Here is a 72,089-nt window from a genome sequence, read left to right as displayed (position 1 = left end):
ATTCATTTCACCACACTCAAGATATTGAGAGACTTGATGTTTATTATACATAGGCTAACTTTAAGCTGCAAAAATATAAGAATACAACTGGAGACATCTTTTCTATCTTACCTGACACATAACGCTCAAATAGCAACATCTGTACTGTATGAGTGTGAGTGTGAGTGTGAGTGTGAGTGTGAGTGTGTGTGTGTGTGTGTGTTACCTGAGGCTATGGAGGTGCGTCGGAGGTGTTCTGGCTTCCTGTGTGTTCTGGAGTTGTAGAGGGAGTGTGTTGGACTGGAGGACCAGCTTCTCCTCTCTGACTGAGGAGAGGGGGACGACGCCACATCGGACTTCTCTGAGAGCGATGAGGGAGGACGTCCCTCCTCTACACACACACACACCATGTTTACATCACTTCAGGGGACATTACATTGACTTACATGCATTTCCTGGAGACTTATCCTAACCTTAACCTTAACCATAACCAACACATGCCTAACCCTAACCAAGTCTTCACCTTAAAATGAATGATTCCCCTCATGAGCCCCACAAGTATAGTAATGCTAGGACACACACACACACACACACACACACACACACACACACACACACACACACACACACACACAGTGTGAGCCTGTGTTGCTAGGGAGGGAGGGAGGAGTGTGTGTATGTGTGTGTGGAGGAGTGTGTGTAAGTGTGTGTGGAGGAGTGTGTGTATGTGTGTGTGGAGGAGTGTGTGGATGTGTGTGTGGAGGAGTGTGTGGATGTGTGTGTGGAGGAGTGTGTGCAGAGGTGGGACTCAAACACACGAGTCATGTGGCTCACTGTTTCCTGGAAGGCAGCTCAGATCACATGACCTCACGAGACTCTGGGTAATGGGCTGTGACTTTTGCACACTGCTCTATAAACTCTGCTCAGGAGAGGTTCTAACATGCTGTAATGTTTGGTGTCGTGTTATAGATTTATTCTGCTTTGGAGACTGTAAAAGGACTTGAAGTTTGTAAAACAGGAAATACTTGTTCTGTTTGATAACAAGATTCATATACAGCATGCCCTTTGACTTAGTAACATAAGAATAAGGAAATGGTCTAAGGTCCCTTTCCCAGCAGCTTTCACACATCAGGAATTACTTATTTAAAAACATTTTAAACGGTAATGTTTTAGATAAATAAGAGTATGAGAGGTCATATGACAAATGACCTCTCTGTACTGACTTACCAAATGAAGTCAAACATGACAAAAAAAGCACTCGTACATCCCCTAAATGTCCAGACTGTGCCAGTTTGCAGAGGTGGGACCAAGTCATTGTTTTGCAAGTCCGAGTCAAGTCTCAAGTCTTTGCGCTCAAGTCCGAGTCAAGTCTCAAGTCTTTGCGCTCAAGTCCAAGTCAAGTCTCAAGTCAGGATGGGAAAGTTCAAGTCAAGTCCAAGTCCTTTACTTTGACAAAACGAGTCTTAAACAAGTCATTATGTGCTTTTCAACAAATGTAATGACATCGATCAACAGAATAATACTTAATAATCAAACTGCTCTTTATTAGTCACATTAATAATTTAATAATCCATTTTCTCTCTGCTGGTAAAGTAACGTGTTTTTTTTTCTATTTTAAGAGGGATCAGTAAGGTTAGGCTACCGTGACGGTTTGATTCAGAAGGAGTTTAATTGATAAGATCCCTGATGTTAAGGTGACCAGAATGTTTATTTCCACCGTGTACAACATGTTATAAGGGACCCACAACCTATCTTTATGCAAGGGATAATGTGCAGCGAGGCGTCTCTATGGGGAAAAGAACACCTGAATCTAGATCCCTCTGCAGGTGGTACTTTAAGTATATTTTGATGCTAATACTTTTGTACTTTTACTTGAGTAACATTTTGAATGCAGGATCTTTTTATTGTAACGGAGTATTCCTACACTCTGGTACTTTTACTCAAGTACAAGATCTGAACTTCTCCCACCTCTGACAATAAATCCTGAGTGGTTACCAAAACAAAACCCTGCTCTGAAGGTTATTTTCATTTTACAAATCCTGCACTCAGCTTTGCTTTCTCCAATATCATTGACATGCAGCCAGATGCTGCTTCTTTTTTGGGTTTTCGCAAATTTCTTGACTTCTTCCGACGCGCTTGCATTTAAATCCGTCTCCCCGTCTCCCCGTGGCTCTGTAGCTGGCCTGTACCACTACACTTGCTGTCTTTGGAGCGTCTGCCCCCCACCCTTCTTTCACATAATGGTATGATCCTAGTGTGTCCTCACATATGATTGGCCGCATGGTGGCTCAGCAAAATAAAGTCCCGCCCCTGCCTGCATGGATTCTCAGCAAGAGTAGGAGCGGCTGGAGATTCTGCTCTCCCCGACGGGAGTCTGCTCTTCGAGCGGCATCTCGCGATCGGCGTGTTGGAGACCTCTGAATTAAAGTATCAAGTCACCTCAAGTCAGAGGGCTCAAGTCCAAGTCAAGTCCCGAGTCATTGGTGTTCAAGTCCAAGTCGAGTCGCAAGTGTTTTGTGATTTTGTCAAGTCGAGTCCAAAGTCATCAAATTGGTGACTCGAGTCTGACTCGAGTCCAAGTCATGTGACTCGAGTCCACACCTCTGCCAGTTTGTAAAAGAAAAGGCCAACAAAAAAAATTGTACAAAACTTTTAATTCCTATAAATATGCGTAAAAAACTAATTGGTATTTGAATGTGTTTTTTTTTAAATATTGGATCCCTGGATTGAAGTGGGGGAATATTACAACCAGCACCAGATGAATCCATTATGTCAAAAGTCATGGTACAAACTTAGCTCCACGCATCAGTTAACATAATAATAATGTTATTATGTAATAAGCTAATCTGTTGAATGAACATGAACATTCATCATTACATTACAAAAAGGAAATTGCTAAGGAGGCACAGTTTTAATCGTGCCCATTTCTCAAGATGTAAATGGGTATAGGCAAAAAGAAATGGGTCGTAGATGTAGCCCAAAGCTAAGTCTTTACATTCCATGAATTATAGCGACTGCAGTTCCTAAGAGTAATTACTGTGACAAGTTCCAGTTCTTTAGACTAACAATATATATTTTGTGACAGCACTAAGGCCCATATTGTGGGGTTGTTGATGTTGTTGTGTTAATTTTGTCACAATGTCAGAAATTGAAGACACCTAACCAATATAATGCATTGTCAACACATCAGAAAAACACCATTTAGCAAAACAAAATATGGCTCTATCCATAACTTTGATAAGACGCTTGAGAGCGTGTCTCCCTGACCTTTGCTGTTGAAGCGAAACAGGTTGACAAACGAGCTGTACGCCGAGCGGAGGGGAGGGTCGTCCTGCTCTGGAGTCAGTGGTTTGAAGTGTGTGAGGTGGGAGGGGCTTGTTGGCGAGATGATGGGCGGATCCACGCTCCAATCCGTAGTGGAGGAAGACGAGGACTTATCATCAGCAGCCATCTCACTGCTGCTCCGGCTGCAGAGGCAACACAGAAAACATATTAAAGGTTATACTGTTTTTCATCAATATATTACAGGTCTCAGATATATAGAAGATTTAAACTTTAACGGACATTTTGACCGGGAACTCTGCTGCATGCACTGTTTTATTTTTGCTATGATGCAAGTACATGTAAGAAAGCCAGAAATTACATATCGGCTCATTTGTGTTTTATTCTTATTTTTACCACAGGTATTCTTAAATGTGAACCGTCCCTTCTCTCAATAATCTTTACTATAACTAAACCAGATTGCAGCTTCATGATGTTTGTTTCTAGCAAATCATTAATCAATGTGTGGTGTTGACAATTTACCTTTTAAAATGACAGGTTGTGTAATTGGTTAAAAGGCAGTTATAGAGTGAGTAGGGCTGAACAATTAATCGATTTTAAATCGAAATCGCGATTTAAAAGCAAACTTTTTTAAAACTTTATTTTTTTCCCTTCTTGTGTGTCAGTCATCCACACCAATCAGAAGTGCTGTGCTCCACATGTACCAAGCATTGTTAACCAATCAGAAGTGGCCCATGATAGAAGGTGATAGACAGATTGATCCAATCACCTGCCAAGTATTTTTGAAAGTACCTGCCCTTTCCAAATGGCTTCCAGTGGAGCTTTCCTAGATGGTTTGGTGAAACAAAGCACCTGAGTCAGGTTAGTAATGCTCCATCACATGTTCTACATCTATGACAGGGTGAATGTTAAACTGAAGCTTGACTTTAAAGCAACCCAACGGACGTTTCATGTAAGTTTAGTTCTTTCACTCGTAGCTCGGGCTGCGGGGTGCTAGAGACGGGAGCACGTTAATACGACCTTCCTAGGCGGAGATATGGCTGCATTTTACAATAAACTTCCGTTGGGTCGCTTACAAACAAATATCGCAAATCGAATCGCAATATCTGTCAGAAAAATTGCAATTAGATTATTTCCCCAAATCGTGCAGCCCTAAGAGTGAGACCACCGTTCAGATAAATGTAGGAAACCCATATAGTATATAGGATGTTAAATGTAAGCCAGACTAAACCTAATGTACATTTACCTACATCACAACATTGTCAATATGAAAACATAAAAGTGGAATTTGACAGGAAATAAAACAAGGTGGCAAACATGAGAATGAGCTAAAAGGAAAATGCAACTGTGGTAAACTCAATCACTAAACAGCGCAGCAGCAGTAATGAAACAGAACAGCCGGTATGTAAGATTTATAAGCTCACTCATGTGATCGTGCCCATACTAGCTGTAATATAACATCACTTCCAACAGAGTGTTACTGTTTACCATTAATGCATCAGTTATAATAATATTAGAAGATGTGTGAAATATAGTATAGATACTTTATTCCAATGTATATATTTGAATGCCTGAACACACTGCTGCTGCAACAAAATAATGTACCTAACTTGGAATCAATAAAGTATTGATTGATTGATACATTTTATTTCGAACAAGTAAAATAAATAATTACAATTATTAATTTTTTTGCAGTGCATATTCATGTAAGAGAAATCAAAACAAAAAACGACATTTACAACAACAACAACAACAGCATTAGCAACATAAACAGTCCCACATCTAGTGTTCGAAAAGGAGTGAGAAGAAGTATAATTTATTTAATCTCACCCCCTTGTCCCTAAATGATTTATTTATAATCTATAATCTTCAATAATTATCATTATTATTAATTATTGTTATTATTATTATTAATCTGCTTTACCTGTTGATTGACACATACATATATATATGCATATACATACACACGTACATACTCACACATATACACATACACATAGTCAAACACCTTCCCCTACCCTGTACCTCGAGAAAATAATTTCTCTGTATTTCCTCTTGAACTGGTTAATGTCTGGACATCGCTTGAGCTCCACATTCACACTGTTCCATAGTCTCACTCCACAGACTGAGATACAAAAAGTTCTTCTGGTTGTACGGACCCTATGAATTTCGAATTGAAATTGTCTCCTATCTATCTATCTATCTATCTATCTATCTATCTATCTAACCTCTGCTTGACCCATGAATTTAGGATATGAACAGCTGATTGATTAGTTACAGTCAGCTGATAATCCCACCCTACAGCCACAGTCAGATTCCTTGTTTATTTAGCTATACTAACCTTTGTAAAAAAAAAAAAAACCCATTCAATTCTCATTTAGACTCACCCTTTGTAGAAAGCTACAGACTTTGAGTTTGCGATGCATGCCATTTTAGATCATTTTAACGGGGGGGGGGGAAGCAGAAGTGGAAGCATCACATTCTCCCCCTCATCATGTGACCATAACAGGCCTGTAGAATGACTCCTGTACTGTTCCTGGTCACATGACAGGCTGAAGGTCCAAGCCCTTATCACACCGTCTCATTCACAAAGATAATATTCACTTTCACTTGGATTAGCTGTGTTTGCAGACACCTTACAGCCCCTTAAGTCATTCAAAAACAGTCATAACTTTAGCTACTGGTTTATAAAATAGCTATAACCTGTGGGTCGAATTTAATTGAATTGCACTTTAGTTTGATGGTCATCGTGTTTTTTTTATTTTGCTAAAAAATCAGACTGTCCAGAATGTTATTCATAATCCAACAATCATAATGACTTCACGGTTTCCAAATTCGTTAGTGCAGTGGTTAACTAACACAAAACAATTCATACACAAGGCAGACACGTATTCTTTGCGAGTTTAAGGTGGTTCCAATCATGAAAAGACTCTTAATTTAAGATTAAGACCACTCAATCCAGTTTGATAATGAATGATAAAAGAAACAAACTCATTCAAATGAAATAACTGAAAAACATACTGCAATTGCCCAATAAGAGCTTTATTAAAACACCACTTTAAACATGGGAATGCCACCCAAGTCAGTATTAACACAACATTTCCAATTGCATTTAGCAGCAAGTGCCAACAACATCAAATAACTAATACTAGCTAACATTTGTCAACCCGCTTTTATACAGTAGACCAGCTGTAGCCAAGCTAGCTGAAATTAGCCTGCTATGCTAACCAGCCGATAGAGCTAAAACAACCTCATTATCGGTCAAGTAGACGCATGACATTACACTGAACTGACGTGAAAGTAAAACATGTCAATTACCTGTTGACTGTAGGAGTTTGACATCAATGTATGAATTAATCCGACAGCGAAGACATCTGTAAAGAAACACAAAAAAAAAAACGACTTCCGTCTACAAGCAGCCCTGACCAATCGAAGCCTGAACACTGAAAGCAACTGTTGTGATGAAGAGAAAAAGGCAGAACGGGTCAAACTCAGAATAATCGATTGGAAGGTAAGTGGTGGGAAGGAACCGTCTACAAAGTGCAACTCCGAAACATAATAGAACAACAATATTAATTAACTTCCCAAAATCCCTTCTAACACCTCCCCTACTGGTCTCACCACATTAATACATTTATCATTTTTAGATGTAAATGCTTTTGCATGAAATAGATGAAAAAAGATAAAAATATGCATTTACTCAATATGGAAAAGCCGATTTATGGAGGACAGAACATGACATAAGTAACAAATAAATAAATACAGATTAAATACAGGAATGAAGAAATACAAGAATAAATAAATGTGAAAAAAACAGAAATAAATGAATGTGGAAATAAATACAGGAATAAATAAAAAAATATAAGTTGAGAATATATCATTAATGTATTTCTACGAAAGAAGTACACTTTACTTCAGAGCCCTCAAGAGCCAGATATAAATGTTTATAAGTGTCAAAAATGGGACGAAGCCTGCGAGCTAGTTCAGGCAGTCAACTCGAGCACCAATGATACATTAACACATGACGCGTCTCTCTTACAACCAACCAAACACATTCTCCTAAACATGCCGCTGTAGTGCCGAGAGAAGGGAGTCGGAGGCGGTGCATCGAAGGTGCAAAGTTGGTTTTATTCAGCAGCAGAAAACCACATGTTGCCGGCTTGAAGCCCGGGAAGCAAAGAGGAAGAAGTAAGGAGGGCACACAATAAGTACAGTCAACAACATATATGTCCGTGCGGAAACAATACCCCCAACCTGTAGTTCTATGAGTGAATTATGTAAATCAGTGATCACTACACAAGCCCTACCAGAATTCAACCATGGACACAATCCTCGCGTCCGGGAGGAAGCACCACAGGGGCAGAGGAGGGTGGGGCCGCAGGCGAGGGCTGGGATGAAGACAACATCCGCCAGCCTTAGAAAGCTGGGTCGCTGTGCTTCGACGTGGGGATGGGCGTGAATATCCCGGTGGCCCCCAGCAGGAAGGAGCGCTGCCCGGCCGCAGGTGAGGGCACAACGGCGGCGGGCACGAAGTCCCCGGGAGGAAGGAGCCGTGGACAGGGGAGAGGCCAGACGGGGTCCAGATGTGCGCCACCCAGGCGCCGATGAAAGCGTGGGCGACGTCCGAAGCCGCCGTCGAGGCGAACCGTGAGCCGCGGTTAGAGGAGAGGCCAGGCAGGGTCCAGAAGTGCGCCACCCAGGCGTCGATGAAAGCGTGGGCGACGTCTGAAGCTGTTGCCGAGGCGAGGGAAGAGGCCAGACAGGGTCCCGAAGCGACCACCCACGTGCCGGTGAAAGCATGGGCGACGTCCGAAACTGTCGAGGCGAGACGGGGTCCAGAAGTACGCCACCCAGGCGCCAATGAAAACGTGGGCGACGTCCGAAACTGCCGTCGAGGTGGTGAAAAAGCGAGAGTGTCCACACGAGGTCGAACCTCCTCTCAGGCACCGGAAAAAGCTCAAAAGGGTCGTCCTGTCCACGATCAAAAACAGGTAGGTGAAATAGTGAGAGGATCCACACGAGGTCGACCGTCTGGCCGACCCTCCTCTCTGGCACCCAAAAAAAAAAAAAAAAAAAAAGGGTTAACAGTTGGATATTAACAGATGGAAGAAGTCAGCCGTTAGCTGCTAGCCGTTAGCTGTCAGTCGTCGTTAGCTGCTAGCCGTTAGCTGTCGTCGTTAGCCGTTAGCTGTTAGTCGTCGGTAGCTGCTAGCCGTTAGCTGTCGTCGTTAGCTGTTAGCGGACAGATGCAAATTCGCCTCGGCGGCGCGCATGACGCGGTTGATGCGCATGACGCAGTGTGATTGAGGCGATTGAAGGGGGCCGCTCCAGTTCAACTTTTTTCAACTCGAGCGTCAAATTCGCATGGCGCGTTCACGCGGTAGCCAATCAGCGGTGAGGCTCTCCGCCTGCCGTCACTGACGTTGAAACAGAAAATCAAAACATCAGCCGTTAGCTGTTAGCACACAGAGCTCACCTCCGCCGCGGTGCACCCGGCAAACACGGTTGTTTCTCGAACCCTCCACTGTTGTCTAGCGGGTGTAACTAAAATACAAGATGTCGTTATTTATATATATATAAATATATATATCTATATATAGATATAATAAGTGTCAGTGCGATTTTATTTGGTATTAGCGTGCATTTCCTGTTCGGAAAGTGGTGCGCTATATATATATATATATATATATATATACATACATATACATATACATATACATATACATATGTATATAATAAGTGTCAGTACGATTTTATTTCGTATTTGCGTGCATTTCCTGTTCGGAAAGTGCCGCTGTACTGATAGTGGCAATTTTATTTTGTAATTCTTAGCGTGCATGCACTTCCTGTCCTAAGAGTGGAGGTGTCCTCAGAGTGGAGGTGTCCTGAGACTGGCGACTGCAGGCAGGCTTCCATGAAAATCCTAGCCCTTCGTTTGGAGGAAGTTATTCCATCCCTAGTGAATCTAGACCAGGTAGGATTTGCAGCTGGACGCCAGTCAGCTAATAACATGAGAAGGCTGCTCCAGGTGATATTTAGCGCTAACTCCCTCCATCTCCCAGCAATGGCAATATCACTGGATGCAGAGAAAGCCTTTGACAGAATAGAATGGCCATATTTATTTAAAGGGCCCATGTCATGGCCATTTCCACTGATCATAATTACATTGTTGAGGTATACTAAAATAGATTTATACTGTGCAATTTTCCAAACTCACATTGGTTTCGCATACAGCATCTCTGTAAAGTATGTGTATTCAGCAGTATTCACTCTCTCCACTAAACGACTCGTTGGAGCTCTTGCCCCCCCCTCCCTGTGAGCCTAGTGTGCTCCGATTGGTCAGCTCGGCCACTCTGTTCTGATTAGTCAACCACCAGACAAAAGCCAGACATATATTCTAGAAAACACAAAGTGTCTCACAATCTTAAACCTCAAAAATGTCCAGGGTGTGAGAGCCAATCCAAGGGCAGCATTACATTCCAATTAGCAATAGATCGTTGCAGAGATCCTGGTGAAAAACAGAAAACAATAATAAGAAATGAAAACAAAATATGGTAAAATACAAATGCATGAACACAAGCTTTAATACAATGTGTTTATTCAAAAGGTATATTCAGAAATAACACTCACCAATCCTAAATCAACCTTATTGCAACCTGAAAACATGGAGAGAAAAGAACAACACTGAAAATGTGGAGCTGCTAAAGGCTCCAGGCTACATTAGCCACTACCAACAAATAAACATTAAAATTACTGATTTAACTCTGCGGCTGAGTTGCTTTGTGGGTAATGTAGGCAAGTGTTGACTGTGAATTTGATGGTGTCACTTGAGTACAAAGCCAAAACTGTGAAATTATCTTTGAAATAAATTGTTTTTGGGATTAAAGAGATCAACTTAATTTGCTTATGCTAAACATGTAGCTAACAGGGGTTAGCTTCTCTTCGCAGGAACTCAACCGAGGTGGGAAGTAACTAAGTACATTTACTCAAGTACTTTGAGATACTTTTACTCTACTTAAGTATTTCCATTGTATGCTACTTTGTACTTCTACTCCACGACACATATTTGTACTTACTGTGCAGATTTGGATGAATGATGTGAAATATAATCAAGTGTTAAATCAGACTTTAGTTCCACCTGGAGTAAATCCACAAGCTACCCTGCAGTATACAAAGTCATTCAAACTAGCTGCACCTTTACCAGCTTTGAGAACACTTTCATGATCAATCATTATAAAACATATCATATATATTATTCTGAAATGGACCAATCTGCACAATGACTACTTTTACTGTCGCTACTTTAACTATATTTTGATGAGAATACTTTTCTACTTTTACTTGAGGAACATTTGAATGCAGGAATTGTACTGTAACAGAGTATACCTACACTCTGGTACTTCTACTTTTACTCAAGTACAAGATTTAAGTACTTCTCCCACCTCTGAAAGTCAATACTATCTGCTTAACTGTCTGGCAACCATTGCGAATGTAATCAGGCCATTAAGAAGCCGTCATCAGCTGTTTCCAATGTAAGGCAGATGGGCGACTGTAGCTACGAGGGAGTGCGGTCTTCTTTCAACCAGAAGGTCGTGAGTTCGATCCCAGCCCATGTTGTCAACATGCAGATTAATCCTTGAGCAAGATACTTGCAGTACAGACTGCAGTGTCTTTAGGGGTGTGGTCTTGCTCGGTTAATGAATAATTATAATCAAAACATATCATATATATTATTCTGAAATGGACAAATCTGCAGAATGAGTACTTTTACTTTTGGTACTTTAACTATATTTTGATGCTAACACCTTTGTACTTTTGCTTGAAGAACATTTTGAATGCAGGACTTCTACTTTTACTCAAGTACAAGATCTGCGTACTTCTCCCACCTCTGGAAGTCAATACATCTTCCGGCGCAGACTGAAAACTCATCTCTTTTGACTCCGCTTCGAGCGATAGAAGCACTAACAAAGAATTGCTAACAAAGCACTTATATACTAATAAAGGACTGGCTTATCTAAAGCCAGTTGAGTAACACTTGAAATGTTTTAGCTCTATGAAACCTGATGTACTTATATGATTCTGTTTTCTTCAAGTTTGTATCTTGTTGGTCGAATGCACTTATTGTAAGTCGCTTTGCTTAACTGTCTGGCAACCATTGTGAATGTTATCAGGCCATTAAATAGCCGTCATCAGCTGTTTCCAACGTACAGTAAGGCTTCAACAGGGTCACACTTCACCCTCACACAGCCAACACTATGAACGTTTTACAGATGTATACATTTTAGCTACGTTAGATTGAGGTACCAAAAGTATGTGGTTATGTTTAGGAAAGACATCATGTTTTGGGTTCAAATAAGTGTGCCTTCGTTTTATATAAATAACTATTACGTTTTTTATGTAAATTATGTCTGTGAGGTTGATTTGGTTTAGAAATGTGCATACAAAACATTGTGACATGGACTCGAGTTGGACTTGTTAAAGACTTGTGACCTGAATTGAGGCATGTCTATATTAATGAATTACATTTTTGATAATTCAAAATATTTTATGTTTTTTGTGTTTATGAGACTGTATACCTGCAGTATAGAGTGCCAGAGTGACGCGTCCTAAAACCCGGAAGTAAGTTAGCATTTTACCACTTCCGGTTCCCTTGACAAAAAGCAATGCAATTTCTCCATAGAATTTTGAAAAATAGCTGAAATAAGGTCTGTGGTTGACACACATTGAAGAGACGGATCACGTTTTGTTCTACGACATTAAATCCATCAGCAGTGACCCCACTGGTGATTTCTGAAGAGTTGACGTGTCTGAAAAACGATGGTTGTTAACAAGTGGCTGAATAGGACTACAGAAGTTTATGGAGCTAATTTCCTGCCATAACTCCACAAACAAACTGAACAGGTTTTACAAATGCCTTATGATTCACTAACAAACACAATGTGGTTTGCAAATACAAAACACCATCTACAAACTAATGAATTTAGTTTTGCAAAGAAAAAACGTATCTATCAAACAAACACATAACATTATTCTAATAAATCATGTTTCGGAGACAAATTCAGCTTAGGTTTTACAAGTACACAACTTTTTTTTACAAGTGCACAAATTTGTTTTACAACTACAACACTTTGTTTTACAACTACAAAACTTTTTTTTACAACTACAAAACTTTTTTTTACAAGTACAAAACTTTTTCTTCTCACGGCGGAATATTACTGCCAAAAGTCACGTGAGTGAGTCACGTGACTTTTGGCAGTAATATTCCGCCGTGGCTGGCTCATACACAATCACACATGCTCACTCACACATGCTACACGGCAGCAGGGGGCGCTACTGAGTCCATTGGGAAGACGGGAGGTTGAGCAGAGCATGGAACAGCTCTTGCCAGTCTGATGACAGGTGTTATAGTGATAATATTATAAACAAGGTGAATTTAGCGATCACAACGAAAACAGCCAAGACACATATTGAGCCCAGAAAATAAATGTTATTAGGGGCTGTAAATATAATAAGCCTTTGTCTAAAATGGACAACATTGTAACTAAGGAGATTTAAACTATATATACAGCCAGGGGACGTTCGGGACGAATCCCGATGGGCCGGTACTGAAGTGGGCCGGTCGGATAAGTCACTGCTCACCCCCCCTTCCCCCCCGTCGACAATTTCCTCGCGGTATTTACTTGCGGCACCACCGAGGTGGGCCGCTTACTTGCGGTACCGAGGTGGGCCGGCGGTACCGAAGTGGGCCGGTCGAGAGTCCCGGGCTGATTTGTAGTCCCAGTCCGCCCCTGTATACAGCGATTCTGCACTCGGTCAATCAGCTGCTTTTCATTTTTATTCCTGCTATATTCAATGAGTGATACAAATATTTTTTACCACAAGTTCTTAATAAAACTGACACTGTTGGACTTGGTACTAGTTGACTGCAACCAGAAATAAAATGAAGTACTTTACTGTGTACTTTGTGAGTAATCCTCTGTCAGAGTCCCCTCCATAGTACATAATGCATGTTTTTTGCTATCTTTGATGAATGATAAAAATAAAATGTTACCATTAGTTCTTAATGAAATTGATACGGTTTGACTTTGTATTAGTAAGCCTACTACTAACAATACATTGAAGTACTTTTACTCTGTATTTTTTGAGAAATACTCTGTCAAAGTCCCCTCCTGTGAACAAAATCAAGCCACTTCTGCTAAGTTTGATGAGGGAATTCTTTTTTGTTGCCATTAGTTCTTCGTGAGATTGATCCTGTTGGACTCAGTACTACTGAAACTACCCCCACAAGTACTATTAAGTACTTATTGTGTACTTTTCCAGTAATCCTCTGTCAATGTCCCCTCCTGAGTACAAGAATGCATGTTTTTCTTTTAATAAGCGTTAAAAAACATTTCTTCCTGAGACTGATATTGTTGGACAGAGTATTTTAAGAGGATGGTAGACATGATATCAGCAATACTTCCAGTCAGTACTCCGGCAGCAGCATTTTCACACCTTGAAAAGTCTTTAGAGTCTGGCCTGGAATGGATAGCTGGTCACAAATATCCTTCAGCAAAGTAACACACTCTGTCACATGGTTGCCCTCTTATGATGCTGCTGTCTTTTAATATATAATTATTCCTCTGCCGCTAGTTCGGTCCTCGCAGATTCTTCAGTCTCATCAGCCTCATCCTTCCATCAGTCCCAGTTAACGCCTCCAGCCCACTTCCAGTATCTGACTCCATATGATATTGTCCTGATGCTGTAAGGGTGATGCCCCATGATCACAAAATGACCCCTCTAGAGTGCCAAGGACCTCATATTATGTCTGTCATTAATGTTACATCACCCATTAAATCACCCAAAAAACTTAGAAGAAGTGGCTTGATTTTGTTCTCAGGAGGGGAGTATTTCTCAAAAAATACACAGTAAAAGTACTTCAATGTATTGTTAGTAGTAGGCTTACTAATACAAAGTCAAACCGTATCAATTTCATTAAGAACTAATGGTAACATTTTATTTTTGGGTCATTCCAGAATTGGAGGACATTTCATGTCCCCCATATAAAAAAATCTAATAATCCATGCCCAAAAAGCTAAGACATGCACTTGTTGTGTTAAATATACTTGTCTTGAGACAAGATGCATATAAAGTTGTAGAAAAAGTGGTTTCAAAATATTATTTAAAATATCAAATAGCTCTCTAACACCCCCTAAAATTGCCCTTTTCTCTTGTCCCAGCTTCTTGGTGACCAACTTGCATGTCAACTATAACATTTAAAATAGGGTTTTTATTTACTTTTTTGGTATTATTCTATTGATATATGTGTCTTGTAATGGTAAAATCAATTTGTTAAATCATAAACACATTTTAAATAACAGTAATTTTGCACAGAAGGTGTGTCCCTCAACATGCGCGCAACCCTGTTACCGAAACCTTTTTAGCTTGGCAGAGGAAGTGAAAAAACTGTTTGTCGCATGACACAGTGGAAAGGACATCAGCAAGCCATGTGCTACTACCATGGGTAGACCAAAACTAAGTCCTCTCTTTTATTTGTAATATATTTCCAATCTTGTCACTCTTGAAGGAGTGTGGCACTCATACAAACGCAACCCTGTTACTCAAATTATGAGACAAAAACAAATTAATTTCAAATGTATCTTTCTTTTGTTAAATATATATAAATATAAATATAATATAAAGTGTGTCCATTCCTTGACAATAGCATTACATTGTGCAGCTAGCATTAATTCCTGAGGTAAAAGCTAAAATTAGCATTGATTTTCAACCGTTACTTGCAACCCTGTTACTATAATTAGAGTAACAGGGTTAATTCTTCATTGGAAAATATACATTTGATGCCTTAGCTGGGCAAATCACTTTTTTTTATGGTTTATTATCTGTTTTTCCTAAATACATAACAAAAAATAATCAAATGAAAGGTTCATTTTTCAAAAATGTTGGTGTCTAAATTGCCCTCCAATTCTGGAATGACCCTTTTATCATTCATCAAAGATAGCAAAAAACATGCATTATGTACTATGGAGGGGACTCTGACAGAGGATTACTCACAAAGTACACAGTAAAGTACTTCCTTTTATTTCTGGTAGCAGTCAACTAGTACCGAGTCCAACAGTATCAGTTGTATTCAGAACGTATGGTAAAAAATATTTGTATCACTCATTGAATATAGCAGGAAAGAAAATGAAGAGCAGCTGATTGACCGAGTGCAGAATCGCTGTATAGTTTCAATCTCCTTAGTTACAATGTTGTCTATTTTAGACAAAGGCTTATTATATTTACAGCCCTAAGAACATTCATTTTCTGGGCTCAATATGTGTCTTGGCTGTTTTCGTTGTGATCGCTAAATTCAGATGCTGGATCGCTAGAAACACCGCTGTCATGATCAGGCTGGCAAGAGCTGTTCCATGCTCTGCTCAACCTCCCGCCTTCCCAATGGACTCAGTAGTGCCCCCTGCTGCCGTGGAGCATGTGTGAGTGAGCATGTGTGAGTGTGTATGAGCACAACCACGGCGGAATATTACTGCCAAAAGTCACGTGAGTGAGTCACGTGACTTTTGGCAGTAATATTCCGCCGTGAGAAGAAAAAGTTTTGTAGTTGTAAAAACAAGTTTTGTACTTGTAAAAAAAAGTGTTGTAGTTGTAAAAAAAATGTGTGTACTTGTAAAACCTATGCTGAATTTGTCTATGAAACATGATTTATTAGAATAATGGTATGTGTTTATTTGATAGATACGTTTTTTCTTTGCAAAACTAAATGCATTAGTTTGTAGATGGTGTTTTGTATTTGCAAACCACATTGTGTTTGTTAGTGAATCATGAGGCATTTGTAAAACCTGTTTAGTTTGTTTGTGGAGTTATGGCAGGAAATTAGCTCCATAGAAGTTGTCGAGGCCGTTGTACGTCATTACACCCGAACACGTAAACACTCCCGCTAAGTTTGTTTTTCCCCGTGTTCTGCTTGAAAGCAAGTACCTGCCTCCTGCAAACTGTTCAAACAAATGCTTCAACTTGTACCATTTAGAATCTGTATTTTTGAATATGGATCTTAAGTTGGCGTGACGTTGAAGCAGCGACCCTGCTGTAGTTATAGCATAACGTTAGCATTTTGCTTCTGGCGACTAGATTTATGATTCGAAAATGATAAAAGTAGGGTAGACATGTGGATATTATCCGGCTGAACAAAACGTGATCCGTCTCTGAAATGTGTTTCAACCACAGACCTTATTTCCAGCTATTTTCCCAAATCCTAGCGTTTTTGTCGAGGGAACCGGAAGGAGTTTACTTCCGGGTTTTAGGACACGTCACTGTGGCACTTTATTGACTGCAGTATCTTTGGGGGTGTGGTCTTACTCGGGACTTGACCAAAAAGCAAAAAAACTGAGAAGTTGCTTGGGTATTCGACTAAATTACTTAGTTCTTGCTTTCCGTAAGCTATATGTCTTTTAAACAATAATGTTCAAAAATATTTTAATGGCATTGAATATGTAACAAGCTTTAAATTAAGTTTACATTCAGAAAACTTAACTTTCCCACGAGTGCACCGGGCTTCAGAAAAATGATCAAAAAACCTGCCAGACCTGGAACATTCCAAATTCTCTTCTTCACCATCATTTATTAATCTGACTCCAACAGATTTTACGTGAGAAAGTTCATCAGTGTCCACAGAACAGTAGGTGGCTGGAAAAAGAAACAACATATTTATTTACACAGCCAAGTTATCTGAATGTTAGAGTGGACTTGTTTTTACCTTTGCAGGTGGGTGCTTCGGACCACGTGCCATCGCTGTAACATTCCACCATCTTCGGACCCACTCGTTCGTAATAAGCAGCGCATCGGTACTGCAAATACCTTCCAGTGTTTTTCACAACTTCACCGTTAGCAACCGAGGGGGGAGTTCCACAGGTGTTGACTGAAATAGAAAAAAATAAATGTGTTATTTCAGAAATACTTATTTCAAGATGCCATAGCAGAGTAAATCATCTCAAATGTAAAACCTTCTTTGTCATTTTAACTGTTGTTCATTTGTGTCAACCAGTACAATTGTAATTTCAAACGTATTGTATATATGAGGGTTATGTTATACTCAACCCGGTATCACGGCAAGACGTGAACATGTGACGATCTACCATGCTGGGAGACGTGAATATGTCACGGTTTCGTCCCTTCAAACGTGACAGTTACACGGTATTGTTAACATGGCCCAACCATGGATGTATAATAAGAACTGGATACAGCGTGGGAGGCGGGGCCTCATTCATTCCTATGAGAGTTGCTCATTCGCGCATGATGATAAAATGGCCCAACTTTTGAGAGAGCGAAACGTCACAGATTACCCGGCATGCCTGAGAAGTACCCGTATGTGCGCTCATAGCGCATGCGCAACTTTAACCATGCCCCCCAAAATGCTCGTTCACATCAAGCACGTCAATTCGCGTACACGTAACAGCACCGCACGTTCATGACAGCATGGTAATGGTTTGTTATTATGATAGATTTGATATTAACGAGGCGGCAGTTAGCAGCTAGCGGTTAGCTAGTAATTATGCTAATTTACACATCAATCGTTATGTACTTTTATATTACGCTGTAGTGATATCCAAGCAACAGAGCTTCATTTAGCATGAAAGAATTATTGCACTGTATATATATATATATATATATATATGTATATATATACAGTGCAATAAGCTTCTTAGTGCAATAAGAAGCTACAGTGACGTTAATCTACGTCGGTAATATTAACTTCATTTAATACAACATTTACGGTACAAGATTTAATCATACAGCCCATGCAGTATAATATTTTACAAATGATGAATTACAGCAAACATGTGCAATATATCCATTATTACAGCTCCGTGGGCAGTAAGGCGATATGGGTCCGTTCTTATTGTGCATCCATGGGTAAAGATAAACGCATGTAGTGCTGAACACGTAACATGAACGTGCCGGGCGGCGCGGTCCCGTGGGTTAGATGCGCATTCATAATTCAGAGGGAAATAACTCTCAGAATAACGTTATTAGCACATTTTTACAACTTGAGGAACGAATGTTTTTAATAAGGGCTATACAAGTGTTCATACTGGGTAGTTTATTTAGTTTAAATAAAATATAAATACAGAACTACGGCAGATATGTCATATTTAATGCAGCCGAACCGTGTATTACAATGCCGTTATGTGATGACCTCCAAAGAAAAAAGCAAGCAAACTCGGAATAAAGTATTATTTTATTTTTTTTAAATGTTTTCGGATTTCACATCAACAGGAGTCCGGTTAACTAAAATGTCCGTGCGGAACAATACCCTCAACCCATAGATCCGTGGGTGAATAATGTCAATCACCACATTACACACATTCCTTCACATTTACATTTTAATTTACATTAAAGTATTTTGTGAGGCCTTCTAAAATGTTTTAAAATATAATTAGGGTTGTAGTGGAAGAGTTTGTAAATTGTGTTGCCTGGCAACGCAATCACACTACGTCACGTCCGTTAATTCCACATCCTCACCTCCACACACATGGATTAACATCGATTTAATACATTAATGTAGCCTTTGTTTCTGCTAAAAGAGGTGTCGACCAGTGACGATTAAAAAATAAATTAAAAACATCAAATTTTGACAATAAAAACCGACCAATAGGCGCGGTAGACCATTTGCTAGGCACTTCTGGCTATTTCTCCACTGGTTGGGCCATGTTAACAATACCGTGTAACTGTCACGTTTGAAGGGACGAAACCGTGACATATTCACGTCTCCCAGCATGGTAGATCGTCACATGTTCACGTCTTGCCGTGATACCGGGTTGCCTCAGTGTGGTAGTCCCGCCCCAGTCATGTATTTTCCGCCAGGATCTGGCTGGACGAAATCAAATGCAAATCACAAAATATTAGAGAAACTTAGTTGTTTTAGATTCGTTAGTAGTAGTTGTGGTAGGAGTGTGGATCTATCTAATCCATCTATCTAATAAACACAGTAAGCTTGCCAGCTAATATGCTAACCTAGATTTCTTGTTTACCTTGTTAGCAAACACGATATGAACGTTAGCTCGGAGGTACGGCAACTATAATGGAGTGTAATAAAACTACTATGAACAAAAGCTAGTGGTTCATATTAGGCTAGCAATAACGTGTTTATAATTGCAATCTTATACGGGTAGTCTGCTACGTTCGGTCATTCATTGTAACTGGCATGAATACGATGTTTCCCGCTAGCATGTATAGCTAGCCTCGTTAGCTATACATGCTATCAGCGTCGGAGGAAAGCCAACTGTAATGTACCGTCCTTTGGGGGTCTGTGAGCGGGCAAAGAGAGGGGATTTCCCCGTTGTCTCTGCTGAAAGTGTGAAATAAACAGAGTCCCCATTTCAGGGACACCTCTTGGAGGTCTCTAGGCCGTCTTTTGGGGGTCTGTGAGCGGGCAAAGAGAGGGGATTTCCCCGTTGTCTCTGCTGGAAGTGTGAAATAAACTTAGTTGTTTGATGTTCGTCAGCTTGCCAGCTGGATTACAATGCTAATCTACGTTTGCTAGTTGTTCAGTTGTTCAATATGCTATACTATACTATGAACAACAGATAGTGGTTCATATTAGGCTATCAAGCACATGTTTACAATTGCAATCTTATATGGGTAGTCTGCTACATTCATTGTAGCTGGCATAAAATCAATGTTTTTCCGAGCAAACTCATGTCTAGCTCTTAGTAGCCTTGTTGTTTAGCTCGGTAGCATACACGCTCGGAACGCCACCTATAATGTAATTACGTTTCGCGACTGACCGTACGGTAAATCACCTGGAGTATACTGTCTATGAGTATTTCGTGTGTGAATGCAGACATTCTCCTGCTATGAGATACATGTATGTAAGGCCATCTGCTGATATTAGAGTTGATATGGAAACGCTAGCAACTTAGTTAGCACAGTTAGCACTGGCTTAGCATTCCGAAACATGTTTACACATTTAAATAGTCGTGGTAGATACCTTGTTTGATAAATACACAAATAACAATGCAAACTTACAGGTTGTGTACCCGAATCTTCCCCTGCTCCAAACGGTCCAAACAAACTAGGAATAGCATCGTCCTTCAGTTTCAAATGCTGTGCATATCCGGCCTCAAACTGGGCAATGTTTTGGAAGCTTTCGTCTGTGAAATGCCGCGCACACAGTAACGTTCTTCGAACCTCTGAAGGAACAGTGTTAAAAAGAAATTTCAACCACTGACTTCGTCGTGGTTCTTCCGTCGGTAGGACAAACAGCTCAGATTTCTCCTCACATTTCAGGAAACAGGTCCTTGGCATTGGCATGACTGGATCGATTGTGAACTGAACCAGAGCTTCCAACAGTAAATGTTAGGCTGGAAGAGGGTGCGGCCAGCGCCACTGGGTGTGGCCATAGCTCTTCGGGATTGGTCCATTTCGTTCCGGGTACCGCATGACATCATGCGGTACCCGGAACTAAATGGAAGACTCAAATGGGCAGTGACGTATCTCCAACGAGGCGTTTTGGGGAGGTATTTTCTGTGTTAGAGTTGTACTCGCTACAGGGTGTACTTTGAGGGTTTTGACTCTGCACACCGTTTACATGCATAAAAACCTTCATTACACACAAGGGGACGGGTAATAACCAGAAAAGCATGACATGGGCCCTTTAATGTTCTATAAAAATTTGGATTTGGCCCTGTCTGTATGCGATGGTTTAAATCACTTTACAATAAGCCAGTCTCCTCAGTCAGAAGCAACAACATGCTTTCTGATCCTTTCCCCCTGCATCGGGGAACACGGCAGGGATGTCCAATATCCCCTCTAATATTCATTTTAGCTCTCGAGCCCTTGGCTTGTGCCATCCGGACATCAGATCAAAATAAACGTATACGCTGATAATATCCTTTTAACATTAGTTGACCCACTAAACTCTATACCTAAGGTGCTAGAGGTTATGAGAGAATTTAGCTTATTTTCAGGATATAAAATAAATTGGAGTAAAAGTGAAGCCATGCCACTAAACTGTCAGACTCACTCTAATCACAGGCTCTGCTCCTTTTGTTTGGAAAGCTGATGCATTGAGATATTTGGGCATAAACATCAGATCAACAATTAACAAGATTTTCTAAATGAATGGTCCAGGCTTACTTAGTATTATTAAAGATGACTTGAGAAGATGGACTTCTTTACCCCTATCGCTGTGGGGAAGGGTGGATGTGTTAAAAATGAATGTCCTACTAAGATTGACCTATATAATATCCTCAATTCCCCTTCAAATCCCACAATATTGGTTTAAAGAAATAAACACTATATTCTCTCAATTCATATGGAAGGATAAAAAACCACGAATCAACCATAACAAGTTGTCTATGCCGAGGAGAACAGGTGGACTGGGGGTACCCAATGTATACTTATATTATCTCTCATATAATGCCAGATTCCCTATGGGGTTATGGAGCGACACCGAAAAAAGCTAACTGGGATTGGCTGGAAGGACAAATAATTACAGAAAACAATAAATCAATATCTTTAAATTCATTATGGTACTCCCCCAAATCCAGTCTGAATAATGCATTAATTCAATTTTCTATCAGTGTGGTTACATCTGTACAAAGGAGGCTAGGCATCACTGGTGTTTCCCTCCCTTCATGCCCATTATGGAAACACCCACTATTCACAGCGGGCGGTAACCCATTGTATAATATACATATGCAAGCACATGACATACAACACATTGGGCAAACAGTAAAAAACAATATCATAATTCCGTTCACAGTGTTGTTGGACAATTTTTATCTGAATCAATCCCTCTTCTTCTCCTTTATGCAATTACAATCAAATATTAAAAACTTAACATCAAAAGGTATAAAGATAGGTTGTCATGAACACCTTGATAATAACCTAAAAAGACTTGCAAACGAGAAAGGAATGATTTCAGGTATATATAAACTTCTCCTCACCTCCACCGCCAATACTAATCTGCAGACACAGAAAAGATGGGAGCAGGACATAGGCATCACCCTTAGCCCAGTTGAGTGGGACAGATTCTGGTCGAACTCAACATCAATCTCCAAGTGTGTCCGGTTTAGATTAATAAAGTTAAAAATCCTTCTCAGAGCATACATCACACCCTGTAGACTCAAAAAGATGGATCAAACACTCCTGGGCCTATGCTGGCATGCATGGTTGTGCGGAAGTGGGCACCCTTTTACATTGTCTTTGGTCCTGTCCGGCTGTGAAATCTCTATGGCATGGGTCGGCAACAGGCGGCCCGCGGGCCATTGTTGGCCCGCCAGCAATAATATTTGGCCCGTCATTTTGAGAATAAAAAATCAAAAAATATTTTGAGATTTTTTTTTTTTTTTTTTTTTTTTTTACAACATCGGACCGACAGTCGCACATATAGGCTATAATGTCCGAATAGAGAATCTACCTACACCTGAAGAATGCGTATTGTACTTTTATCTATGTTGAGAATGAATGACATACAGCACAGGCACAATCAGGCAGCGGGGTGCACTTGTCACGGCCCAAACTGTGTCCCTGTGTGTGTGTGGAGGGGGTGTGGTTTCCCTTGCAGGCAGCAGCCTGATTGCACTCACCTGGCCGACCGGCTCAGCTGTCCCTCATCAATCCAATCAAGACACAGCATATCTACTCCAGTCTCCCAGCAACTCACCGCCAGATTGTTTTCTACACCAGTGGTATTGCATCCTCCTGGCTGCTCATTTCAGTTATCCTGTCTGCGTGTTATTCTGTACTTTTTGTAATTAGTTTCTCCTTGTACTTCCAGTACGATCCCTCAGCCATCGGCCACCAGAGCTTCCAGCCAACCTGCCTGCTTCTTCCTTCACCATACCTGCCTGCCCTGTTCTCAGTCCAGCCTGAACTGCCTACCTCCACTCCGGACCTCCATAGTCTCCAAACCCGCCTGAGTCTCAGAACAATAAACCTTTTAAACATCTCCAGTCATTGCCTGCGCCTGGGTCCTGTTTAAAACATAATCCTAACAGAACAATCTGGCCACCATGGACCCAGCAGGCTCGGACCCAATTCGTGAGGCTCTCTCCAACCAAGGCGTCCTCGTGGGCCGGCATGACCAGATGCTCAGAGAGGTTATGGATAACCTTGCATCACTAGCTGCCAACGTAGCACAGATGGGACATCACCTCAACCTGGTTTCAACTCATCTTGCTCCGCCTGCTCCTGAAGATCCAGCTCCCCCACAAGAGTTAGCACCGGTTCCAGCCCAGCCCGCTCTCCCTTCACGTGAGCCTAATATTCCCACTCCAGAGCGGTACGCAGGTGCCTTAGGGACATGTAAGTCTTTCATAATGCAGTGTTCTCTTGTGTTTGAGCAGCAGCCGTCTACTTATGCTAACGACAGAGCTAAGATTTGTTATATGATAGGTTTACTTACAGGTAGCGCCCTAGCCTGGGCATCAGCTGTATGGGAGAGTCAGTCCAACCTTTGTAATTCTTATCCAGAGTTTGTAGAGGAAATGAAGAAAGTATTCCACCACCCCGTCAGCGGTAGGGACGCTACTAAACGCCTCCTCTCACTGCGACAGGGCTCCCGTAGTGTAGCCGAATACTCAGTGGAATTTAGGACCTTAGCTGCAGAGGCGGGTTGGAATGACACAGCGCTTCAAGGGGTTTTTCAAACAGGGCTAACTGATTCGGTTAAGGATGAGTTAGCAGTGAGGGACGAATCAGCTAACTTGGATGAGTTGGTCTCTCTAGCCATAAGACTGGATAATCGCCTTAGGGAGCGCCGTAGGGAAAGAGCCAGCCGATCTCCTGGGTCACTCCACTCTCGCCCTGTCTCGTCTCCTCTCGCAAGATTCGGGTCGGAAACTTTCCCAAGTCCCAGTGCCCCATCTGAAGTCTTTTCTCCTCTCCTGTCTTCAGAGGAACCGATGCAGCTAGGCAGAGCCCGACTCACTCCCCAAGAACGTCTCCGGAGAATAAGAGAAGGACTTTGTGTCTACTGTGCTCACTCCGGTCATTTCGTGGACACATGCCCCCAGCGCCCAAAAGAGGGTGCTCGCCAGTAAAGGTGGGGATACTGGTGAGCAAGGCTGTTTCTTCCTCAACCCCCCAGACCCGCAAGCCACTTGAAGCCACACTGTTGTTAAACCAACAGTCTCTCTCTCTGCCTGTCCTACTGGACTCTGGGGCTGATGAGAGCTTTTTGGATGCCCAACTGGTTGCCTCAGCCGGCATCTCAACTCAACCTCTGACAGCTCCTCTCAATGCTCGAGGTCTGAATGGGAAGCTCCTGGCACACGTTACCCATGTCACCGAACCCCTACATCTCGTCCTGTCCGGTAATCACCATGAAATGATTCAGTTCCACGTCATGTCCTCCCCTCACACACCCCTAGTTCTGGGCCAGCCATGGTTAAGACTGCATAACCCCCACATAGACTGGTCGGAGAATCAAGTAAGGAGTTGGAGTACCTTTTGTCACTCTTCATGCCTGCGGTCTGCAATTCCCCCAGCAGAGGTCGGTATTCCCCCAGTTCAGCAGGAGCCACTCAACTTGTCCGCTGTCCCTCCGGTTTATCATAGCCTGGGAGAGGTTTTCAGCAAGCAGCGAGCCCTTTTTCTGCCCCCTCATCGCCCTTACGACTGCACAATAGATCTTCTTCCTGGGGCATCTCTCCCATCCAGTCGCCTGTTTAACTTGTCCCGAACTGAGCGTGAGGCCATGGAGACATACATCAAAGACTCACTCGCTGCTGGCATCATAAGACCCTCTTCTTCCCCCGTCGGAGCAGGCTTCTTCTTTGTATCCAAGAAAGACCGCTCCCTGCGCCCCTGCATTGACTACCGGGGCCTTAACAACATCACCATCAAGAACAAGTATCCACTGCCCCTCATCAATTCAGCCTTCGAACCCCTACAGAAGGCCACCATTTTCTCGAAACTCGACCTCAGGAATGCTTACCACCTGGTCCGCATACGTCAAGGAGACGAGTGGAAGACCGCATTCAACACCCCACTAGGCCATTTCGAGTATCTAGTGATGCCCTTTGGACTCACTAATGCCCCAGCTGTCTTCCAGGCTCTTGTGAACGATGTCCTCCGTGACTTCCTGAACCGTTCAGTATTTGTGTATCTGGATGATATTCTGATATTCTCACAGACCATGGAGGAACACACCCAACATGTGCAGCAGGTTCTACAAAGGCTCCTCGAGAACAAGCTGTTTGTCAAAGTAGAGAAATGCAAATTTCACGTGGATTCAGTGGACTTCCTGGGCTACATCATTGAGCAAGGTCAGGTGAGAACAGACCCAGAGAAGGTACAAGCAGTGGCACAATGGCCCAAACCTTCCACCAGGAAGCAGCTCCAACGTTTTTTGGGCTTTGCAAATTTCTATCGCCGGTTCATCAGAGACTACAGTCGTGTTGCCGGTCCTCTCAACCAACTCACCTCCCCAGCAATCCCCTTCTCATGGACTACTCAGGCTGAGGCTGCCTTCTCTGAGCTGAAGAGACGTTTCACCTCGGCTCCTATTCTTATGAATCCTGACCCATCTCTTCAGTTTATTGTTGAGGTTGATGCATCCAACACCGGTGTGGGGGCTGTTCTATCACAACGCTCAGTCTCCGATCAAAAGCTTCACCCTTGTGCTTTTTTTTCCCGACGACTGACAACCTCTGAGCGCAACTATGATGTTGGCAACAGGGAGCTGCTTGCTGTAAAGCTTGCGCTGGAAGAATGGAGGCACTGGCTGGAAGGCTGTGAACATCCATTCATTGTGTGGACAGACCACAGGAACCTGGTCTACATACAAACTGCCAAACGACTAAACTCCCGTCAGGCACGCTGGGCATTGTTTTTTGGCAGGTTCAACTTCACCCTTACCTACCGACCTGGTTCTAAAAACCTTAAACCTGACGCATTGTCCCGGCAGTTTGCAGTGGATCAGGACCCCATAGTTCCTGACACCATAATCCCTGCTACCAGAGTGGTGGGCGCTGTGACATGGGAGATTGAGAACTCAGTGAGGAATGCACAGAGAGACCAGCCAGATCCAGGAAATGGTCCAGATAACCGTTTGTTTGTACCTGACTCTGTCTGCTCACAGGTTCTCCTATGGACCCATGCTTCCCGCTTTGCCTGCCACCCGGGTGTGAATCGGACCCTGTCCCTCCTGAGACGACACTTCTGGTGGCCTTCCATGGAAGCGGACTCTCGAGCCTTTGTGCTGGCCTGCACTGTCTGCGCCCGTAGCAAGTCTTCACACCAGGCTCCTATCGGTCTACTCCAGCCTCTCCCAGTCCCTAGTCGTCCCTGGAGTCACATCGGCCTAGACTTTGTTACCGGCCTCCCGGTTTCACAGGGTAACTCAACCATTCTCACTATTGTCGATCGCTTTTCCAAAGCGGTTCATTTTGTGCCTCTTCCTAAACTCCCCACAGCCTCTGGAACTGCTGACCTCCTAGTCAATCATGTGGTCCGGCTTCATGGCATTCCAACAGACATTGTTTCCGACCGAGGGCCACAGTTCATATCTCAGGTATGGAAAGCATTCTGTCGAGCACTTGGAGCATCTGTCAGTCTCTCCTCAGGCTATCATCCGCAGACTAACGGGCAGGCCGAAAGAGCCAATCAGGACCTTGGAGCTGCACTTCGCTGTGTCACCTCCCGGAATCCCACCTCCTGGAGTTTACATCTGCCCTGGATTGAATACGCTCATAACTCACTGTCTAGTGCTGCCACCGGTATGTCCCCATTTGAATGTTCTCTTGGATATCAACCCCCTTTGTTCCCAGCCCAAGAGGACGAGATCGCAGTTCCCTCTGTCCAAGCCCATCTCCGTCGTTGTCGGAGGATCTGGAAGGATGCCCGCTCTGCCCTTCTCCGCTCCGCTGAACGCAATCGGCATATTGCAAACCGCTACCGGACCGCAGCTCCCCAGTTCCAACCAGGTCAGAAAGTTTGGCTTTCATCTAAAAATATTTCTTTACAAGCTGAGTCTAAGAAGTTGAAACCACGCTTCATTGGTCCCTATGTGATCGAGCGCATAATCAATCCATCTGCTGTTAGACTCAAGCTGCCTCCCTCCATGAGAATTCACCCTACCTTTCATGTGTCCCAGTTGAAACCAGTGTTTTCCAGCCCTTTGTGCCCTCCAGCCATCTCCCCTCCACCCACCCTTGTTATTGATGACCACCCGGCCTACACGGTCCGGCGGCTGTTGGACATTCGCCGCCGGGGCCGTGGGTACCAGTATCTGGTCGATTGGGAGGGTTATGGTCCTGAGGAGAGGAGCTGGGTGTCCCGCAAGCTCATTCTAGGTCCCTCTCTCATTCGGGACTTTCACAGAGACCACCCAGACAAGCCTGGTGGTTCGCCTGGAGGCTCCCGTTGAGGGGGGGGTACTGTCACGGCCCAAACTGTGTCCCTGTGTGTGTGTGGAGGGGGTGTGGTTTCCCTTGCAGGCAGCAGCCTGATTGCACTCACCTGGCCGACCGGCTCAGCTGTCCCTCATCAATCCAATCAAGACACAGCATATCTACTCCAGTCTCCCAGCAACTCACCGCCAGATTGTTTTCTACACCAGTGGTATTGCATCCTCCTGGCTGCTCATTTCAGTTATCCTGTCTGCGTGTTATTCTGTACTTTTTGTAATTAGTTTCTCCTTGTACTTCCAGTACGATCCCTCAGCCATCGGCCACCAGAGCTTCCAGCCAACCTGCCTGCTTCTTCCTTCACCATACCTGCCTGCCCTGTTCTCAGTCCAGCCTGAACTGCCTACCTCCACTCCGGACCTCCATAGTCTCCAAACCCGCCTGAGTCTCAGAACAATAAACCTTTTAAACATCTCCAGTCATTGCCTGCGCCTGGGTCCTGTTTAAAACATAATCCTAACAGCACTGACGTCAATTAAAGTACTTATTTAAAGGACACCTATCATGCTATATTTAAATGATATATTGTAGGGCCATACCTATATAAGGTGTATTTATACGTTTCTGTTTTCAAAATACCAAACAGCTCATGCATTTTAGCCATGCCTCATTTCACTCTATTTGCTGTTCTCCAGCCTTGTTTTTGCAGGGGGCTGATTCTGTGAGCTGCAGCTGACCACGCCCCCCTGCAGGAGAGGGGAGCGTGCTGTAATAATGTATTGAAGTCAATGGAGAGAGAAAACTTATCTTTCGATCCCGTTTGAATTGTGCCATGAATTACACATATGATGTTTGTCAATCTTAAAAAATCATTTCCATGTCAAAAAAGTCACAGTTTGTCGTAAAACTGTTGAAATATAAGACTATGAAAAATACGCAACTAGAATGACTACAAATCCCAGAGTCGCGTAAGTGATGTCACAATTGTTTTCCTCCACTAAAATAGAGATAGCCAAGATAAGATAACGCCATATAGATAGAATCTATCTATATGGCGCTGGCTAAGATAATATAACTTTAACAAGATGCCTGTGTGCTTAGTACCAGGTTGTTATCATACCAGCAATGGGTCTTGCTCGTTCTTTCGCTTCCCGTCTGATGAAAGGACCAGGAGTGGCTTGATCAAGTTAGCTACCTAGCTAGTAGCTAGCACGTTAGTTAGCATTACAGCCTTGTCATTTTTATTAGCCTTAACATGAAGTAACATTAAGTAACCCAAAATGTTAAACAGTAAGAGTAGTAGTCATATTTCGTGAACCCTTTGAAGAGTACTGTCACCGGTGTGGTCATTCTATAATACACAATTTAAGCCCGGGGGAGAAATGCTAACGCTAACGCTAGCGATCTTTTCTACTTCATGCTATCTGCACAAATGGTTGACATTAAACATTAAAACGACCAGGCAGTTCAGAGAGAATCAAAGGAAGGCAGGCAGGCAGCTTTGCATGACATTCTTCAGGACGTGTTTCATTGTGGTGATAGTGAGGGTAGTCAATCGTTTTGTTGACAAGACAGTAGTGACGGCCATCTTGGTGACGTGTGTTGTTGACCAGAGATGTAGTTCATTGAGCGTTTCACACAAACAAATGTGTTACTTCAGTTTTACGACACTATTTTTTTTTTTTTGACTTGCAAAATTATCTTTTATATTGACAAACATCATATATGTAATTCGTGGCACAATTCAAACGGGATCGAAAGATAATCTTTCTCTCTCCATTGACTTCAATACATAATTTTTCCGAAATAAGGTCCCATGGAGGTCCACCGGAAGGGGAGGGACTTCGCCACTCTATTAGGCTTTGATTATGTTCTGGCCCGCCATCTTGTGGCTCAGCAAAAAATTGGCCCACGGCCAAACTTACTTGCCTACCCCTGCTCTATGGGATGTAGTTGGAGATACACTCGCTGAGATCCTGAACATAGAGATATTCTTAACTCCAGCTACATGCTTGCTGGGATCCCCGCTCAATGGCATAAAATCAAAATGTTCAAAAGTAAACGTATAGCCCTAGCATGCCTTTCAACTAAACACCTCGTTCTTATGAACTGGAAACCCAGAAAGCCCAACTGCTTCACACACACACACACACACACACACACACACACACACACACACACACACACACACACACACACACACACACACACACACACACACACACACAGCAGAAGCAGCCCTCTACTTGCTACAAACTTAAATATGGAAAGGTTCAACTACGCACACCCCATAACACCTCATCTCGGCTCGCGCAGCACGCTCACAGGCATAGATTGCCAATAATTCATTGCGCACCTTGGAGGTGAAGTGCAGGCATATTGTCATTCAAGAGAGAATATGATGCGTAGTTCTTTTGGAAAACATGTTTTTATTTTAGCCTATTTACCTCGTTAACGTAAATAATACTCGTTACATTGATACATGCATTATTTGTGATTAAAATAATGGTTGTTGGTAATGTATTAGCGACCCCCCCCAGATGTATGATTTCCCTGTATGTGTGAGTTCATGGGAGCTCAGACCCTCCTTATGACCCCGCATAACTCAAACCCTGGCTTAAGGTTCAGGGTAATCAACTGTTAAAAAGATAATGTTCAAAATATTATTATTTTTTTTTAAAAGTTCAATATATTGATGTTTTAAAAGTCAATGAATAATCGTATTTAATAATCGTGATATCAATATTGACCAACATAATCGTGATTATGATTTTTGCTTTAATCAAGCAGCCCTAGCGAGGTCCCGATCATCGCTGATTGAAGCTTTAATTCTTATTGTCAGCCTAAATATTATGAATGTTTTTCTACATTTGAATCCCTCATTATTGCAACAGACAGTACATGTAAATGATCATGGGCAATGGTAAAATAAACATGTGTTAGCACTCAACAAGATTTATTTTTGTTCTTGTTATATTGTATTGTCAGTGTGTTGGAGAACCAAATCTGTTATGTGTCAGTAAAACCTTCTCTCCTTTTTCTCTCTCTCGCTCTCTCTCTCTCACACACACACACACACACACACACACACACACACACACACACACACACACACACACACACACACACACACACACACACACACACACACACACACACGCGACAGCTCTGTCTTTTTGTTTGAAGTTGCACACTCACCTTCTGCCAACGACATACTCAATCAGTCTGTAATGCATATTGTCTACAAAATTAACAATTGAACATATCATTACCAGAATACTGGTCAAACTGAAGTCAACACAGGTCAAAAAATACTACTTCTTCCACACAATGTAATATTTTCAAGTTTTATTTTGTATTCAATTATTTAATATCTTTTAGTTACATATGTTTTACTACATTAAATAATGTCTAATCTTTCTTCAGCCATTACACATTGCATTCTGCTCATCAACAATAGCAAAAATATGTCCTTTTGAACAGAGGTTTTTTAGAATATATCTCAACCCCAGTCCGTTATTACAGTATTTTAGAATCACACGAGTAAGACTTAAGTATTTTAAGGGTAACAATGAGCTTGATAGATTTTCTAAACCAGGGGTATAACGAGGCATAAATCAATGGGTTCAGACAAGAGTTAAAATACAGCAACCAGACTACAATGGGTGAGGTTGAACTACTATTTTCAATATCCTCACCTATAAGGGATGGAGCGTAATATGGAAAAAAAACATATTAGAAACACAAGGACAACAACACCAAGAGTCCTGGCTGCTTTCATCTCAGATTTCTTAACAGTTGCACCAACTGAACGTTGCATAGTGACAGCGACAACATGAGATCGCATGGCTCGAGCCTGAGACACAGCCACCACAAACACTCTCATATACAGAACTATGATAACAGTAATGGGGGAAATAAAGTTAACAACTAAGTCAACAGCTCCTGTGATATTGTCAATGACAACTACACACTCTCCATGACAATAATTCTGTAAATCAGGTTGTCTCAGAAAGTCCTTTAAAATTAGACAATTATAGATAACAGAGCAAATCCAACAAAGACAGATGCAGATTTGTGTTCTGTTCAGAGTTACTCTGATGGTGTAATGTAGAGGGTCACAAATAGCAAAATAACGATCAATGGATATGAGCACCATGTTTCCAACCGTAGAAGAGGTAATGATAAAAGTAACTATACTATACAGAGCACACAATAGGTCACCCAAGTACCAGCAAGTCTCTGTTAGAAGGATTTTAACAGGCATCAAAATGAGGCCCACAAGGAAGTCTGAGACAGCCAGGGAGAGGATGAGGAGGTTAGTGGGGGAGTGGAGCTGCCTGGAAAGGAAGAATTTCACCATAAATACAATTATCAATGACAGCTTGTAACAACAAGCAGCACTAAAACACAAAAAAAGACATGGACATGCATTTGTTGAGCAGTGCTTGCTTGAACAATTTTGTCATAAAACGTCAGGTTTGAATATGTTATAATTTAAAACAGAACAACTATTATCTGAAACATTAATTAAAAGGAATGCATGGCTAAATCCTGTTACTTTTCAATCATGAACATATACAAGCTTAAGCTGAAAGTTTGTCTGTGCCTGAAGTGGGAGATAGAGATGATGACCAGCAGGTTGAGAGCTGCAGTGATCAGAGCGATGAAGGACAGCAGGATGTTAGCGAGCAGGACATCTAACGGAGCTGGCGTAGGCTTCCTGCAGGATTTGTTGAAGAGTTGTGGAAAGCAGAGTTCATCCATTTGGGAAGTCTCCATCTGCAGAGAGACGTGTTGAGAAGCTGCTGTGTTCTGGCAAAGCTCTCCGTTATGCAGCTGATACATCTCTTCTCATCTGTCTTGCCCCTACTATTACTTTCTCTCTAGCTAAGACTGAAATCCCTAAGCTCTACTTTGTTTTCTGCAGTCATCTTCATCTCAGTCTTCATCACTTCCATGCAACTTGTTTTTTTCGTAATTCCCGGCATTGACATCATATTTGATTTTGGTGGCCACTATTTCCTTCTCATCAAGAGTGGTTTTACAGTGTAAAGAATCTTAAAAGATTAACATTTTTCGTGAAGTATTGAAACCAAGTGGGCCATGCTGATAAGTTACATTGTGGGAGTGGCTCCTCAGAGTTTATGGTCAAAGGGTCAATGAAGCCAACTGGCTTCTAGACAATGGATTAGGTAATTTAGCCTTTTGGGCCTGGTTGTTCCAGGGTTATTTTGAAACAAAAACGACATCAAGGCAAGAGATTGGGAAGGCCAATGAGATTGACTGTTTGTTCGCCTCAAGAAAGTTCTGGCAGCCCCCAGATGACTCAGGAAAGGGACACAGGGTTTCAGAGTGTTCAGCTCAGGAGGAGAGCTGCTGATATCCTGATACTGTCAGGCACTTTGAAGGGCTCCCAAACACATCCAAAATGTTGTCGATGGATAATGAAAAGTTGGAAGATTATAGGGAAGCTTTAACCATATCCCAATATCACAGCGCCAGGTATGCATGAGATTTGCCTCGCAATATTAAAGGCTCTAGAGCAGTGGTTCTCAACTGGTGGGTCGCGACCCAAAAGTGGGTCGCAGATGTGTAAGTGAAAAAAAAAAAGTTGGAAACATTTTTATTTTTTATTTTGAAGGCCCGATTTTCTAACGCAGGCATTAGACGTTGGACTGGAAGTACCGGAGACCATAAACGGTTTTGAAAACTTCTGTCACGTTTGTTTGTTTATTTGTTTAAAGGACAGTGCACATTAATCCACATTGCTGTAAATGAGCCAGTATTAGCCAGCAGGCTAATTTTCAACTTTTGTCCTTGGCAAGATGTTAAATAACCACAACTGATCACGTAGTAATCATCTTCTCAATAAAACATCTTTGCTGATGTTTTTTCGAGTCTTCTGGCCAATCAGAATCAAGATTGAGCTATCTACCCTTACCCAGCAGCAGCTGGTCAGCAGACCTTAAAGCTCTGGCTGGGGTGTAGCGCTGGAGGAGTTAGGCTATATAGGCCGGAGCCAGCCCATTTAGTGCTTTGAAAACAAATAAAAGGATTTGAAAATCAATTCGGAACCGAATTGGAAGCCTGTGCAGTGAGGCCAGAATTGGGGTGATGTGGTCACGCTTTTTGTGGCCAGTGAGTAGACGTGCACCTGCGTTCTGCACTAGCTGCAGGCGTTTAATTGACGCCTGGTCCATACCCACGTACAGAGCGTTGCAGTAATCCAGTCTCGAGGTAACAAAGGCGTTAATAACCCTTTCCAGGTCTTTAAAAGATAAAAAACGACTTGGTCTTGGCCAATAGTCGTATTTAAAAAAAGCAGGTTTTGACTACGCTGCTGACCTGCTTATCGAATTTAAAAGCGCTATTGAATGTCACTCCAAGGTTCGTGACAGAGGGGAGGATATTATGTTTGAGGGAGCCCAGAATATCAACCTGGGTGGCTGGAGGTTGGGGTCCAAAAAAGATAACCTCAGTCTTGCTCTCGTTGAGGTTGAGGACATTTTGGCTCAGCCAGGATTTGATCTCTGCTAAGCAGTCCATTAATAGCTGTAATGAGTTGACATTTGAATTGAGTGGCAGATAGATCTGTACATCGTCGGCGTAGCAGTGGAAGGGGATGTTGTGTTTTGTGAGAATTGAACCTAGGGGCAGTATGTACAGTAGAAAAAGGATGGGGCCCAGAATAGAGCCATGGGAACCCCACAGGTAAGAGGGGCTTTGGCAGAGGAGAAGGCACCTAGCTGCACTGAGAAGCTACGGTCTGTCAGGTAGGACCTGAGCCATGCCAGGGCAGAGCCTGTGATGCCAGCGGACTGTTCAAGCCGTGACAACAGGATGCTATGGTCCACAGTGTCAAAGGCAGCTGTCAGGTCTAACAGCACCAGGACAGCTGGGCTACCTGAGTCGGCGCTTTAGTCAGCACTAAAAACACAGTTCACCTCTAATTTACAGATCGGAGAAGCATTAAAAACATCAGAGAACTGTGAGGCAGTCAAGGGGTTAATCGAACGCAGACGACGCGCAGGGACACGTGATTCGACTCCTGCGGAAGGGATCGAGGTTTGTAAACAGAACCGGTAAATGGTCTGAGATACGCGTTGCTGCACATATTTCATCCACAGATACAGACAGTCCAAACGATAATACTAAATCTAAAGTGTGTCCTTTTTCGTGTGTTGGGCCAGCCACGGACTGAACGAGACCAAAAGAATCAAGGAGATTTAAAAAGTCCCTAACCAGAGGTTTGGACTCGCAACACACATGGACATTGATGTCTCCGGAGATCAAAACACGATCATATTTCACCATGATCCCAGACAGAAAGTCAGAAAAGTAATTAATGAAATCCTTATTGCACTTTGGCGGACGATACACGACTGCGCAGAGTATAGGCGAGGCCGGGTTCAGTTCAAAAAGCTGCAACTCAAAGCTAGCATAGCTAGTTACAGGGTGAAGCAATCGGCATTGGAGGCTAGCTCTAAACACTGATGCTATGCCCCCACCATGGCCGGTGGCACAGGGGGGGCTGAAGAATGTACAGTCAGGAGGAAGAAGTTCAGAGAATGGTGTATACTCGCCAGCGTGGACCCAGGTCTCCGTCAGAAACATAAAATCCAGTTCACGAGAGGTGAAGAAGTCATTTAGCAGGAACGTTTTGTTTGCTATCGACCTAGCATTTAGCAAAGCCATGCAAAGTTTTCGCTCTGTGCTTGCCGAAGGTGTAGTGCATCTCAGCTGACGAAGATGTGCGTGTTGAACGCCTCGCGGGCCGGGAGCAGTCAGTCGGGCAGGTGGAGCTGTCAGCGGGCCCAGCAGAGGCCGCAGCTCCGGAAAAACAGGGCGAATCCACCAATCCCTCACATGGCGTTCAGCGGGAGGGCCATGACATCCGAGGCGTGGATAAGTCCCAGAAGAAGCCGTCAGGTGTGCTTTTTGATGGACCAGCGCACCACCACGCTTTTCCCGTCGTCTAAAGCGCTTTTGGCGAGGCAGGATGCAGGGCAATCGGCGCAGGTAGGTGGGAATAACCGACAGTAGAGGGGGGGGGGGGACGATTTATGGTTGCCAGATGTAGGTTTGGGCAGCAATATAAACTCCAGTAAGGGTCTGAGGTGGAGGAGAGCTTGGCGATCGTAGACGAGCAGAGCAGAGACATTCTGACAAACATAAAACAAAAACAGGATAGCTAAAGGTAGAGAGCTGAGGGAGCGGCGAGCCGACACAGGCGCCATCTTCCCACACACTGGTCACAGCTGTCTCGTTTGTGCAGATTGCATGAAGTATAAAATATCTCTACCGTGAGTTCTGTGCTAAGTGCGTTAGCATTTTTTTCGCTTAGTGCTAATTCAGAGGTTTGGTATTACCCCTGTGTTTCGTTCTTCACACATTCTAGATTGTCATAAAAAAATATTTGAATTGTATTGATTGTATACATTTTATATACATATTTTTTACATATTATATAGTTGGTGTCAGTTAAAGGTGGGGTAGGTAATTTTGGAGAAACCAGCTTGAGTGCGCTAGAATTTGAAAATACACAGCCGGAAAAAAGTCTGCCACTTCCTTACAGAGCCCCTCCTCCAACACACACGAACGCGCACATGACCAATCAGGGCACGAGATAAGTTTGTGCACAGATGGAAAGCTGACAGGCAGGTAGGCCATCCAGTTATTTTAGCCGGGCCGGCTCAGATGATTGGTCGTGCTTTTTACAGTACTACGGCTTCCACAGATGACATTTTTTAATGGATTTTTTGTCAAAGCACTTAAGATATTCATTGCTATCGGGATGTTAAGAGCATTCCATGGTATATAACAAAAAGTGTATCTCGAGCCGGTTTCTCAAACTTACCTACCCCACCTTTAAATGTATAGTCCACGATAAAATATTGATTAAAATGGTTTTAAGATGTCTAAAGTTACTGATAAGTCACGTGTTTCTTGCTTGGGAAACTAAATAATAAAAATAAACTGCCTAGTATGAACACTTTTATAGCCCTTATTAGATTCATAAGGTCCTTAACCTGTTAAGCCCGATTGCCGGCGGGGGCAAATAAAAAAATAAATGACCGAACCAAATATGGACCCAGCTGTTTTTTCTTTTGACCTAGAGCTGCACGAGCTAAAGTACACTCTTCAGTGTATTCATTGTGAGTGGAGGAGAGCCTCGCCTAGAGGGGCCAAAGAGGCTGCCCTCAAAAAGGCGGTGGCCAACAAGCCATGGTTGAGGAGCTCGTTGCCTGAATGGCTAGGACTGTTTTCGGGCAGCCCCGATTGCCAGCTTCCAGCCTCGGACCCTTTCTTGGGGTCCACATGGATGATGCTATGCGACTAGCCATGTTTAGGAAAGTAAACACAGCTGTCCAATGAGGGCTACAGGATGGGATCAGTAAGCATAATAAGGAGGTTGACAAATACAGGCACTAAAATGTGCTGTGTGCCTTTGAGCTAGCCCTGCGTTGTAATATGACATATGTTTTGAGTTTGTGTATAAGTTTGCTTACATTTTGGTAGAGCCCCCCCTGGAAAACATGGCACCCAGCCGCCACATGGTTCCGGAGTAAGAACAAATAACAATTGTCCGGTACCCGGGATTAATAAAAGTTGTGTGGACAGGGAGGCGGAGGGCCGGGGGCAACGCCGAAACTCTAGCTCTCTCCTCGCGATCTACTCGATCTCTCTCTCTCTCTATCTCTCTCTCTCTCTCGGACTATCTCCTCTCTCTTCTCTCTCTCTAGCTCTCTCTAGCTCCTCTCTCTCTCTCTCCTCCTCTCTCTCTCCTTTCTCAACCAGCTCGCAAAGACACAAAGATATAACAGATGCCATCCATTCTACATAGCTAAAGACATGTGCCCAGTTAACATGGTACAAACTCAAATATGAAAAGGTTCAACTACGCACGCACACACACCTCATCTCGGCTCGCGCAGCACGCTACACAGGCATAGATTGCCAATAATTGATTGCGCACCTTGGAGGGTGAAGTGCAGGCATATTGTCATTCAAGAGAGAATACGATGCGTAGTTCTTTTGGAAAACATGTTTTTCTTTTATACTATTTACTTCGTTAACGTAAATAATACTCATTACATTGACACATGCATTATTTGTGATTAAATTAATGGTTGTTGGTAATGTATTAGCGACCCCACAGATGTATGATTTCCCTGTATGTATGAGTTCATGGGAGCTCAGACCCTCCTTATGACCCCGCATAACTCAAACCCTGGCCTGCCCTTTATGACAAAGGCCTTGGGGAAGTTGAAAAAGATGTGGCTTCAGCTGAATACTTTGCCAATAATCTAATACATTTTTATTTATTATAATTATTATGTTCAGTAGTTTGTGGAAGTGCGCTCCAAAATATTTGTTGATCTTCTTTATTGGTATTTATTAATTTTATATTATTTATTTAAATGTAGATATAAATGTATAATTTATTTTATTTATATTTGTAATGGTTTTTCAGCTGAATTATTCTTAAGGTTCAGGGTAATCAACTGTTAAAAAGATAATGTTCAAAATATTATTTTTATTTTTTAAAGTTCAATAAATTGATGTTTTAAAAGTCAATGAATAATCGTATTTAATAATCGTGATATCAATATTGACCAAAATAATCGTGATTATGATTTTTGCCTTAATCGAGCAGCCCTAGCGAGGTCCCGATCATCGCTGATTGAAGCTTTAATTCTTATTGTCAGCCTAAATATTATGAATGTTTTTCTACATTTGAATCCCTCATTATTGCAACAGACAGTACATGTAAATGATCATGGGCAATGGTAAAATAAACATGTGTTAGCACTCAACAAGATTTATTTTTGTTCTTGTTATATTGTATTGTCAGTGTGTTGGAGAACCAAATCTGTTATGTGTCAGTAAAACCTTCTCTCCTTTTTCTCTCTCTCGCTCTCTCTCTCTCACACACACACACACACACACACACACACACACAAACACACACGCGACAGCTCTGTCTTTTTGTTTGAAGTTGCACACTCACCTTCTGCCAACGACATACTCAATCAGTCTGTAATGCATATTGTCTACAAAATTAACAATTGAACATATCATTACCAGAATACTGGTCAAACTGAAGTCAACACAGTTAAAAAAATACTACTTCTTCCACACAATGTAATATTTTCAAGTTTTATTTTGTATTCAATTATTTAATATCTTTTAGTTACATATATTTTACTACATTAAATAATGTCTAATCTTTCTTCAGCCATTACACATTGCATTCTGACTCAGCAACAATAGCAAAAAATATGTCCATCTGAACAGAGGTTTTTTAGAATATATCTCAAACCCAGCCCGTCATTACAGTATTTTAGAATCACACGAGTAAGACTTAAGTATTTTGAGGGTAACAATGAGCTTGATAGATTTTCTAAACCAGGGGTATAACGAGGCATAAATCAATGGGTTCAGACAAGAGTTAAAATGCAGCAACCAGAGTAGAATGGTTGAGGTTGAACTACTAATTTCAATATCCTCACCTATAAGGTATGGAGTGTAACATGGAAAAAACACACATCAGAAACACAAGGACAACAACACCAAGAGTCCTGGCTGCTTTCATCTCAGATTTCTTAACAGTTGCACCAACTGAAAGTTGCATAGTGACAGCGACAACATGAGATCGCATGGCTCGAGCCTGAGACACAGCCACCACAAACACTCTCATATACAGAACTATGATAACAGTAATGGGGGAAATAAAGGTAACAACTAAGTCAACAGCTCCTGTGATATTGATAAGGACAATTACACACTCTCCATGGCAAGAACTATGTGAATCAGGTTGTCTCAGAAAGTCCTTTAAAATGAGACAATTATAGATAACAGAGCAAATCCAACAAAGACAGATGCAGATTTGTGTTCTGTTCAGAGTTACTCTGATGGTGTAATGTAGAGGGTCACAAATAGCAAAATAACGATCAATGGATATGAGCACCATGTTTCCAACCGTAGAAGAGGTAATGATAAAAGGAACTATAGTATACAGAGCACACAATAGGTCACCCAAGTACCAGCAAGCCTCTGTTGAAATGATTTTAACAGGCATCACAATGAGGCCCAAAAGGAAGTCTGAGACAGCCAGGGAGAGGATGAGGAGGTTAGTGGGGGTGTGGAGCTGCCTGGAAAGGAAGAATTTCACCATAAATACAATTATCAATGATAGCTTCTAACAACAAACAGCACTAAAACACAAAAAAAGACATGGACATGCATTTGTTGAGCAGTGCTTGCTTGAACTATTTTATCACACAACGTCAGGTTTGAATATGTTATAATTTAAAAACAGAACAACTATTATCTGAAACATTAATTAAAAGGAATGCATGGCTAAATCCTGTTACTTTTCAATCATGAACATATACAAGCTTAAGCTGAAAGTGTGTCTGTGCCTGAAGTGGGAGATAGAGATGATGACCAGCAGGTTGAGAGCTGCAGTGACCAGAGCGATGAAGGACAGCAGGATGTAAGCGAGCAGGACTTCTGACTGAGCTGGCGTAGGTTTCCTGCAGGATTTGTTGAAGAGTTGTGGAAAGCAGAGTTCATCCATTTGGGAAGTCTCCATCTGTAGAGAGACGTGTTGAGAAGCTGCTGTGTTCTGGCAAAGCTCTCCGTTATGCAGCTGATATATCTCTTCTCATCTGTCTTGCCCCTACTATTACTTTCTCTCTAGCTAAGACTGAAATCCCTAAGCTCTACTTTGTTTTCTGCAGTCATCTTCATCTCAGTCTTCATCACTTCCATGCAACTTGTTTTTTTCGTAATTCCCCGGCATTGACATCATCTTATTTGATTATGGTGGCCACTTGTTCCTTCTCATCAAGAGTGGTTTTACAGTGTAAAGAATCTTAAAAGATTAACATTTTTCGTGAAGTATTGAAACCAAGTGGGCCATGCTGATAAGTTACATTGTGGGAGTGGCTCCTCAGAGTTATGGTCAAAGGATCAATGAAGCCAACTTGCTTCTAGACAATGGATTAGGTCATTTAGCCTTTTGGGCCTGGTGGTTCCAGGGTTATTTTGAAACAAAAACGACATAAAGGCAAGAGATTGGGAAGGCCAATGAGATTGACTGTTTGTTTGCCTCAAGAAAGTTCTGGCAGCCCCCAGATGACTCAGGAAAGGGACACAGGGTTTCAGAGTGTTCAGCTCAGGAGGAGAGCTGCTGATATCCTGAAACTGTCAGCACTTTGAAAGGCTCCCAGACACATCCAAAATGTTGTCGATGGATAATGAAAAGTTGGAAGATTATAGGGAAGCTTTAACCATATCCCAATATCACAGCGCCAGGTATGCATGAGATTTGCCTCGCAATATTAAAGGCTCTAGAGCAGTGGTTCTCAACTGGTGGGTCGCGACCCAAAAGTGGATCGCAGATGTGTAAGTGAAGAAAAAAAAAAGTTGGAAAATGTAAATGTTTTTATTTTGAAGGCCCGATTTTCTAACGCATGCATTAGGCGTTGGACTGGAAGTACAGGAGACCATAAACGGTTTTGAAAACTTCTGTCACGTTTGTTTGTTTGTTCATTTATTTAAAAGACTAACCCTAACCCTAACCCTAACCCTAACCCTACATGAATCCACATTGCTGTAAATGAGCTAGTATTAGCCAGCAGGCTAATTTTTCAACAGTTGTACTTGGCAAGATGTTAAATAACCACAACTGATCACGTAGTGATCATCCTCTCAATAAAACATCTTTGCTGATGTTTTTTTCGAGTCTTCTGGCCAATCAGAATCAAGATTGAGCTATCTACCCTTACCCACAATTTAAAGTAATTCACACAGACAAGCTCAGCTGTCAGAACAAAGTGAAAAAGAAACAATGGCATAAAATATTATTAATATGTCGGGTAGTAATAGATTTATTTATTTTCTTCTCAGAGTGTACCAGAATGCGTGGTTTATATGTTAGTATGTCTAAAAATCTCCTGGGGGACAATCCCCCCAGACCCCCCTTCTGCGGTTGGGTTTTCAGCATGTGTGCCTTTTTATGTTATACAGTTCAGCTTTGATTCCATCATCTAATTAAACCTTATGTAAAAGCATTCTTTAGTTCTGTGAAGGGATATAAGGGATATATGCACTGTACTTCACTTTAATATTATATGCTGAAAAGCGTATATATTACAGCACGATTTTTTGTTGAATAGATTTGAGTGGTTCAAATTTCGGGTCGCGATTTATGGAGCACTGGCTGGAAGGCTGTGAACATCCATTCATTGTGTGGACAGACCACAGGAACCTGGTCTACATACAAACTGCCAAACGACTAAACTCCCGTCAGGCACGCTGGGCATTGTTTTTTGGCAGGTTCAACTTCACCCTTACCTACCGACCTGGTTCTAAAAACCTTAAACCTGACGCATTGTCCCGGCAGTTTGCAGTGGATCAGGACCCCATAGTTCCTGACACCATAATCCCTGCTACCAGAGTGGTGGGCGCTGTGACATGGGAGATTGAGAACTCAGTGAGGAATGCACAGAGAGACCAGCCAGATCCAGGAAATGGTCCAGATAACCGTTTGTTTGTACCTGACTCTGTCTGCTCACAGGTTCTCCTATGGACCCATGCTTCCCCGCTTTGCCTGCCACCCGGGTGTGAATCGGACCCTGTCCCTCCTGAGACGACACTTCTGGTGGCCTTCCATGGAAGCGGACTCTCGAGCCTTTGTGCTGGCCTGCACTGTCTGCGCCCGTAGCAAGTCTTCACACCAGGCTCCTATCGGTCTACTCCAGCCTCTCCCAGTCCCTAGTCGTCCCTGGAGTCACATCGGCCTAGACTTTGTTACCGGCCTCCCGGTTTCACAGGGTAACTCAACCATTCTCACTATTGTCGATCGCTTTTCCAAAGCGGTTCATTTTGTGCCTCTTCCTAAACTCCCCACAGCCTCTGGAACTGCTGACCTCCTAGTCAATCATGTGGTCCGGCTTCATGGCATTCCAACAGACATTGTTTCCGACCGAGGGCCACAGTTCATATCTCAGGTATGGAAAGCATTCTGTCGAGCACTTGGAGCATCTGTCAGTCTCTCCTCAGGCTATCATCCGCAGACTAACGGGCAGGCCGAAAGAGCCAATCAGGACCTTGGAGCTGCACTTCGCTGTGTCACCTCCCGGAATCCCACCTCCTGGAGTTTACATCTGCCCTGGATTGAATACGCTCATAACTCACTGTCTAGTGCTGCCACCGGTATGTCCCCATTTGAATGTTCTCTTGGATATCAACCCCCCTTTGTTCCCAGCCCAAGAGGACGAGATCGCAGTTCCCTCTGTCCAAGCCCATCTCCGTCGTTGTCGGAGGATCTGGAAGGATGCCCGCTCTGCCCTTCTCCGCTCCGCTGAACGCAATCGGCATATTGCAAACCGCTACCGGACCGCAGCTCCCCAGTTCCAACCAGGTCAGAAAGTTTGGCTTTCATCTAAAAATATTTCTTTACAAGCTGAGTCTAAGAAGTTGAAACCACGCTTCATTGGTCCCTATGTGATCGAGCGCATAATCAATCCATCTGCTGTTAGACTCAAGCTGCCTCCCTCCATGAGAATTCACCCTACCTTTCATGTGTCCCAGTTGAAACCAGTGTTTTCCAGCCCTTTGTGCCCTCCAGCCATCTCCCCTCCACCCACCCTTGTTATTGATGACCACCCGGCCTACACGGTCCGGCGGCTGTTGGACATTCGCCGCCGGGGCCGTGGGTACCAGTATCTGGTCGATTGGGAGGGTTATGGTCCTGAGGAGAGGAGCTGGGTGTCCCGCAAGCTCATTCTAGGTCCCTCTCTCATTCGGGACTTTCACAGAGACCACCCAGACAAGCCTGGTGGTTCGCCTGGAGGCTCCCGTTGAGGGGGGGGTACTGTCACGGCCCAAACTGTGTCCCTGTGTGTGTGTGGAGGGGGTGTGGTTTCCCTTGCAGGCAGCAGCCTGATTGCACTCACCTGGCCGACCGGCTCAGCTGTCCCTCATCAATCCAATCAAGACACAGCATATCTACTCCAGTCTCCCAGCAACTCACCGCCAGATTGTTTTCTACACCAGTGGTATTGCATCCTCCTGGCTGCTCATTTCAGTTATCCTGTCTGCGTGTTATTCTGTACTTTTTGTAATTAGTTTCTCCTTGTACTTCCAGTACGATCCCTCAGCCATCGGCCACCAGAGCTTCCAGCCAACCTGCCTGCTTCTTCCTTCACCATACCTGCCTGCCCTGTTCTCAGTCCAGCCTGAACTGCCTACCTCCACTCCGGACCTCCATAGTCTCCAAACCCGCCTGAGTCTCAGAACAATAAACCTTTTAAACATCTCCAGTCATTGCCTGCGCCTGGGTCCTGTTTAAAACATAATCCTAACAGCACTGACGTCAATTAAAGTACTTATTTAAAGGACACCTATCATGCTATATTTAAATGATATATTGTAGGGCCATACCTATATAAGGTGTATTTATACGTTTCTGTTTTCAAAATACCAAACAGCTCATGCATTTTAGCCATGCCTCATTTCACTCTATTTGCTGTTCTCCAGCCTTGTTTTTGCAGGGGGCTGATTCTGTGAGCTGCAGCTGACCACGCCCCCCTGCAGGAGAGGGGAGCGTGCTGTAATAATGTATTGAAGTCAATGGAGAGAGAAAACTTATCTTTCGATCCCGTTTGAATTGTGCCATGAATTACACATATGATGTTTGTCAATCTTAAAAAATCATTTCCATGTCAAAAAAGTCACAGTTTGTCGTAAAACTGTTGAAATATAAGACTATGAAAAATACGCAACTAGAATGACTACAAATCCCAGAGTCGCGTAAGTGATGTCACAATTGTTTTCCTCCACTAAAATAGAGATAGCCAAGATAAGATAACGCCATATAGATAGAATCTATCTATATGGCGCTGGCTAAGATAATATAACTTTAACAAGATGCCTGTGTGCTTAGTACCAGGTTGTTATCATACCAGCAATGGGTCTTGCTCGTTCTTTCGCTTCCCGTCTGATGAAAGGACCAGGAGTGGCTTGATCAAGTTAGCTACCTAGCTAGTAGCTAGCACGTTAGTTAGCATTACAGCCTTGTCATTTTTATTAGCCTTAACATGAAGTAACATTAAGTAACCCAAAATGTTAAACAGTAAGAGTAGTAGTCATATTTCGTGAACCCTTTGAAGAGTACTGTCACCGGTGTGGTCATTCTATAATACACAATTTAAGCCCGGGGGAGAAATGCTAACGCTAACGCTAGCGATCTTTTCTACTTCATGCTATCTGCACAAATGGTTGACATTAAACATTAAAACGACCAGGCAGTTCAGAGAGAATCAAAGGAAGGCAGGCAGGCAGCTTTGCATGACATTCTTCAGGACGTGTTTCATTGTGGTGATAGTGAGGGTAGTCAATCGTTTTGTTGACAAGACAGTAGTGACGGCCATCTTGGTGACGTGTGTTGTTGACCAGAGATGTAGTTCATTGAGCGTTTCACACAAACAAATGTGTTACTTCAGTTTTACGACACTATTTTTTTTTTTTGACTTGCAAAATTATCTTTTATATTGACAAACATCATATATGTAATTCGTGGCACAATTCAAACGGGATCGAAAGATAATCTTTCTCTCTCCATTGACTTCAATACATAATTTTTCCGAAATAAGGTCCCATGGAGGTCCACCGGAAGGGGAGGGACTTCGCCACTCTATTAGGCTTTGATTATGTTCTGGCCCGCCATCTTGTGGCTCAGCAAAAAATTGGCCCACGGCCAAACTTACTTGCCTACCCCTGCTCTATGGGATGTAGTTGGAGATACACTCGCTGAGATCCTGAACATAGAGATATTCTTAACTCCAGCTACATGCTTGCTGGGATCCCCGCTCAATGGCATAAAATCAAAATGTTCAAAAGTAAACGTATAGCCCTAGCATGCCTTTCAACTAAACACCTCGTTCTTATGAACTGGAAACCCAGAAAGCCCAACTGCTTCTCACACACACACACACACACACACACACACACACACACACACACACACACACACACACACACACAGCAGAAGCAGCCCTCTACTTGCTACAAACTTAAATATGGAAAGGTTCAACTACGCACACCCCATAACACCTCATCTCGGCTCGCGCAGCACGCTCACAGGCATAGATTGCCAATAATTCATTGCGCACCTTGGAGGTGAAGTGCAGGCATATTGTCATTCAAGAGAGAATATGATGCGTAGTTCTTTTGGAAAACATGTTTTTATTTTAGCCTATTTACCTCGTTAACGTAAATAATACTCGTTACATTGATACATGCATTATTTGTGATTAAAATAATGGTTGTTGGTAATGTATTAGCGACCCCCCCAGATGTATGATTTCCCTGTATGTGTGAGTTCATGGGAGCTCAGACCCTCCTTATGACCCCGCATAACTCAAACCCTGGCTTAAGGTTCAGGGTAATCAACTGTTAAAAAGATAATGTTCAAAATATTATTATTTTTTTTTAAAAGTTCAATATATTGATGTTTTAAAAGTCAATGAATAATCGTATTTAATAATCGTGATATCAATATTGACCAACATAATCGTGATTATGATTTTTGCTTTAATCAAGCAGCCCTAGCGAGGTCCCGATCATCGCTGATTGAAGCTTTAATTCTTATTGTCAGCCTAAATATTATGAATGTTTTTCTACATTTGAATCCCTCATTATTGCAACAGACAGTACATGTAAATGATCATGGGCAATGGTAAAATAAACATGTGTTAGCACTCAACAAGATTTATTTTTGTTCTTGTTATATTGTATTGTCAGTGTGTTGGAGAACCAAATCTGTTATGTGTCAGTAAAACCTTCTCTCCTTTTTCTCTCTCTCGCTCTCTCTCTCTCACACACACACACACACACACACACACACACACACACACACACACACACACACACACACACACACACACACACACACACACACACACACACGCGACAGCTCTGTCTTTTTGTTTGAAGTTGCACACTCACCTTCTGCCAACGACATACTCAATCAGTCTGTAATGCATATTGTCTACAAAATTAACAATTGAACATATCATTACCAGAATACTGGTCAAACTGAAGTCAACACAGGTCAAAAAATACTACTTCTTCCACACAATGTAATATTTTCAAGTTTTATTTTGTATTCAATTATTTAATATCTTTTAGTTACATATGTTTTACTACATTAAATAATGTCTAATCTTTCTTCAGCCATTACACATTGCATTCTGCTCATCAACAATAGCAAAAATATGTCCTTTTGAACAGAGGTTTTTTAGAATATATCTCAACCCCAGTCCGTTATTACAGTATTTTAGAATCACACGAGTAAGACTTAAGTATTTTAAGGGTAACAATGAGCTTGATAGATTTTCTAAACCAGGGGTATAACGAGGCATAAATCAATGGGTTCAGACAAGAGTTAAAATACAGCAACCAGACTACAATGGGTGAGGTTGAACTACTATTTTCAATATCCTCACCTATAAGGGATGGAGCGTAATATGGAAAAAAACATATTAGAAACACAAGGACAACAACACCAAGAGTCCTGGCTGCTTTCATCTCAGATTTCTTAACAGTTGCACCAACTGAACGTTGCATAGTGACAGCGACAACATGAGATCGCATGGCTCGAGCCTGAGACACAGCCACCACAAACACTCTCATATACAGAACTATGATAACAGTAATGGGGGAAATAAAGTTAACAACTAAGTCAACAGCTCCTGTGATATTGTCAATGACAACTACACACTCTCCATGACAATAATTCTGTAAATCAGGTTGTCTCAGAAAGTCCTTTAAAATTAGACAATTATAGATAACAGAGCAAATCCAACAAAGACAGATGCAGATTTGTGTTCTGTTCAGAGTTACTCTGATGGTGTAATGTAGAGGGTCACAAATAGCAAAATAACGATCAATGGATATGAGCACCATGTTTCCAACCGTAGAAGAGGTAATGATAAAAGTAACTATACTATACAGAGCACACAATAGGTCACCCAAGTACCAGCAAGTCTCTGTTAGAAGGATTTTAACAGGCATCAAAATGAGGCCCACAAGGAAGTCTGAGACAGCCAGGGAGAGGATGAGGAGGTTAGTGGGGGAGTGGAGCTGCCTGGAAAGGAAGAATTTCACCATAAATACAATTATCAATGACAGCTTGTAACAACAAGCAGCACTAAAACACAAAAAAAGACATGGACATGCATTTGTTGAGCAGTGCTTGCTTGAACAATTTTGTCATAAAACGTCAGGTTTGAATATGTTATAATTTAAAACAGAACAACTATTATCTGAAACATTAATTAAAAGGAATGCATGGCTAAATCCTGTTACTTTTCAATCATGAACATATACAAGCTTAAGCTGAAAGTTTGTCTGTGCCTGAAGTGGGAGATAGAGATGATGACCAGCAGGTTGAGAGCTGCAGTGATCAGAGCGATGAAGGACAGCAGGATGTTAGCGAGCAGGACATCTAACGGAGCTGGCGTAGGCTTCCTGCAGGATTTGTTGAAGAGTTGTGGAAAGCAGAGTTCATCCATTTGGGAAGTCTCCATCTGCAGAGAGACGTGTTGAGAAGCTGCTGTGTTCTGGCAAAGCTCTCCGTTATGCAGCTGATACATCTCTTCTCATCTGTCTTGCCCCTACTATTACTTTCTCTCTAGCTAAGACTGAAATCCCTAAGCTCTACTTTGTTTTCTGCAGTCATCTTCATCTCAGTCTTCATCACTTCCATGCAACTTGTTTTTTTCGTAATTCCCGGCATTGACATCATATTTGATTTTGGTGGCCACTATTTCCTTCTCATCAAGAGTGGTTTTACAGTGTAAAGAATCTTAAAAGATTAACATTTTTCGTGAAGTATTGAAACCAAGTGGGCCATGCTGATAAGTTACATTGTGGGAGTGGCTCCTCAGAGTTATGGTCAAAGGGTCAATGAAGCCAACTGGCTTCTAGACAATGGATTAGGTAATTTAGCCTTTTGGGCCTGGTTGTTCCAGGGTTATTTTGAAACAAAAACGACATCAAGGCAAGAGATTGGGAAGGCCAATGAGATTGACTGTTTGTTCGCCTCAAGAAAGTTCTGGCAGCCCCCAGATGACTCAGGAAAGGGACACAGGGTTTCAGAGTGTTCAGCTCAGGAGGAGAGCTGCTGATATCCTGATACTGTCAGGCACTTTGAAGGGCTCCCAAACACATCCAAAATGTTGTCGATGGATAATGAAAAGTTGGAAGATTATAGGGAAGCTTTAACCATATCCCAATATCACAGCGCCAGGTATGCATGAGATTTGCCTCGCAATATTAAAGGCTCTAGAGCAGTGGTTCTCAACTGGTGGGTCGCGACCCAAAAGTGGGTCGCAGATGTGTAAGTGAAAAAAAAAAAGTTGGAAACATTTTTATTTTTTATTTTGAAGGCCCGATTTTCTAACGCAGGCATTAGACGTTGGACTGGAAGTACCGGAGACCATAAACGGTTTTGAAAACTTCTGTCACGTTTGTTTGTTTATTTGTTTAAAGGACAGTGCACATTAATCCACATTGCTGTAAATGAGCCAGTATTAGCCAGCAGGCTAATTTTCAACTTTTGTCCTTGGCAAGATGTTAAATAACCACAACTGATCACGTAGTAATCATCTTCTCAATAAAACATCTTTGCTGATGTTTTTTCGAGTCTTCTGGCCAATCAGAATCAAGATTGAGCTATCTACCCTTACCCAGCAGCAGCTGGTCAGCAGACCTTAAAGCTCTGGCTGGGGTGTAGCGCTGGAGGAGTTAGGCTATATAGGCCGGAGCCAGCCCATTTAGTGCTTTGAAAACAAATAAAAGGATTTGAAAATCAATTCGGAACCGAATTGGAAGCCTGTGCAGTGAGGCCAGAATTGGGGTGATGTGGTCACGCTTTTTGTGGCCAGTGAGTAGACGTGCACCTGCGTTCTGCACTAGCTGCAGGCGTTTAATTGACGCCTGGTCCATACCCACGTACAGAGCGTTGCAGTAATCCAGTCTCGAGGTAACAAAGGCGTTAATAACCCTTTCCAGGTCTTTAAAAGATAAAAAACGACTTGGTCTTGGCCAATAGTCGTATTTAAAAAAAGCAGGTTTTGACTACGCTGCTGACCTGCTTATCGAATTTAAAAGCGCTATTGAATGTCACTCCAAGGTTCGTGACAGAGGGGAGGATATTATGTTTGAGGGAGCCCAGAATATCAACCTGGGTGGCTGGAGGTTGGGGTCCAAAAAAGATAACCTCAGTCTTGCTCTCGTTGAGGTTGAGGACATTTTGGCTCAGCCAGGATTTGATCTCTGCTAAGCAGTCCATTAATAGCTGTAATGAGTTGACATTTGAATTGAGTGGCAGATAGATCTGTACATCGTCGGCGTAGCAGTGGAAGGGGATGTTGTGTTTTGTGAGAATTGAACCTAGGGGCAGTATGTACAGTAGAAAAAGGATGGGGCCCAGAATAGAGCCATGGGAACCCCACAGGTAAGAGGGGCTTTGGCAGAGGAGAAGGCACCTAGCTGCACTGAGAAGCTACGGTCTGTCAGGTAGGACCTGAGCCATGCCAGGGCAGAGCCTGTGATGCCAGCGGACTGTTCAAGCCGTGACAACAGGATGCTATGGTCCACAGTGTCAAAGGCAGCTGTCAGGTCTAACAGCACCAGGACAGCTGGGCTACCTGAGTCGGCGCTTTAGTCAGCACTAAAAACACAGTTCACCTCTAATTTACAGATCGGAGAAGCATTAAAAACATCAGAGAACTGTGAGGCAGTCAAGGGGTTAATCGAACGCAGACGACGCGCAGGGACACGTGATTCGACTCCTGCGGAAGGGATCGAGGTTGTAAACAGAACCGGTAAATGGTCTGAGATACGCGTTGCTGCACATATTTCATCCACAGATACAGACAGTCCAAACGATAATACTAAATCTAAAGTGTGTCCTTTTTCGTGTGTTGGGCCAGCCACGGACTGAACGAGACCAAAAGAATCAAGGAGATTTAAAAAGTCCCTAACCAGAGGTTTGGACTCGCAACACACATGGACATTGATGTCTCCGGAGATCAAAACACGATCATATTTCACCATGATCCCAGACAGAAAGTCAGAAAAGTAATTAATGAAATCCTTATTGCACTTTGGCGGACGATACACGACTGCGCAGAGTATAGGCGAGGCCGGGTTCAGTTCAAAAAGCTGCAACTCAAAGCTAGCATAGCTAGTTACAGGGTGAAGCAATCGGCATTGGAGGCTAGCTCTAAACACTGATGCTATGCCCCCACCATGGCCGGTGGCACAGGGGGGGCTGAAGAATGTACAGTCAGGAGGAAGAAGTTCAGAGAATGGTGTATACTCGCCAGCGTGGACCCAGGTCTCCGTCAGAAACATAAAATCCAGTTCACGAGAGGTGAAGAAGTCATTTAGCAGGAACGTTTTGTTTGCTATCGACCTAGCATTTAGCAAAGCCATGCAAAGTTTTCGCTCTGTGCTTGCCGAAGGTGTAGTGCATCTCAGCTGACGAAGATGTGCGTGTTGAACGCCTCGCGGGCCGGGAGCAGTCAGTCGGGCAGGTGGAGCTGTCAGCGGGCCCAGCAGAGGCCGCAGCTCCGGAAAAACAGGGCGAATCCACCAATCCCTCACATGGCGTTCAGCGGGAGGGCCATGACATCCGAGGCGTGGATAAGTCCCAGAAGAAGCCGTCAGGTGTGCTTTTTGATGGACCAGCGCACCACCACGCTTTTCCCGTCGTCTAAAGCGCTTTTGGCGAGGCAGGATGCAGGGCAATCGGCGCAGGTAGGTGGGAATAACCGACAGTAGAGGGGGGGGGGGGACGATTTATGGTTGCCAGATGTAGGTTTGGGCAGCAATATAAACTCCAGTAAGGGTCTGAGGTGGAGGAGAGCTTGGCGATCGTAGACGAGCAGAGCAGAGACATTCTGACAAACATAAAACAAAAACAGGATAGCTAAAGGTAGAGAGCTGAGGGAGCGGCGAGCCGACACAGGCGCCATCTTCCCACACACTGGTCACAGCTGTCTCGTTTGTGCAGATTGCATGAAGTATAAAATATCTCTACCGTGAGTTCTGTGCTAAGTGCGTTAGCATTTTTTCGCTTAGTGCTAATTCAGAGGTTTGGTATTACCCCTGTGTTTCGTTCTTCACACATTCTAGATTGTCATAAAAAAATATTTGAATTGTATTGATTGTATACATTTTATATACATATTTTTTACATATTATATAGTTGGTGTCAGTTAAAGGTGGGGTAGGTAATTTTGGAGAAACCAGCTTGAGTGCGCTAGAATTTGAAAATACACAGCCGGAAAAAAGTCTGCCACTTCCTTACAGAGCCCCTCCTCCAACACACACGAACGCGCACATGACCAATCAGGGCACGAGATAAGTTTGTGCACAGATGGAAAGCTGACAGGCAGGTAGGCCATCCAGTTATTTTAGCCGGGCCGGCTCAGATGATTGGTCGTGCTTTTTACAGTACTACGGCTTCCACAGATGACATTTTTTAATGGATTTTTTGTCAAAGCACTTAAGATATTCATTGCTATCGGGATGTTAAGAGCATTCCATGGTATATAACAAAAAGTGTATCTCGAGCCGGTTTCTCAAACTTACCTACCCCACCTTTAAATGTATAGTCCACGATAAAATATTGATTAAAATGGTTTTAAGATGTCTAAAGTTACTGATAAGTCACGTGTTTCTTGCTTGGGAAACTAAATAATAAAAATAAACTGCCTAGTATGAACACTTTTATAGCCCTTATTAGATTCATAAGGTCCTTAACCTGTTAAGCCCGATTGCCGGCGGGGGCAAATAAAAAAATAAATGACCGAACCAAATATGGACCCAGCTGTTTTTTCTTTTGACCTAGAGCTGCACGAGCTAAAGTACACTCTTCAGTGTATTCATTGTGAGTGGAGGAGAGCCTCGCCTAGAGGGGCCAAAGAGGCTGCCCTCAAAAAGGCGGTGGCCAACAAGCCATGGTTGAGGAGCTCGTTGCCTGAATGGCTAGGACTGTTTTCGGGCAGCCCCGATTGCCAGCTTCCAGCCTCGGACCCTTTCTTGGGGTCCACATGGATGATGCTATGCGACTAGCCATGTTTAGGAAAGTAAACACAGCTGTCCAATGAGGGCTACAGGATGGGATCAGTAAGCATAATAAGGAGGTTGACAAATACAGGCACTAAAATGTGCTGTGTGCCTTTGAGCTAGCCCTGCGTTGTAATATGACATATGTTTTGAGTTTGTGTATAAGTTTGCTTACATTTTGGTAGAGCCCCCCCTGGAAAAAAATGCACCAGCCGCCACTGGTTCCGAGTAAGAACAAATAACAATTGTCCGGTACCGGGATTAATAAAAGTTGTGTGGACAGGAGGCGGAGGCCGGGCCCCGCAACTCTCTCTCTCTCTCTCTCTCTCTCTCTCTCTCTCTCTCTCTCTCTCTCTCTCTCTCTCTCTCTCTCTCTCTCTCTCTCTCTCTCTCTCTCTCTCTCTCTCTCTTCAACCAGCTCGCAAAGACACAAAGATATAACAGATGCCATCACATTCTACATAGCTAAAGACATGTGCCCAGTTAACATGGTACAAACTCAAATATGAAAAGGTTCAACTACGCACGCACACACACCTCATCTCGGCTCGCGCAGCACGCTCACAGGCATAGATTGCCAATAATTGATTGCGCACCTTGGAGGTGAAGTGCAGGCATATTGTCATTCAAGAGAGAATACGATGCGTAGTTCTTTTGGAAAACATGTTTTTCTTTTATACTATTTACTTCGTTAACGTAAATAATACTCATTACATTGACACATGCATTATTTGTGATTAAATTAATGGTTGTTGGTAATGTATTAGCGACCCCACAGATGTATGATTTCCCTGTATGTATGAGTTCATGGGAGCTCAGACCCTCCTTATGACCCCGCATAACTCAAACCCTGGCCTGCCCTTTATGACAAAGGCCTTGGGGAAGTTGAAAAAGATGTGGCTTCAGCTGAATACTTTGCCAATAATCTAATACATTTTTATTTATTATAATTATTATGTTCAGTAGTTTGTGGAAGTGCGCTCCAAAATATTTGTTGATCTTCTTTATTGGTATTTATTAATTTTATATTATTTATTTAAATGTAGATATAAATGTATAATTTATTTTATTTATATTTGTAATGGTTTTTCAGCTGAATTATTCTTAAGGTTCAGGGTAATCAACTGTTAAAAAGATAATGTTCAAAATATTATTTTTATTTTTTAAAGTTCAATAAATTGATGTTTTAAAAGTCAATGAATAATCGTATTTAATAATCGTGATATCAATATTGACCAAAATAATCGTGATTATGATTTTTGCCTTAATCGAGCAGCCCTAGCGAGGTCCCGATCATCGCTGATTGAAGCTTTAATTCTTATTGTCAGCCTAAATATTATGAATGTTTTTCTACATTTGAATCCCTCATTATTGCAACAGACAGTACATGTAAATGATCATGGGCAATGGTAAAATAAACATGTGTTAGCACTCAACAAGATTTATTTTTGTTCTTGTTATATTGTATTGTCAGTGTGTTGGAGAACCAAATCTGTTATGTGTCAGTAAAACCTTCTCTCCTTTTTCTCTCTCTCGCTCTCTCTCTCTCACACACACACACAAACACACACGCGACAGCTCTGTCTTTTTGTTTGAAGTTGCACACTCACCTTCTGCCAACGACATACTCAATCAGTCTGTAATGCATATTGTCTACAAAATTAACAATTGAACATATCATTACCAGAATACTGGTCAAACTGAAGTCAACACAGTTAAAAAAATACTACTTCTTCCACACAATGTAATATTTTCAAGTTTTATTTTGTATTCAATTATTTAATATCTTTTAGTTACATATATTTTACTACATTAAATAATGTCTAATCTTTCTTCAGCCATTACACATTGCATTCTGACTCAGCAACAATAGCAAAAAATATGTCCATCTGAACAGAGGTTTTTTAGAATATATCTCAACCCCAGTCCGTCATTACAGTATTTTAGAATCACACGAGTAAGACTTAAGTATTTTGAGGGTAACAATGAGCTTGATAGATTTTCTAAACCAGGGGTATAACGAGGCATAAATCAATGGGTTCAGACAAGAGTTAAAATGCAGCAACCAGAGTAGAATGGTTGAGGTTGAACTACTAATTTCAATATCCTCACCTATAAGGTATGGAGTGTAACATGGAAAAACACACATCAGAAACACAAGGACAACAACACCAAGAGTCCTGGCTGCTTTCATCTCAGATTTCTTAACAGTTGCACCAACTGAAAGTTGCATAGTGACAGCGACAACATGAGATCGCATGGCTCGAGCCTGAGACACAGCCACCACAAACACTCTCATATACAGAACTATGATAACAGTAATGGGGGAAATAAAGGTAACAACTAAGTCAACAGCTCCTGTGATATTGATAAGGACAATTACACACTCTCCATGGCAAGAATTATGTGAATCAGGTTGTCTCAGAAAGTCCTTTAAAATGAGACAATTATAGATAACAGAGCAAATCCAACAAAGACAGATGCAGATTTGTGTTCTGTTCAGAGTTACTCTGATGGTGTAATGTAGAGGGTCACAAATAGCAAAATAACGATCAATGGATATGAGCACCATGTTTCCAACCGTAGAAGAGGTAATGATAAAAGGAACTATAGTATACAGAGCACACAATAGGTCACCCAAGTACCAGCAAGCCTCTGTTGAAATGATTTTAACAGGCATCACAATGAGGCCCAAAAGGAAGTCTGAGACAGCCAGGGAGAGGATGAGGAGGTTAGTGGGGGTGTGGAGCTGCCTGGAAAGGAAGAATTTCACCATAAATACAATTATCAATGATAGCTTCTAACAACAAACAGCACTAAAACACAAAAAAAGACATGGACATGCATTTGTTGAGCAGTGCTTGCTTGAACTATTTTATCACACAACGTCAGGTTTGAATATGTTATAATTTAAAACAGAACAACTATTATCTGAAACATTAATTAAAAGGAATGCATGGCTAAATCCTGTTACTTTTCAATCATGAACATATACAAGCTTAAGCTGAAAGTGTGTCTGTGCCTGAAGTGGGAGATAGAGATGATGACCAGCAGGTTGAGAGCTGCAGTGACCAGAGCGATGAAGGACAGCAGGATGTAAGCGAGCAGGACTTCTGACTGAGCTGGCGTAGGTTTCCTGCAGGATTTGTTGAAGAGTTGTGGAAAGCAGAGTTCATCCATTTGGGAAGTCTCCATCTGTAGAGAGACGTGTTGAGAAGCTGCTGTGTTCTGGCAAAGCTCTCCGTTATGCAGCTGATATATCTCTTCTCATCTGTCTTGCCCCTACTATTACTTTCTCTCTAGCTAAGACTGAAATCCCTAAGCTCTACTTTGTTTTCTGCAGTCATCTTCATCTCAGTCTTCATCACTTCCATGCAACTTGTTTTTTTCGTAATTCCCGGCATTGACATCATCTTATTTGATTATGGTGGCCACTTGTTCCTTCTCATCAAGAGTGGTTTTACAGTGTAAAGAATCTTAAAAGATTAACATTTTTCGTGAAGTATTGAAACCAAGTGGGCCATGCTGATAAGTTACATTGTGGGAGTGGCTCCTCAGAGTTATGGTCAAAGGATCAATGAAGCCAACTTGCTTCTAGACAATGGATTAGGTCATTTAGCCTTTTGGGCCTAGTGGTTCCAGGGTTATTTTGAAACAAAAACGACATAAAGGCAAGAGATTGGGAAGGCCAATGAGATTGACTGTTTGTTTGCCTCAAGAAAGTTCTGGCAGCCCCCAGATGACTCAGGAAAGGGACACAGGGTTTCAGAGTGTTCAGCTCAGGAGGAGAGCTGCTGATATCCTGAAACTGTCAGCACTTTGAAAGGCTCCCAGACACATCCAAAATGTTGTCGATGGATAATGAAAAGTTGGAAGATTATAGGGAAGCTTTAACCATATCCCAATATCACAGCGCCAGGTATGCATGAGATTTGCCTCGCAATATTAAAGGCTCTAGAGCAGTGGTTCTCAACTGGTGGGTCGCGACCCAAAAGTGGATCGCAGATGTGTAAGTGAAGAAAAAAAAAAGTTGGAAAATGTAAATGTTTTTATTTTGAAGGCCCGATTTTCTAACGCATGCATTAGGCGTTGGACTGGAAGTACAGGAGACCATAAACGGTTTTGAAAACTTCTGTCACGTTTGTTTGTTTGTTCATTTATTTAAAAGACTAACCCTAACCCTAACCCTAACCCTAACCCTACATGAATCCACATTGCTGTAAATGAGCTAGTATTAGCCAGCAGGCTAATTTTTCAACAGTTGTACTTGGCAAGATGTTAAATAACCACAACTGATCACGTAGTGATCATCTTCTCAATAAAACATCTTTGCTGATGTTTTTTCGAGTCTTCTGGCCAATCAGAATCAAGATTGAGCTATCTACCCTTACCCACAATTTAAAGTAATTCACACAGACAAGCTCAGCTGTCAGAACAAAGTGAAAAAGAAACAATGGCATAAAATATTATTAATATGTCGGGTAGTAATAGATTTATTTATTTTCTTCTCAGAGTGTACCAGAATGCGTGGTTTATATGTTAGTATGTCTAAAAATCTCCTGGGGGACAATCCCCCCAGACCCCCCTTCTGCGGTTGGGTTTTCAGCATGTGTGCCTTTTTATGTTATACAGTTCAGCTTTGATTCCATCATCTCATTAAACCTTATGTAAAAGCATTCTTTAGTTCTGTGAAGGGATATAAGGGATATATGCACTGTACTTCACTTTAATATTATATGCTGAAAAGCGTATATATTACAGCACGATTTTTTGTTGAATAGATTTGAGTGGTTCAAATTTCGGGTCGCGATTTATTGACAAAGGAAAAAGTGGGTCCCGAGGCCTGACCAGTTGAGAACCACTGCTTTAGACATTGTTCAGGTTTCTGGCAGACATGTCTCTTCAATCTTGAGTGATGGTCAAGGGCTAACTCCTCTTTTATATCAAGGTATCATGTTGCTCAACCACCCAGGAAAAGCTTATGCCAAGGTACTCAAAGGAAGATCTGACCAATTGTATTGAACATATTGCTGTCGTGCTTAGCTGTCCCCCTTTGTTAGAAGCATCCTTATACTTCCTGTACATAGTAAAACCATTTACTGAAAGGATTAATAAAAGGGTGTCAGAGGCCTCAGTGTGGTGAGACAAGGACTTCCTAACTTTTCACATGGAATTCACAAATTATGGTAAATATGTGCATCTTACCATACACACACACACACACACACACACACACACACACACACACACACACACACACACACACACACACACACACACACACACACACACACACACACACACACACACACACACACACACACACACACACACACACACACACACACACACACACACACACACACACACACACCTTTCTACCTGACTAATGAAGCCCATTAGACTGTCAGGAACTTTACACAACAAACGTCAGCACATAGTTATTGCTCTCTTATGCAATGCTCTCATTAAGAATTCACACCTTCTTGTGTTCATGTCAGATGATCTCAAACTCTCATCTCAGAGGGATCCTCCCAATCAGAGGTGTAAAGGACATCATCCATGCTCCAAAGCAAACATATTATGTAAGATCCAAACATCAACACATGATGCAAACTCTGTGAGGAGATGAAAATAGTTAACCTATCATCCCATGATGGAAGTTGCATTTTCCACTGAAAAGACAAACTAATGAATTTGACTTTTTATGCAGTTGCAATTTATTCAAAAAGTTGAAAGTGCATTAGCCCGCAGGAAATATTTAGATAACACCCCCTCTGTGTTTGTTAAAATCTGAGCTTCTTTGTGATTTGGTTTGCACCTGCGCCGGCCACTCGTGCATGTTGGTGCGAGTCCCTTGCTGTGTCTCAATTCAAATACTTCCCTTTGAACGCTGTCTTGTTAAATAATGTAAACACTTACGCATTGCGTGAATTTCAACCAGGTAGCGTTGTCTCAAATCACACATGGATGCTGTGCCCTACACAGGATTGATGCTAGATAGCTAGCTAGGGAGCAACATTTGCTGTACCAAGTCATTACATTATATTGACTGCTCAATAAACCCATTACAATTAAAAGTGGCTTCTTTTTGACAACAGTTTAAAGGTAGTAAATAGAGACACAATATTTTAAATTCTGTACATCGGAATCAATGCATAATGTAATGTGTTTGAACACTGTAACATATCCACATTTCCAACACACAACATTGTTTACACACTTATGAGCTTATGTCATACTTTATACATACAAATATATATATATTTAAACAAGCATTCATCACAACTTCTGTGATTAATGCTCTATCAAGTTTGGAGTCACGAGTCACTCTAGCATCACAGTTGACATGAATGTAAAAGACATTTTAGAGATGCACTTGATAGTCAAGATGTAGGTTATGGATGTAGGTATGACCTTGAGTTGTTTATGTCAAAGTGCTTCAGATGATAGAGTACTTTAGAAAAGACGGAGAAAACTGAGCACAAACAAGTATACTAAGGAACAATCATGCTCGTGAACCTGCTATATTTACATCAGTATATTTAAGTTTGACAGCTGGAACGTTCAAACAAATGACTTGAGATGCTTTTGTTTCTTTTCAGGCATTCCCACACCCTCACTAACATGTTTGCAATGCCTGCAGTTCACAGACCGTCAGACACCGGCTGCTTTGTTTTTTTTGTCAGCCTACTTGTCTCTCATATTCACTGTGAGCATGAGAAGAGTGATCTGTGTTTCAGTTCAATGAGACTCATTCCTGCTGCTGACAGTGAGTGAACAACTCATTACCAGATTTCTATAAGAATAATTGTGTTTGAGGATTTGCAGTAGGCCCATTATACCTTTTAGAATACATAACATGACCTCTATAAACCTTAATTTGAGATGTTATTGTTATAAATCTTCACTTTTTAGGAATAGGAACTAGAAATATACTGAACATGCATGTATTTTCTGTATAGCATAGTTCTGTATCAATACACTTACATTTATATCATGTCTAAATATAACATATTTTTTACTTTTAGTTTGTAAGAAAATGTTGCATTGATAGAAAAGAAGTTTAAAATTCATAATAAATTACAATATATATATATACATATCCAATCAAATCTATAACATCATGGTGCAACATTGCATACATAATACTAGACAGTCTCTGTCTCACCCTGCTGTTTATCTGCAGTTGTTGCAGGACTTTTCCACTCATTTACAATAGAAATATTTGCAATTATGATAACAGCGGCATGAAACCCCCCCTCATTACATGATGAGGCCGAAGATGAAGAACGATGGCTACCCACAGTAGATGTCCACAGGTGAACACGGCCGAGGAGCTTTCCTCGTATACGTATGTGGTGTTCTCAGGATCTGTGTCGCTGCACTGAAACTTATAGTTTTATAGACCATTGCTTATTTTGCCAACATTTGGGAGGCATTAGTATTGATAATGTGGATAAAGTAAATCATTTATTGCCCTGTCTCTGTCTCTGTGTTTTCCCGCCTGTCTGATGGTCTGATTCTTTTCACCTGCTCTTGTGTTTCTGCCTGTCCTCCCCAGCTGTGTCTTGTCTTTGTGATTAGTCCTGTGTGTGTATATAAGTCTGTCTTGTGTTCGTTGTCTTTCTTTCTGTCTGGGTCTGGATATGTGGTGTTGTTTTGTACCTGCCTGATTCCCTACTATTCAATATAATCTTCATATATCTTGAGAAATAAACCATGAGCGTACAGTGTTGAGGTGTAGGATCAATAGCAGACACAGCACAGCTTCAAGTTAAAGGTGGGGTAGGTCATTTTGGAGAAACCAGCTCGAGTGTGCTAGAATTTGAAAATACACAACCGGAAAAAATCTGCCACTTCCTTACAGAGCCCCTCCTCCAACACACACGAACGCGCACATGACCAATGAGGGCACGAGATAAGTTTGTGCACAGATGGAAGGCTGGGCCGGCTAAAATGATTGGTCGTGCTTTTTACAGTACTACGGCTTCCACAGATGACATTTTTTATGGATTTTTTGTCAAAGCACTTAAGATATTCATTGCTATCCGAATGTTAAGAGCATTCCATGGAATATAACACAAAGGCCCAATCCCAAACCACGCCCTACACCCTACCCCTACACACTACCCCTCCGTTTGCGCGTTCGCGCAGAGGGTCCGCCACATTAAGTGCTGTTCCAAACCAACGAGTGTGGAGAGGTGTGGAGGGGGAGTGGGCTATCAAGCCCTCAAACAGCGAGTCTGCATTGGTGCTGACTTGAGACTGGTCTCTACCTGACCGGAGTCACGCTGTGTGTGTCCGTCAGGAAACACGCTGTTTACAAGTAGTTCCAGCAAACATCCACTGATAAATTGCGATGTTAACATGATAACCTCATATTTTTTTAACTTAGGATCATACCTGTGTTTAGTCTAGAAAAAGGTAAATGTGTGCATTTTATTATAAAGTTGTGTATATTTACAGACTGTTGCAAAAACTAAGAAGCTTATAAACATCAGGTTTAAAACTAAAAGAGCTTTACAAAAAAGTAACACAATGAAAGATGTTTGGAGTTTTATTTGAGTTCTTAATTTACATTTTTTGTCTAAGAGATGCTGATTTGAAACCGTTGTAACATATAGTTACGGCATTTCCTGTTTCTGCCGGAGAGAGGGGAGTTTGTCCCAAAGCTTGCCGCTGTATTTACTCCCTCCATCTGACAGGAGGGAGCCTCGTTGAGCTGCGAGTGTGGCTACAGACAGAGTTCACTCCGCCACGGAGGGGTAGGGTCGAGGGAGTGGTTTGGGATTGGGCCAAAGTGTATCTCGAGCAGGGTTGCGGTCGAATAGTCCATTTAGCTTAGGAACCTTCCTAACGGAGTGAAATGACCCGGAAGTCCCTCAGTGGCAGCCATGATAAGTGCCGTTCGAATTCTCTAAATTAAAGGAAAGGAGGTTTCAAACTTCCTTTATAACCTCCTTTAGCTTAGGAACCACTGGACCTCCCTAACCTAAAGGAGAGGAGAAAATGCTGCCCCACAATGCCTTGCGGCCACGGCATTTGCCATCACACAACAGTCGGCCGTTCACGGAAACAATCGATTATGAACGAGAAATGATATCATGAAAGTTACGGTGCTTATTAAGCATTTTAAAACGTATGTGGTAAGTTGCCAAAGTGCTTTGTTTTGAACGTTCATCAGTATTATAATCAAAAAGAGAAATATGAACGTTAGTTTTTACTGAAATGATCAAATAAAGTCAACATTTCACAGTCTTTACTGAGCTGTGTGGGGTTTGTTCAACTTTTAAAAAGATGTTTGAATGGTGATATACACAGTGATAGATGTTAAGGACTAACGTTTATAATAAATACATTTGTATTGATTTTAAGATCTTTTCATACAATCATACGTATTGGGATCATTTGTATTAATGTGGACCGGAGGGAGAGGGTGACGAGCATAAGTTTCACTTTCCTTTTTTATTTCAATTCCAACTTTAGTCATGAAGAATATGTTTCTCTGTTGTCCCTGTTCATAAAGCATAAACCAACAGCATCAGAGCACGGTGCAGAGTCTCTAGATGAGTTTACAGTAGTCCCTCGTTCTTATTAAACATCCATGTTGTAGTCCGCTGTATAGAAAACTGTAGTTTCCATAGTTTCCCCACAGCAGCAGGCGCACATTTATGACCTCCGCTGGCGCATCATAAACACGTCGGATAGTGAACGTGCAGTCGGATTCTCTAAAGTACCGCAGTCTCTTCTCCTAAATCCTTTTGAATTCTCCTATCCACTATCCCTTAACCCCATGACGTTTCACTCCGAGGTCAAGGAATAGACTATAGGGTTAGAACTTAGGAGCTGATTTTTTGGAGTATTCGACCGCAACCCCGGTTTCTCAAACTTACCTACCCCAATTTACATAATAAATAGTTTTGGCCCCAATACTGACCCCTGGGGGACACCGCATGTAATGTCCAAATATGAAGAACAACACTCTCCCAGCTTCACAAACTGTTGCCTGTTGGTTAAATAACTCCTTACCCATTCCAAAACTACACCCCTGATTCCATAACGTTCCAGTTTTTTTATTAATATGTCATGATTAATTGTGTCAAATGCTTTTTTTAGGTCAATGAATATTCCAATGGCATTTGAATTTCTTTTGGTCAATTGAGCTAGTAATTTCTTCAAGTGAGTCTATTAAAGCCATCGATGTTGATCTATTGGCTCTGAATCCATATTGACTTTCTGTGAGAAGTTTGTGTTTTTCTATGAAATTGTCCAGTCTGTTATTGAAAAGCTTTTCAAGAATTTTTGAGAATTGTGGTAGAAGTGAGACAGGTCTGTAGTTTGTGAAGTGATGTTTGTTCCCAGCTTTCAACAAAGGTATGACTTTTGCTATTTTCATTTTGTTAGGACATTTTGGAATTATAAGTTACATACAGTATGTGTGTGAATGGTTTTGAAATAACATCTATAACCTTTTTTAATACAGTCATGTCAATGTCATCACAATCGGTAGATTTTTAGTTTTTACATTTCGTTACAATATCAACTACTTCCCTTTCATCCACTGCTGTGAGGAACATTGAGAAAGGATGAAGTGTTATTACATTTTCCAGCTTTTTTTCTGATGTTCCTCCATCAGGGATTTTGCCTGCTAATTCAGGTCCAACATTTACAAAGAAATCATTGAAACTGTTGGATACAACATCCATATTTTCCTCTTCCTTATCCTTGTCAATGAAGTATGTAGGATAACTCATTTTTCTAGACCCATTTTTTATAATACTATTCAGTATGCTCCATATTCCTTTAATGTTGTTTTTATTTGTGTCTAGTATTTTCCGATAGTATTCATTTTTGCAGGTCCTTATTAGAATTGTTAATTTATTTTTATATTTTTGATATCTAATCTCTGTCTCTTTTGATTTATTTCGCATGAAATCTCTATACAATGAATTTGTCTTTTTACAGGCATTTTGTAAACCCCTTGTGATCCATGGACATTCTGCATATTTCATTTTTCTACTGTATTTGACAATTGGGCAGTATGTATTATATAATGATACAAAAATTCTCAGGAATTGATCATATGCGCTGTCAATATTATTTTCTTGGTATAAATCATCCCATCTTTAAGGCATTTTTTAAAGCGTTCATTGCTTCCTCTGATCTAACTCGTCTGTATTGAATAGCTTTGTCCGGCATGTTATTACTATAGTTTCTGTCATAAACTGCAAATACTGGTAGGTGGTCACTTATATCATTTATTAAAAGTTCACTTACTGTATTGTTTTCTATGTCATTTGTGAATATATTGTCTATGAGAGTAGCACAGTGCGATGTGATTCTGCTGGGTCTAGTCATTTTTGGATATAAACTCATACTGTACATTGTGTTGATAAATTCTTCTGTCACGCTGTGATTATTTGGATTCAGAAGGTCAATATTGAACCACAAATGAAAACTGTTTTATGAATCACTTTTGAGAATATTTCCTCCATCTAGTCCTTGAAAATCTCAATACTAGAGCCGGGTGCTCTATATATACAACTGATGATTACATTTTTCGTTTTTTCTTTGCAGATTTCAATCGTGATACATTCCAATACATTATCAATCACTGTTGACATATAATTCAATGGATTAGGTCATTTAGCCTTTTGGGCCTGGTTGTTATTATCCAAGAGATTGGGAAGGCCAATGAGATGGACTGTTTGTTCGCCTCAAGAAAGTTCTGGCAGCCCCCAGATGACTCAGGAAAGGGACACAGGGTTTCAGAGTGTTCAGCTCAGGAGGAGAGCTGCTGATATCCTGATACTGTCAGGCACTTTGAAGGGCTCCCAAACACATCCAAAATGTTGTCGATGGATAATGAAAAGTTGGAAGATTATAGGGAAGCTTTAACCATATCCCAATATCACAGCGCCAGGTATGGATGAGATTTGCCCAGCAATATTAAAGGCTCTAGACCAGTGGTTCTCAACTGGTGGGTCGCGACCCAAAAGTGGGTCGCAGATGTGTCAGTGAAGAAAAAAAAAAGTTGGAAACATTTTTATTTTTTATTTTGAAGGCCCAATTTTCTAACGCATGCATTAGGCGTGGAAGTACCGGAGACCATACACGGTTTTCAAAACTTCTGTCACGTTTGTTTGTTTGTTTGTTTGTTTGTTTGTTTATTTATTTAAAGGACAGTGCACATTAATCCACATTGCTGTAAATGAGCCAGTATTAGCCAGCAGGCTAATTTTCAACTTTTGTCCTTGGCAAGATGTTAAATAACCACAACTGATCACTTCGTAATCATCTTCTCAATAAAACATCTTTGCTGATGTTTTTTCGAGTCTTCTGGCCAATCAGAATCAAGATTGAGCTATCTACCCTTACCCAGCAGCAGCTGGTCAGCAGACCTTAAAGCTCTGGCTGGGGTGTAGCGCTGGAGGAGTTCGGCTATATAGGCCGGAGCCAGCCCATTTAGGGCTTTGAAAACAAATAAAAGTATTTTAAAATCAATTCGGAACCGAATTGGAAGCCACTGTAGTGAGGCCAGAATTGGGGTGATGTGGTCACGCTTTTTGTGGCCAGTGAGTAGACGTGCAGCTGCGTTCTGCACTAGCTGCAGGCGTTTAATTGACGCCTGGTCCATACCCACGTAAAGAGCGTTGCAGTAATCCAGTCTCGAGGTAACAAAGGCGTTAATAACCCTTTCCAGGTCTTTAAAAGATAAAAACGACTTGGTCTTGGCCAATAGTCGTATTTAAAAAAAGCAGGTTTTGAATACGCTGCTGACCTGCTTATCGAATTTAAAAGCGCTATTGAAGGTCACTCCAAGGTTCGTGATAGAGGGGAGGATATTATTTTTGAGGGAGCCCAGAATATCAACCTGGGAGGCTGGAGGTTGGGGTCCAAAAAAGATAACCTCAGTCTTGCTCTCGTTGAGGTTGAGGACATTTTGGCTCAGCCAGGATTTGATCTCTGCTAAGCAGTCCATCAATAGCTGTAATGAGTTGACATTTGAATTGAGTGGCAGATAGATCTGTACATCGTCGGCGTAGCAGTGGAAGGGGATGTTGTGTTTTGTGAGAATTGAACCTAGGGGCAGTATGTACAGTAGAAAAAGGATGGGGCCCGGAATAGAGCCTTGGGGAACCCCACAGGTAAGAGGGGCTTTGGCAGAGGAGAAGGCCCCTTGCTGCACTGAGAAGCTACGGTCTGTCAGGTAGGACCTGAGCCATGCAAGGGCAGAGCCTGTGATGCCAGCGGACTGTTCAAGCCGTGACAACAGGATGCTATGGTCCACAGTGTCAAAGGCAGCTGTCAGGTCTAACAGCACCAGGACAGCTGGGCTACCTGAGTCGGCGGCCAGGAGCAGATAATTAAAAACTCTTAAAAGGGCTGTTTCAGTGCTGTGCATGGGTTTGAAGCCAGACTGAAACTTCATGGATGCCATGCGTGGTTAAGAAAGACTGCAGCTGGGCGTAGACTACTCGCTCCAGGGCTTTAGATAAACAAGGTAGCTGGGAGATGGGCCTAAAATTTGCGAGAATGGAAGGGTCGATATTTTTGTTTTTAAGTAGTGGCTTGACCAAGGCGTGTTTGAAGGCAGCTGGGACACATCCTGAGCTAAGAGAGGTATTTATAAGTAATAAAATACTTGCTCCAACTGATTCGAAAACATCTCTGAGAAGGCGAGAGGGAATGCTGTCTGCAGTTTGTCGGCCGCAGGTGCATGACGACATCCGAGAGAGAAGAGAGGGATACAGGCTCAAAGTGGTCGAGGACAGCAGGGCACAGAAAAGGAGCAGAATCTGGGGTAGCACTAGTGTGGGCTAGCCTAAGAGCAGATACTTTTTCAATAAAAAATGTAAGAAACTTATCACAGAGAGTAGTCGATGGCACAATTGGAGAAACATCACAGGGATTAATGATCGACGTGAGGACATTATAAAGAACCTGAGGTTTATGGCTGTTTTTGGAGATTAACAGAGAAATGTGCTCTGTTTTGGCTGCTTTGACTGCCGTCTGGTAGTCGGACAGGCAAGCACGAAGGATTTCTAGGGAGACATGGAGTTTATCCTTTTTCCATTTTCTCTCTGCACGCCTGCAAGCGCGTCTGAGAGCGCGAGTACAGTCATTGAGCCACGGCTCTGAGAGAACTTTGGTGCGTCTAAGCGTAAAAGGAGCAACAGAATCCAGTATTAGGGTACATGTCGAGTCAAACATGGAGATAAGCTCATCAGCACTAAAAACACAGTTCACCTCTAATTTACAGATCGGAGAAGCATTAAAAACATCAGAGAACTGTGAGGCAGTCAAGGGGTTAATCGAACGCAGACGACGTGCAGGGGCACGTGATTCGACTCCTGCAGGAGGGGATCGAGGTTGTAAACAGAACCGGTAAATGGTCTGAGATACGCGACAGAAAGTCAGAAAAGTAATTAATGAAATCCTTATTGCACTTTGGCGGACGATACAAGACTGCGCAGAGTATAGGCGAGGCCAGGTTCAGTTCAAAAAGCTGCAACTCAAAGCTAGCATAGCTAGTTACAGGGTGAAGCAATCGGCATTGGAGGCTAGCTCTAAACACTGATGCTATGCCCCCACCATGGCCGGTGGCACGGGGGGAGCTGAAGAATGTACAGTCAGGATGAAGAAGTTCAGAGAACGGTGTATACTCGCCAGCGTGGACCCAGGTCTCCGTCAGAAACATAAAATTCAGTTCACGAGAGGTGAAGAAGTCATTTAGCAGGAACGTTTTGTTTGCTATCAACCTAGCATTTAGCAAAGCCATGCAAAGTTTTCGCTCCAGGCTTGCCGAAGGTGTAGTGCGTCTCAGCTGAAGATGTGCGTGTTGAATGCCGCGCGGGCCGGGAGCAGTCAGTCGGGCAGGAGGAGCTGTCAGCGGGCCCAGCAGAGGCCGCAGCTCCGGAAAAACAGGGCGAATCCACCGATCCCTCACATGGCGTGCAGCGGGAGGGCCATGACATCCGAGGCGTGGATAAGTCCCAGAAGAAGCCTTCAGGTGTGCTTTTTGATGGACCAGCGCACCACCACGCTTTCCCCGTCGTCTAAAGCGCTTTCGGCGAGGCAGGATGCAGGGCACCCGGCGCAGGTAGGTGGGAATATCCGACAGTAGAGGTGGGGGGGGACGATTTATGGTTGCCAGATGTAGGTTTGGGCAGCAATATAAACTCCAGTGAGGGTCTGAGGTGGAGGAGAGCTTGGTGATCGTAGACGAGCAGAGCAGAGACATTCTGACAAACATAAAACAAAAACAGGATAGCTAAAGGTAGAGAGCTGAGGGAGCGGCGGGCCGACACGGGCGCCATCTTCCCACACACTGGTCACAGCTGTCTCGTTTGTGCAGATTGCACAAATAGTTCTGTGCTAAGTGCGTTAGCATTTTTCTGCTTAGTGCTAATTCAGAGGTTTGGTATTACCCAGTGGTTGCGTTAGACTTTTTCGTTGTCCGTCATTTTGACGGACAGGATCGTAACATTTCCGTCATAATCCATTATTACCCGTCATTTTATTTTTCATGTTTTAATGATGAGACATATTTAATATTTATGTTTGGGTAGCCTACTAAGCAGCAAATGTTCATTCATTCCTTTTTTTTATGATTCATACAGAACTTTTAAGGGCATGGAGAAAAAAAAAGATGAACAGAGACACCGACCGTGCGGTCACTTTTCATGTCAAATCGAATATGAATGATTTATTTTTCCTTGCCACTTGCTTGTCCCTCTGCTGCTGGCTGAACGTTGTCAGTTGTAGTCTTACTGGCTTGTCCTTCATCCTCCACTGCATCAATCCCTCTTTTTTCACCTCGTTTATCCACACCATCACAATTACTGGGCTTATTCAAAAAGCTTCGGACACTCAGCTGCCGTGACATTTTGCGATTGCTAAGCCGGTTAAACAACGAGGTAATCAACGAGGTCAAATACAAGACTAGACAATAGCTACTTAATATGCACACACTCGCCACCAACTGGACAGGGGTGTGAATTACTAAATAATAGTTACAGTAGAGTACAGTAGATCGCCCTCAGTCGACCTGGCCACTAAGGATGTAATATAATGTGGGCCGCTGGTGGACATTTTGGCGCTGTTCCGAGTTGTGTTCTAATCTGTCAAAATGACGGACTGCTTTCAGAGTTTTCCGTCATTCTTGGAAAAATTACGTCATAGACGGAAAATATTCGGTTAACGCGACCTCTGGTATTACCCCTGTGTTTCGTTCTTCACACATTCTAGATTGTCATAAAAAAATATTTGAATTGTATTAATTGTATACATTTTATATACATATTTTTAACATATTATATAGTTGGTGTCAGTTAAAGGTGGGGTAGGTAATTTTGGAGAAACCAGCTCGAGTGCGCTAGAATTTGAAAATACAAAGCCGGAAAAAAGTCTGCCACTTCCTTACAGAGCCCCTCCTCCAACACACACGAACGCGCACATGACCAATCAGGGTACGAGATAAGTTTGTGCACAGATGGAAAGCTGACAGGCAGGTAGGCCATCCAGTTATTTTAGCCGGGCCGGCTCAGATGATTGGTTGTGCCTACCTGAATGCGTGCGCATCTCACTTCCGTATAAAAGGAGGCCTCGCCTCCTGACCACCATCCTTTACTCTTCAGCGAGCGGAGGTGATAGCCTAGCACTGAGTCCGAGACGTATTATTTGAGAGAAAGGAAGAAAGAAAACGAGTATTTTTTGAAATCATGCCATTGATTAAATAGCGGGCGTCGATCCCCACCACCTCTGCTTCGAGTGTGGGGGACCAGGATATGGCCGAGGCGGTGCAATTCACGTTCGCCATTCCTTCCGGGTCCGGCGTCCATGGAAGTCTACCGCCCAGGGCTGTACTGTCCCTGGATGATGATCATGGCGGCGGGTGTGTGGGCTACTCGCTCATTGCTAGAGATGACCCCGCCTCACAAGGTCAGAGCGATTATTGGGCCGCAAGGCCGAATAAGTAGCTTGGTCCACGGGCCTTGCCCCAGGCCCGCGACCCTACTTCATCACAGGCCGCCGCCGCTGCCTGCCGTGTGATGTCCCTGGGATATCACGCCGCATGGCACTTTCCAAAAAGGACCGTGTTGATCTCCTGGGAGCCCCCGTGTTTATGGAAGGGCTCTTTGGATCGATCTCCTTGCTCACGGGATAAGGAGTAATCGCAGCGTGGCTGCTTCTTGCCCATCCCCAGAGGAAGAAACACTGTCATACACTCCCCGCCTCTGCTGTAAACCCCAGTATAGGGAGCCAGCAGGTGGGTATGTGCACGTGAGTGGGATAAACCGAGTGCTGTCAAAGCACTGTGCGGGTTCAAGAGACGCTATTGCCGGCGTGCTGTTGTCAGAAAACACACCTTGCCTGGTATAGCTCCGATTAATGCATTTCACCGTTGAATGGGAAATACAGCGTTAATATGTGGGCGCGCGGCCCTCGTAAGAGTGGCCACGGTGCGTTCAGGGACCTCCGCAGGAGAACGGTGGTTTACGTTTGTAAACTCTAGTTCTGGAGTGGTGTGTGTGTGGGAAAATGCATTCAGTAAACACGGTTGCATTTATCTCAGAGTAAGAGTCATCTCTCTCCACAATTCCACTTTTCCCCATAATGTCCGTTTCAAAGAGAGGGCATTGGGACGGCGCGCGCGGCCCCCCTCCCCTGTGCGTTCAAAGACCTCAGTAGAGAGAAGAGTCACCGCGGCGCGCGCTCCTCCACAGGCCTGCAGACGAGAGAGCGCAGCGCGACGGTGAGACGAAGGGAGAGGTGCCGGCACGGAGATCCTGTGCCCGCGGCGCCCTCCACCTCTTCGGCCCACCCCGTGGAACCGGCGTGTCGGCACTCACGGGGACGGGCTGCCCAGCCCCGGCAGGCTCCGCAGCAGCAGAGATCAGCCGGGTGGGGTGCTCCGTCTTTACGGAGCTGTCTGGCGGGGGGAGAAAATCTCTCCGCCCGGGATGAGAGGGCGAATCCCGCCTCCTCCCTGTACAATGCACATGAGGTTGATCTGTATCCAAATGTGTCTTTTGTTTTCACAAATGCTACACTTACACACAATGTTAACCGTACAAATTCCCCATTCGCTGCCCCAGCTGTAGCTCCTGTAAAGGAGGTGACTAGTGGGCATGCACAGATGAGAGGGATGAACCGCAGGGAGTGCTATCTAAAGGAAAGCGCTATGCGGTTACAGGGACATTATGGCCGGCATATTGCTGTCAGAGAACACACTACGCCTAGAGCAAAGACTCCAGTTAATGCAGTTTACCGTAGTGGTAAAGGCTGCATTATGGCGGAGCCCGCACTCACACAAGAGCGCGTGGCGGTGCGTTCAGGGACCTTAGTAAAAACACACTATGCCTATAAAAACTCAGATTAATGCTGTTTACTGTAGTGGTGAGAACAGCATTATGGTGGAGCGCGTGCACACACAAGAGCGTGAGGCAGTGCGTTCAGGTACCTCAGTAAATAATCGGCCCTTTCTGTGTCGACCCTCCATGGGCAAATCTTCCATTCATGGGGAGTTTTGCGGCGGAACGGGTCACCAGAGAGTATCACAGCTTCATAGCTGCGGCCTCACAGCTGAGGGCTTGTCCATAAACACAATGTTATGGGGAATGGAAACTCAGCTGTGTACTAATAAGGTGGTTGGACAGGTCGCTGAAACGGGGCTATTCACTCCAGTTTTGCAGCGTCCCACCTCCTTTTAGGGGCATGCGAGAGGTAAATCTGTCCTCCCAGGAGGAGATGGGTTTCCTCTCATAAGAGATTCGGGCTCTGGTGCAGAAGCAGGCTGTGTCTGTTGTGCACCCTCAGCACAGAGAAAAAGGTCTTTATTCCATGTACTTCCTGGTTTTCAGGAAGACAGGGGAATTCAGACCTATTCTAGATCTCCGCGGCCTGAATCGCCACATTTCCTGCAGGAAATTCCGCATGGTAACTATTAAACAGTTGCTGGGCTTGTGCAGCCAGGCGATTGGTTCACCACCATCGACCTGAAAGACGCGTACATTCATGTAGAAATTGCTCCAGAGCACAGAAAGTATCTGCGTTTTGCCTTCCAGGGGATAGCCTACGAGTACAACAGGCTGCCGTTCGGCTATTCCCTATCCCCACGCACATTCAGCAAATGTGTGGCCACAGCGCTTTAACCACTGCGCGCCCACGGCATGAGAGTTTTCTTTTACCTAGACGACCTCATAGTCATGGCTGGGTCCCGGGAACAGGCAATGTTTTGCACAGCACGATTGATCACACACCTAACCAAATTAGGCTTTGCAATCAATTGGAAAAAGAGCACCCCCATACCTC

At 42.7% G+C, this 72,089-nt stretch overlaps 3 protein-coding genes and 2 pseudogenes across 7 annotated transcripts in view; all 5 read right to left on the bottom strand.

The window, feature by feature from the left end:
• Positions 1 to 6,669, bottom strand: part of pikfyve (phosphoinositide kinase, FYVE finger containing) — a 56,414-nt gene extending 49,745 nt beyond the window's left edge. For 3 of the 5 annotated variants that reach the window (XM_034146473.1, XM_034146474.1, XM_034146476.1), the window contains exons 1-3: positions 5,649 to 5,668; positions 3,247 to 3,446; positions 206 to 370 (exon numbers count right to left, since the gene is read on the bottom strand). In XM_034146473.1, coding sequence (XP_034002364.1) covers positions 206 to 370; positions 3,247 to 3,430 — 349 coding nt within the window. In that variant the 5' untranslated portion in view covers positions 3,431 to 3,446; positions 5,649 to 5,668. Of the gene's footprint in view, positions 1 to 205; positions 371 to 3,246; positions 3,447 to 5,648; positions 5,669 to 6,579 lie in introns of those variants that run through there. The other 2 variants (XM_034146477.1, XM_034146475.1) reach the window with 2 other exon arrangements.
• A 24,461-nt stretch (positions 6,670 to 31,130) lies between these two features.
• On the bottom strand, positions 31,131 to 32,393 carry LOC117496034 (annotated as a pseudogene).
• A 6,555-nt stretch (positions 32,394 to 38,948) lies between these two features.
• LOC117496035 lies at positions 38,949 to 40,212 on the bottom strand (annotated as a pseudogene).
• A 6,743-nt stretch (positions 40,213 to 46,955) lies between these two features.
• Positions 46,956 to 48,217, bottom strand: LOC117495995 (trace amine-associated receptor 8a-like). The gene is made up of 2 exons (XM_034147643.1): positions 48,045 to 48,217; positions 46,956 to 47,775 (listed from the first exon to the last, which is right to left on the bottom strand). Exons 1-2 carry the CDS (start codon positions 48,215 to 48,217, stop codon positions 46,956 to 46,958), a joined length of 993 nt encoding a protein of 330 aa, XP_034003534.1.
• Positions 48,218 to 54,702: 6,485 nt separating this feature from the next.
• On the bottom strand, positions 54,703 to 55,964 carry LOC117495996 (trace amine-associated receptor 3-like). Its single transcript, XM_034147644.1, has 2 exons — positions 55,792 to 55,964; positions 54,703 to 55,522 (listed from the first exon to the last, which is right to left on the bottom strand). The coding sequence occupies exons 1-2, from the start codon at positions 55,962 to 55,964 to the stop codon at positions 54,703 to 54,705; spliced, it is 993 nt and encodes a 330-aa protein (XP_034003535.1).
• Positions 55,965 to 72,089: the final 16,125 nt, after the last annotated feature.

This window comes from Trematomus bernacchii, unplaced genomic scaffold, assembly GCF_902827165.1.
Source record: "Trematomus bernacchii unplaced genomic scaffold, fTreBer1.1, whole genome shotgun sequence".
In the NCBI taxonomy this organism is placed as follows: domain Eukaryota; kingdom Metazoa; phylum Chordata; class Actinopteri; order Perciformes; family Nototheniidae; genus Trematomus; species Trematomus bernacchii.
Note: the sequence above shows the minus strand (reverse complement) of the source record. Positions and strands in the feature narration are given on the sequence as shown.

What these genes read in the sequence shown, in the direction of transcription:
- LOC117495995 (XM_034147643.1), bottom strand. Translation starts at nt 48,217, where the DNA reads ATGGAGACTTCCCAAATGGATGAACTCTGCTTTCCACAACTCTTCAAC. An exon ending in ATCTCTATCTCCCACTTCAG is followed by an intron (nt 47,776 to 48,044) that starts GCACAGACAAAC and finishes CTTCCTTTCCAG; the next exon opens with GCAGCTCCACTCCCCCACTA.
- LOC117495996 (XM_034147644.1), bottom strand. Translation starts at nt 55,964, where the DNA reads ATGGAGACTTCCCAAATGGATGAACTCTGCTTTCCACAACTCTTCAAC. An exon ending in ATCTCTATCTCCCACTTCAG is followed by an intron (nt 55,523 to 55,791) that starts GCACAGACACAC and finishes CTTCCTTTCCAG; the next exon opens with GCAGCTCCACACCCCCACTA.